The sequence below is a fragment of the Pleurodeles waltl genome, chromosome 10 (assembly GCF_031143425.1).
Source record: "Pleurodeles waltl isolate 20211129_DDA chromosome 10, aPleWal1.hap1.20221129, whole genome shotgun sequence".
NCBI classification, from domain to species: domain Eukaryota; kingdom Metazoa; phylum Chordata; class Amphibia; order Caudata; family Salamandridae; genus Pleurodeles; species Pleurodeles waltl.
The window spans coordinates 526,106,909-526,178,997 of NC_090449.1; positions in this window are offsets into that span (position 1 = coordinate 526,106,909).

Here is a 72,089-nt window from a genome sequence, read left to right on the forward strand (position 1 = left end):
GCAAAGTTACCTCGGTATGTGTAATTCACAATGTTAATTATACGTAATTGATATGTAAAGTGTCATACATTTGTAAATAAGACAGGCTGAGTCCTGATTGATTTCAGTGCAATGTGTGATTTATTATTAGTGCATAGATATTGGTGCATGATAGTGAAACAGTGATGGGTGGGGGTGGAGTAATGTCCATGGCGGAGTCCAGTTCTCAGTCTCACAGGTGCATTGTCCATATGCCTGTGGCAGGATGGAGCAGGGGCAGTTCAAGGTTTGACAGGGTGGCAATGTGGAACAGTGGGAGGACTTCAGGGGGTATGTGATGCTGGCGGGGGTCTTGATATCCTACTCTGTCGTTTTTTTTGATCTCAGGCTCCTTTTGCGGGGCGGTTGTTGTTCAGCAGGAGGTGGGGTTCTGGTGGGCTGTCGTTGTGGTGGGGCCTCCTGTCCACTAGCGCCGGCGGAGGTGGTAGGCTGTTCCTGTTCCTGGCTAGTGACAGGGGCCCTGTGTGAAGCCACATGGTCCCGAAACGTGTCCTCTATACGGTTCAGGGCCTGGACTATGCTCCCCATAGCGGTTGAAATGTTGGTGAGTTGGTCGCTGAACCCCATGTAGCGTTGCTCCTGCTGTGCCTGGATCTCCTGGAACCTGGCCAGTAACGTCGCCATCGTCTCCTGTGAGTGGTGGTAGGCTGCCATGATGGTGGTGAGGGCCTCTTGGAGAGTGGGTTCCCTGGGCCTCTCCTCCCCCCCCTGTCGCACAGCAGCCCTCCGAGTTGCCCTGTTTCCCTGGGCCTCTGTCCCCTGGACGGTGTGCCCACTCCCACTGCCCCCAGGTCACCTGTTGTTGTTGGGTTACCCTGGGGGCCCTGTAGTGGTAGACACACTGCTGCTTGACCTGTCCTAGAGACAGAGGCATGGGCCCGCTGGGTGGGAGCTGTGCTGTTGTTCCCAGAGGGGGTTGGGTCTGCAGTGGCCTGTGTCTGGGTGAGGGGAACCGACTGCCCAGAGGTCCCCGATGGTCCGGGCTGGTCGTCAGGTTCCAGGTCGACAGAGCTGCTGTCATCACTAGGGGCCTGTTCCGGGGGTGGGATGGACATTTCTGGTCCCTCCTGACCGGTGTGTTGTCGTTCGGGTCCTGCATGGGGTAAGAGGGTATGGTTATTGTTTCTGTGTGTGCATTAGCTTGCGTTTTATGGGTGCCCTTGTCCCCCAGTGCTGGCATTCCCTTGGGGGAGGTGTTGTGAGGGTGTTTTGTGGGGGGGGGATGGGTATGTGCAGTGGTCATGCTTAGGTGATGGGTGTCCATAGTTTGGGGATGGCATGCAGGGGTTGGTGTTGGGTGGGTTGTGCTGGAGAGACATTCTCAGGGAGGAGGTGTGCTGGGGGGTTGGGGGTGAGGGTGTGGGTTAGCATGCTGGGGGGGGGTGAAGTGGTTGGCCTTGTACTTACCAGAGTCCATTCCTCCGTGTACTCCAGCGAGGCCATCAGGATGCAGGATGTTTAGTACCTCTTGCTCCCATGTTGTGAATTCGGGTGGAGTGGGTGGGGGTCCCCCGCCAGTCTTCTGCACTGCGATGTTGTGTCGCGAGACCATCGAGCGCACCTTCCCCCGTAGGTCGTTCCATCGTTTGCGGATGTCCTCTCGATTTCTGGGATGCTGTCCCACCGCGTTGACCCTGTCCACGATCCGCTGCCAGAGCTCCGCCTTCCTTGCTATGGTGGTGTGCTGAACCTGTGAGCCGAAGAGCTGGGGTTCCACTCTTATGATCTCCTCCACCATGACCCGGAGTTCTTGGTCCGAAAAGCGTGGGTGCCTTTGTGGTGCCATGGGGTGGTGTGTATGAGGTGTGGGGTGGTGTATGTGATGATGTGTGTTGGTGTGTGGTGCTTTGTGCTTCTATGTGGTGTGTGTGATGTTGTGGTGTGCCTCTGTGTGTCTGGCTATCTATTCTCTGATGTGTCTCTCTCTCCTTCGTCTCTGGTTTTTGTTGGTAGGGGTTTGTTGGTGATGTGGGTGTGTGTTTTATATGGTATTGGATGTGTGGGAGTGGTGTGTGTATGTGTTTCAGGTGTGTGCCTTTCAAATTGTCCAATGTGGTAGGGGTTTGTAAAGGTGTGTGTATTTTGACCACGGCGGCGTGTACCGCCAATGGAATACCGCGGTTGAATGACCGCCGCGTGGATTTGCGGGTCATAATGGGATGGGCGTATTTCTGTTGGCGTGGCGGTGGAGGTTTGGTCTTCTCCAGTTTACCGCTGGCCGATGATGTGGCCGACTGCAGTGGAGGGCAGATTTTCGGAGGTTTTGCAGTTGTGGGTCAGAATGTCCGTGGCGGCTGACCGCGGCCGCGGCGGTATTGTGGCGGCCTTCTGACCGGCGGTAAGCGGCTTTTACCGCCGAGGTCAGAATGACCCCCTTTGTCTCCTAAGTTAAGCCTTGTCACTCATTGCCAAGCTACCAAGGGTTGAGCTAGGTTTAATTTACTGAAACCTAACTGGACCTAAGTGGAGGTTAGTGGCCTATTGCTAAGTGTAGGTACTTGCCTGCCCTTACCAATAACCCATTTGCAACATTTTGCACTCCTACAGCAGAAGAAGTGCAAACTCAGTATGATGATGCTGTTTTTAAGTGGATGAGAATGATTTGTGTTGCATGAAGATGACATTGCTAACACTTGATGATGTGCTCCGAGATTTGAGAGAAGTTGTTAAATATGAGGTGTGGGATTTTACAGGGAAGGATATTGGACTGATCAAAGGTGCAGAGCCTGTCTGGATCTCTTTCACGGCTAATGGTGAGTTTCCGAGAACCCTGCAATATAATTTGACACTAGAAATGATTACTAGGATAACACCTGTGATTAAATCCATGATACAACAGGGAATTCTGAAGTAGATAATGGGAAGTTCTTATAGCTCTTCCATTTTGGGTCTTCAGATACCAAGTGACAAATATAGGATTGTACATGACTTGAGGAAGATAAAAACATTGTTGTTCCTTGTTGTCCTGTGGTACAGAATCCAACTGTAATACTGTCCCAGATGCCATGTGAGGCTGAGTGGTTCACTGTCATTGAATTGTGTCAGGCCTTCTTTTCGATACCATTGCATGAGGGCAGCCAGTTCCTGATTGCATTCCGGCACGGAAACAGGGTCTTAATGTGGTGTTGTGTCCCACAAGGTTATACTGAATCTCCATCTATTTTTAACCAGATTTTAAAGGAAAATGTGAAATCTTTAGTCATGCCTTTCAGCTCAGATTTGATACAATACATCGGCGACCTAATGGTGGCATTGAATATTCAAGAAGCATGTAAGTAGGACACTATCGCATTACTGAACCACTTATCTGAGAATAGACAAAAGGCGTCACCAGGAAGTTTACAGTATTGTCAACCACATTGAAAAGGGAGTGTGGAAAGTATCACAAGAGAGGATCTCTGCCGTACTAAAATGAGTTCATCAACCACATGGGGGTAATTCAGGATGTTTCTGGAAATGGGTGGCTACTGTAGGCAGTGGATACCAAACTTTTCCCTGATAGCCAAGCCTTTGCAGATGTTGGAACACAAGGATATGTCCGATCTGGTAGCATCGGATAACAACGTTTTGGTTGCACTTCTGGAGCTGGGAGAATGTCTCTGTCGTGCCCCGGCTCCAGGGACACCTGATTATAAAAAAAATGCTTGCACTTTTCTGCAGTGAGATGGAGGACTGCACTCTTTCAGTGATAACTCAAATGCATGGTAATGCTATGGTACACGTGGCCTATTTTGCTGCCACACTAGATCCTGTTGCTAATGCTTTGTCTGGCTGCCTTAAATCAGTGGCAGCAGTCAGCACAAGTATAGAGAGGTGTGAAAATATTGTTATAGGCCAACCATTGATTGTCCATGCCCCTTATTCCATAGAACTCTTGCTGACCAGAACAAGAACACAATACCTTTCTAGCAGTCCACTTACCAAGTATGAGCAGGTGATATTGGCTGCAGAGAATGTAACCTTCAAGCATTGTGGGATTTTGAATCCTGCCACTCTGCTGCCAATATCAAATTAAGAAATTATTGAAGCTTGTGAAGGGGACCAAGATTATCTTGATGTCACTGAACTGTGCACCAAACCGAGACCAGACATCTGAGATGAAACATTACCTGAACCTGATTATGTTCACCATATGGATAGTTCATGCTTAAGAGACAGTGGAGGTGGTCTGAGAACAGACTATCCTGCCTGTCCCCTTTCTGGAGTTTTTGAAGCTTCCTGGCTTCACAGGATATTTTCTGTCCAAGTAGCTAAATGGATTGCTCTTACAAGAGCATGTTTTGTTTCCGATCAATTGACGGTGGCAATCTTTACTGAAAGTCAGTACAGCTTTGGTGTTGTTCATGACTTTGGACAGTCGTGGTCTCAGCAAGGCTTTATGATGTCCTCTGGATCTCCAATCCAGAACGGCGAAGAAGTGAGAAACCTCTTTGAGGCACTACAATTGCCCAAGCAGATTGCAGTGGTTTAGTGCCCTGCACATCGTTCTGGAGACTTTGGACAATAGGTACATGGAGAAGGTTGAAAGGTTATGTTAACACAATGTTTGTGAATTCAGTGGTGAATTCACAAATGAAGAAATGGATGAAACTAACTTTAACCTCTTGTTGACAACAGTTGGTACCTGGGATAAAATGAAGAGACTTCAGGAGGAAGTGTCTGAGGAAGAACAACAGAGTTGGGTCAGAGCAAGTTGTGTTAGGAGAGATGTTGACATTTGGGTTTCCATGGATGGATGACTAGTTTTGCTAAATAATGTGTTACCTCATATGGCTAGACATTTCCATGGTCCCACTCATATTGGGAGGAAACCCAAGTTTTTTGTTGATAGCTAATACATTGTGTCATAGATGCATCCTGTGTCAACAGAACAATGTTGGGAAAAGAACTGCAGTTGCACTGAATCACTTTGGATGACTCAGGGGACCTTTTAACAGAATACAAATTTATTTTATTGAGATGCCGGTGATTGAGGTATGTTGTGGTTGTAGTGTGTATCTTTTCTAATTGGGTCCAAGCTTACCAAACTAGGCAAAATTATATTTTCACCCTTAGCTAAGCTGTCATTGAGGGAACTCATTCTGAGGTTTGGTATCCCAACCTCTTTGGAATCAGATTGAGGAACTCAGTTCAACAATGAGGTCCTGAAATTGTGGTGCACAGCATTGCAAATAGAACAGCAATTACACTGAAGCTATAGACCAAAGGCTCCAGGTCTTGTGGAGCAGGTGAATATCACGCTGAATTCTAGACTGGCAAAAGTGTGTGCTCCAACATTGTTGAAATAACCTGATGCTCTTCTCTTGTGCTAATTAGTTTGTGGAGTGTACCTGATTTAAAGACTGGACTGTCCCCCCATAAGATCATAACGGGGAGGGCAATGAGACTGCCAACAATTCCAGCAGATGTACTTGTGAATATTACTGATGACATGGACTTAGACTATTGTAAAGGATGCAGCTGTGGTGCATTCTGTGTCTCATCAGGTTGGAGCAGTCACAACACTTCTGTACTAAGAACAATGCCATGACCTCAGTCCAGGTAATTGGGTCCTAGTGAAAAACCTGTAAGAAAGGCTTGCTTAGAACCTCATTAGCATGGTCACTACCAGGTGATCCTAGTAACAACGACGGCTGTTAAGTGTGAAGGTGTCCCTAACTGGATGTATGCTTCCCACACTCGTAGAGTTGAGTGTCCCCTCAACACTACAATACTTGTTCTAGAAGAACCAGCGGTGTGAGAGAGACAACAAGAACAAGATGCACAGGCTGTCGGGGACCAAATCGAACCAGAAATAGCATTTCATCAAGCTGAAGGAGGTCTTGAGCAAGTCACATCTGAGGCTGAGACAGGAACACATGAATGTTGCCCTGTGGTGAATGAGTTGGACTTGGAATCAGACCCTGAAGAAGGAACTAATGCTGGAAGAAAGTGAATGGAAGCTGGAGATTGTTGGCCTGAAAGAAGGAAAGAGGGAAAGTAACTCTGCCTAAAGAATGTGTGCCATCAACGATTGCTGGAGAAACTGAGAGTTCTGATCTGACTGAAAGTGGTGTTGAAGGAGAACAAGAGTGCCTAGTCTTAGGTATTCTTCGCCAGAGTGTACTTAATTCACAAATGGCACAGGGACAGATAAAGAGTTTTGGAAATATTATAGTGAGAATACTGCTTCGACTGAACTTCCATAAACTGAACATTGTGGTTGAGTTGTATTCCGTATTTTGCCTTCAATCTATTTGATTTATATAGATGTTGAAGACATTTTTGATGATTGGGATAGAGAAGTTGGAAGATTTTGTAAGCCCCAGTAAAGAAAAAAGGGGGTTGTCATTTAGAAGAACACAGAGTAGGGATAGAGAAACCTCACAAAGATTTGTATATTGTTGATCAATGAACTTTGAACTCTGTTGCTGTTCGCATTTAGGAATAAACGAAGATATTCTGTCGCTTCAGTATTTGCTCTGATAATAGATCTTATTCTAAAGACACAATGGAGCCAATCAAGAAGAATAAGAGTAGATACATAATAGGTGCTGTATTAGTAATATTGCTAACAGGTGCATTTCTTTCTTCACACTGTGAAGAGAAAAAATAATTTCCTAATGTCGCCCACCAACACTCAGGGCCTCATTACGAGATTGGAAGTCATTATACCGCCATGGCGGCAGTGGCGGTCCAACCGCCACTGGCTTGGCGGTGGGACCACTGTATTACGAGTCATGCGGGCCTAAGGAGCAAAGACCACCACGATCCTGCCAGCACCGCAATGCAGCACAGACTGCTGCTGTCATGAGTCAGCACAAACTGGCAGGTGGATCCTTTCTTGCCTCCTGACACATTATGAGGTTGCATACCACCAATGTGACTGTGATGTTCCAACCACCATATCTCAGCAGGTGGAAATGGAGAGTATAAAAGGAGCACCTCACTTGCAGGCAGCCTTACATGTCCTGTGGCACCATGGAGCCCCTCATACATGACCCATGCCACAGTGGACACAACTAATTGTAAGTTCACACACCTACCTGTGTCATTAAGCTCAATAACAGATCATCGCGCCGTCATTCACATGATATGGAGGTCACGCTATGGGCTCCAAGTACACTTGTCATTGTGTACCCAGTCGGAGTCATTCACAAAGAAGGACACATCCACAGCCACAAAACACCCCCTTTGGGCAGGTCACTCACACTGCATCACAACACTGCACAAAAACACAAGTCTGCACATTTTAGGCACCAGTACAGTGAAGTGTATACAACATTGTGACACACAACAGCAACAACCCAGCAACATCACATCTACAAATGCAACTGATACCCTCACATTGCACACATGCTATGGACTGTCATCAGCTACAATACACATATGTATGGATGTGTCATGGAAACCAAACACCTCTCCCATGAACCAGCCCTGCAATGGACTCACACATCACTGGGATGCACAATAGACAGAGAGACAAATATCTAAAGCTTGATGTGCAAACAATACCTGCACAATAGGGATGGGGGCATCAGAGCACTAATGGAAGGATGCTGCAATGGGACTCGTAACATTTTGCACACACCCTAAGACAACATTTGCACAGGAACTGGCTTTACATGTATCTCAGAGACAACCAATAGTAGAGACAAGTGACATGCCTATCTGCATAATGTGGAAGTACAAGTCAAGAAAGCAAATACAACTGCAACATCATGGGCCCATACATCTAGATGAAGTAGCTGCAAGGTACACACAGCAAAATTGACACATGCACAGTCAAATGCAAACAAAGGTAGCACAAGTGAACACCCTCCATGTCTGCACAAACAAAACTGAAGCTGCCACACATGAGACAAATCTAGAATCCATATTGAGGGGAAAAGTATAACACCATACATTCTGACATTGGACAATAGAAGATGAAACGCTTACCATACCAAACAGAACAGAATGCAATGGCACCATATTTGGATTAATAAACACATGCCCACAAAGTCAGATATTGCAAACAACAGCTAATGGATTAGCAAGCAGGCTGAAACACACACAACTGCAGGCAAACAACATAAGTTATTCAGAAAACAATATAAGGGTGGAAAAGGAATTGCAGGACAAATGTATACCCCCCAAAAAAAAAAATGGCTTTATTTGAAAGAAAATGCAAAATGTCTAAGGCCATTGGATAGTCCATCACTCTTGCAGTGAACAGCACTGTGCCCACACCTGACTTCTTTTTCTGCCAGGTAACCTCCACAGGAAGGAGCATTAAATGAGCAGGCAGGCACCCCAGGGATCATCCTGGGGAGGGATAGGTTGGAGAGAGGTAAACTGTTGCTTTAGAGGGGTGGGCTTCTTCATGTGGGGAGGGGAATGGGTGCTTGCAGAGGGGCAGGTGAGACAGGGGAGGGCTTGAATGTGGAAGCGATGGGTTGGGATGTGGGTCGGGCCTCTTGGGTTTGTGTAGGGTAGAGGGAACAAGGGAAAGAGCAAGGTCAAACAAAAAATGTTCCTTGGGAACATGGAGCAGTCATCAGAAGGGGGTGGCGATTTATAGGTTGAGGGGGTGGTTGTCTGATGTGTTGGTGTTGATGTCTTCGGTGTGTGCATGTCTGAGGTATGCTTATGTTTGAGTGGCCTGTTGCATGCATGAGTGTCTGTCTTTGCATGTTTTGAGGCTGGGAGTTGGAGGTGCTGGTTGATGTGTGATTGGTAGGTGTGTGTGTGTGTCTTGGGGTGCTGTCTGCAGGTATGCTTGTAGTGGTGGATGTGTGTGTGTCTATTGAGGTGGTGTCTGCAAGTATTTTGGATGTGGTGGATGTCTGTGTGTCTGATGGGTTGGTGTCTGCAGGTATGGTGGCGTGTGGTGGATAGCTGTGTGTCTGTTGGGGTGGCGTCTGTGGATATGGTGGGTGTGGTGGGTGTGTCACTTTCTGTTGTTGTGGTGCTTGTGGGTATGCTGGATGTTGTGTGTGGGCTGGTAGGGGTGGTTGGCATGTCTGGGAAATTGGTGGCTTATGTTGTGTGTTGGGTATCTGTTGAGTGCCTGCATGCCAGTTTGTTCTGTGGTGTTTGTGTTTGTGTGCTGCTTTTGTGTATTGAGGAGGGTGCATACAGATCTCTCTGTGTGCTTGGGATTGGTAGAGGAATGAAGGATTTTGATTGGGAAGGGGATGGTGGAAGGGGATGGAAGGTGGGGGTGAATGGCTGTGTCAGTGAGGAAGCCAGAGCCAGAAAAGATCTCTGTATGCCAGACATGGCACTATGGATGCATTTCAGGGAAGCATTGATGTGCTGATATTGGCAGGCCAAATCCTGGATGGCATTCACAATGGCAGTTTGCCCCACAGAGGTACTCATAAGGAGGTTAATGGCCTCATCACTCAGGGCTGCAGGTGTAACAGGGGTTGGGGCAGAGGTGCCTGTAGCAAAGAAGACACTCACCCTCTTGGGTGAACAGGCACGGCCAACTGGGTTGGGAGCAACAGGAAGGGTGGTGAAAGAACTGGGGGTAGCGAACAAAGATGGTACTGTAGTATGTCTCGATGGGTCCGCCACCACTAAGAAGTGGCCAATGGAGGAAGAATCCAATGATGATGATGCAGATCTGGTTTCCTCCATGACATTCCACTCACCCTCTGGGCCACAGGGTCCTTCTGTGTTGGTACTGCCTTGACCCACGGTCCCATGGCCAGATGCTTCCCCCCTAAGCTAAGTCCTGTCTCCTTCACTTGCCTAGGCTGATACTGCAAATACAAAGAGAAATAGGGTGATCACATACCCATGATTACAATTGAACAGGAACTTTGATTAGCAAACATTACAATGAAGTCAAGTAGGCAACAGCAACAAACTCCACCTAAGTGGCCCCTACATTTACCAAACCATATGCATACATGCCATTTGCACTGTCAACAGTTGCCCACAGGGAAATAAGGATCTCAGACAACTACAATTGCATGGCTGAAGTTGTGCAATCAAAGTAACCATGGAACACGTAGGAGACCACATTACCTTCACTGTTTTGCCTCATGGAGCATACATCACTTACCTATTGTCGAATAATAGTAGGCCACTGCCAACTGCATTTCCACAGATCCCACACAAGGTCATGCAGACGTATGTTTGTCACATACATCATAACACAACACTATGAAATGATGCTCCCAGAACATGCCATGTTGCTAACAACAGTACAATAGCCTGGAAAAGGTGACATGGAAATAATCATGTCACACAGGAAACTGATCTACAATGCACACTTCACCAAACGAATCTTGTCCAAATGGAGTCATGAAAGTAGTGCCAATGTTGATCTGATAGACCACACATTTGGCATGGAAATGTACATTGTAGACATGTGCAAATTGACAGGGAGATATGTGCCTAAAAAGCCACAACACAATGAATTAGCAAGCCCCAGAGAAATCACCACTAGTATCTAGCACCCCTTACAATGACATACTCTGATTGCATCATGTAGGAGGCTGGCCTGGCTTGTAGTGAGTACCAAGGGGTACTTATACCTTGCACCAGGTCCAGGTATCCCTTATTAGTGTAGAGGGCTGTCTAGCAACTTAGGCTGATAGAAAATGGTAGCTTAGCAGAGCAGCTTAGGCTGAACTAGGAGACGAGTGAAGCTCCTACAGTACCACTAGTGTCATATGCACAATATCATAAGAAAACACAATACACAGCTATACTAAAAATAAAGGTACTTTATTTTTATGACAATATGCCAAAGTATCCCAGTGAGTACCCTCAGTATGAGGATAGCAAATATACACAAGATATATGTACACAATACCAAAATATGCAGTTATAGCAATAGTAAACAGTGCAAACAATGTATAGTCACAATAGAATGCAATGGGAGCACATAGGGATAGGGGCAACACAAACCATATACTCTAGAAGTGGAATGCGAACCACAAATGGACCCCAAACCTATGTGAGCTCGTAGAGGGTCGCTGGGACTGTAAGAAAACAGTGAGGGTTAGAAAAATAGCCCACCCCAAGACCCTGAAAAGTGGGTGCAAAGTGCACCTAAGTTCCCCAGAGAGCACAGAAGTCGTGATAGGGGAATTCTGCAAGAAAGACCAACACCAGCAATGCAACAATGATGGATTTCCAGCCGAGAGTACCTGTGGAGCAAGGGGACCAAGTCCAAGAGTCACGATCAAGTCGGGAGTGGGCAGATGCCCAGGAAATGCCAGCTGTGGGTGCAAAGAAGCTGCCAATGGATGGTAGAAGCTGTGGATTCTGCAAGAACGAAGAGGGCTAGAAACTTCCCCTTTGGAGGATGGATGTCCCACGTGGTGAAGAAGCTTACAGAGGTATTTTCGTGCAGAAAGACTGCAAACAAGCCTTGCTAGCTGCAAGGGTTGCGGTTAGGGTTTTTGGATGCTGCTGTGGCCCAAGAGGGACCAGGATGTCGCCAATTGCGTGAGGAGACAGAAGGGGCATCCAGCAAGACAAAGAGCCCACTGAGAAGCAGGCAGCACCCGCAGAAGTGCCGGAACAGGCACTACAAAGTGGAGTGAACCGGAGCTCACCCGAAGTCACAAAGGAAGGTCCCACGATGCCGGAGGACAACTCAGTAGGTCATGCACTGCAGGTTAGAGTGCTGGGGACCCAGGCTTGGCTGTGCACAAAGGAAATCCTGGAAGAGTGCACAGGAGCCGGAGCAGCTGCAAATCATGCGGTACCCAGCAATGCAGTCTAGCGTGGGGAGGCAAGGACTTACCTCCACCAAACTTGGACTAAAGAGTCACTGGACTGTGGGAGCCACTTGGACAGAGTTGCTGAGTTCAAGGGACCTCGCTCGTTGTGCTGAGAGGAGACCCAGAGGACCGGTGAAGCAGTTCTTTGGTGCCTGCGGTTGCAGGGGGAAGATTCCGTTGACCCCCGGGAGATTTCTTCGGAGTTTCTAGTGCAGAGAGGAGGCAGACTACCCCCACAGCATGCACCACCAGGAAAACAGTCGAGAAGGCGGCAGGATCAGCGTTACAAGGTCGCAGTAGTTGTCTTTGCTACTTTGTTGCAGTTTTGCAGGCTTCCAGCGCAGTCAGCAGTCGATTCCTTGGCAGAAGGTGAAGAGAGAGATGCAGAGGAACTCTGATGAGCTCTTGCATTCGTTATCTAAGGAATTCCCCAAAGCAGAGACCCTAAATAGCCAGAAAATGAGGTTTGGCTACTTAGGAGAGAGGATAGGCTAGCAACACCTGGAGGAGCCTATCAGAAGGAGTCTCTGACGTCACCTGCTGGCCCTGGCCACTCAGAGCAGTCCAGTGTGCCAGCAGCACCTCTGTTTCCAAGATGGCAGAGGTCTGGAGCACACTGGAGGAGCTCTGGGCACCTCCCAGGGGAGGTGCAGGTCAGGGGAGTGGTCACTCCCCTTTCCTTTGTCCAGTTTCGTGCCAGAGCAGGGCTGGGGGATCCCTGAACAGGTGTAGACTGGCTTATGCAGAGATGGGCACCATCTGTGCCTATCAAAGCATTTCCAGAGGCTGGGGGAGGCTACTCCTCCCCAGCCCTGACACCTTTTTCCAAAGGGAGAGGGTGTAACACCCTCTCTCTGAGGAAGTCCTTTGTTCTGCCTTCCTGGGCCAAGCCTGGCTGGACCCTAGGAGGGCAGAAACCTGTCTGAGGGGTTTGCAGCAGCAGCAGCTGCAGTGAAACCCCGGGAAAGGCAGTTTGGCAGTACCCGGGTCTGAGCTAGAGACTCGGGGGATCATGGAATTGTCTCCCCAATTCCAGAATGGCATTGGGGTGACAATTCCATGATCTTAGACATGTTACATGGCCATGTTCGGAGTTACCATTGTGACGCTATACATATGTCGTGACATATGTATAGTGCACGCGTGTAATGGTGTTCGCGCACTCACAAAGTCCGGGGAATTTGCCCTGAACAATGTGGGGGCACCTTGGCTAGTGCCAGGGTGCCCACACACTAAGTAACTTAGCACCCAACCTTTACCAGGTAAAGGTTAGACATATAGGTGACTTATAAGTTACTTAAGTGCAGTGGTAAATGGCTGTGAAATAACGTGGACATTATTTCACTCAGGCTGCAATGGCAGGCCTGTGTAAGAATTGTCAGAGCTCCCTATGGGTGGCAAAAGAAATGCTGCAGCCCATAGGGATCTCCTGGAACCCCAATACCCTGGGTATCTCAGTACCGTATACTAGGGAATTATAAGGGTGTTCCAGTATGCCAATGTAAATTGGTGAAATTGGTCACTAGCCTGTTAGTGACAATTTGGAAAGCAATGAGAGAGCATAACCACTGAGGTTCTGGTTAGCAGAGCCTCAGTGAGACAGTTAGGCATCACACAGGGAACACATACATATAGGTTACAAACTTATGAGCACTGGGGTCCTGACTAGCAGGGTCCCAGTGACACATAACAAACATACTGAAAACATAGGGTTTTCACAATGAGAACTGGGCCCTGGCTAGCAGGATCCCAGTGAGACAGTGAAAACACCCTGACATATACTCACAAACAGTCCAAAAGTGGGTGTAACAAGGCTAGAAAGAGGCTACTTTCTCACACAACCCCCCCCCCCCAAACGAAGGACAATAAGGCTAACCTTGGCCAGTTGAGACTTTATTGTCTAAGTGGTGATAAGTAGAGAATAGCTCTGTAATAGACTGGTTACTCCCTTTATCATCCACTATATGGTTACTTCCCTGTGGGGATGTAAACCACCCTGTTTGAAGTTTTTTAGCTAAGCAACAATGTGAAGATATATTTTCAGAGTTTCTATCAGTAAGTTTTAGTTTAGAGCAGTGGGAATTGTCCACTGAACCTATTTGTAGTGATGAAAATGCCAGACAGGGATGCTGTCTCAGTAAAGCCATAGCTGGGCAAAAACATTGTCCATATGGCTGGAAGAGGGAACAGGGATGCTGTTTCTCTTTAGTTGGAGCAGGGCAGGGATGCTGTCCTATGAGCTCAACACTAGGGCAGGGATGCTGTCCTAAGTGTTGTGAGGCAGTGCAGGGTTTCTGTACTAAAGTTTCTCTGGGAGGGTTGGAGGGATGCTCCATGTTAACTAAAATGGTGCTCTTTTTCTCACCAATATTAGTTATCCCACAGAGAGGTACTTCTACCTCAGGGAGTACAGCTATGCCAGCTGATGATTCCCTTGGAACAGGTGCCACCCCAGGAGAGGTTTCTCCCACCACAGGAATGGTATACTGAATGGCAGGGTGGTTGGGGGATACAGTGATACCCTTTTTACCTGTTGTTGGAGAGGGATCCTGAGTTTTCAGGCCTTCTCTCCTTTGCTTTTTCATTTCAGTAGAAATGAGAGGGAACAATTCACTCAGGGATACCGAGCATGGCTGCATGGGTATAAAACTTTACATCAGCCCAACTTGAGGCCTCTAGGTCATTACCTAAGAGACAATCTACAGGTAAGCTAGGTGATACTACCACCTGCTTAGGGCCAGTAACTCCACCCCAACTAAGCTGAACAATAGCTAAGGGAAGAAACTTAGTGGAGTTATGGACATCAATAATCTTATACTGTTGTCCAATGATGTGTTGTTCAGGAGCCACAAGGTTTTCAGTCACCAAAGTGATACTGGCACCTGTGTCCCTGTAGGCCTGGGCCTCAACACCATTTATTGATACTGTCTGTCTGTACTTATCCATTGTAAGGGGACAAGCAGCCAGTGTGGCAAGGCCAATGCCACTAGGTGTGACAGAAACTGTCTTGGGACTGACTACCCCAGTTTCTATGATGGACCCATAAGTGAACCCAACTACACCCTTTGCTTGACTGTTGCCAGCAGTCCCACCACTAGTACCACTAATGCTAGGGGCACCAGAGCTTGATGTATTAGTGGTGGTAGGCTCAGGGGGTTTACCTGGACAGGACTTATCCCCTGGCCTATGGCCTCTGTTTTTACACACAAAGCACCAAGGCATTTTAATGTGTGTGGGTTGAGAAGAAGAGGAAGAATTTGTTTTATCCCCACCCCCTGAAGAGTGTTTAGGATTTGAAGAAGGATCTTTGGTTTTACCCTTATCCCCATGCTTATCCTGAGATTTCTCACCATCTTTCTTCTTGCCATCCTTGTCACCACCTGAATGAACTTTTCTGTTCACTCTTGTTCTGACCCATTTGTCTGCCTTCTTTCCCAATTCTTGGGGAGAGGTCAGATCTGAGTCCACTAGATACTGGTGCAACAAATCAGACACACAATTATTAAGAATATGCTCTCTCAGGATTAAGTTATACAGGCTTTCATAGTCAGAAACTTTACTGCCATGTAACCACCCCTCCAAGGCCTTCACTGAATGGTCAACAAAGTCTACCCAGTCTTGTGAAGACTCCTTTTTGGTTTCTCTGAACTTCATCCTATACTGTTCAGTGGTTAAGCCAAACCATCAAGCAGTGCATTCTTAAGAACTGTAAAATTATTGGCATCACTTTCCTTTACAGTAAGGAGCCTATCCCTACCCTTTCCACTGAAAGATAGCCATAGGATAGCAGCCCACTGCCTTTGAGGGACCTCCTGAACAACACAGGCCCTCTCAAGTGCAGCAAACCACTTGTTAATGTCATCCCCCTCCTTGTAAGGGGGAACTATCTTATGCAGATTCCTAGAATAATGCTCTTTTGCAGGATGACTATTTGGAATATTGCTGCTGCCACCATGGGGTCCAAACCCCAACCTCTGTCTTTCTTTTTCTAAGTCAAATGCTTCCCTGTCTAGATCCAGTTGTTGCTTTTTATTCTTCAGCCTGGACTCTTCCACTCTCAATCTATTGAGTTCCCTTTCTAACAATCTGTCTTCAGGGAGGGTGGGTTGGGCATGCCTTGACACAAAAGAATGGTGTGAATGAGCAGAGGGGGACCTGTCCCTAACAGATGGCACTCTAACAGCCTGGACTACAGATGTCACACTCCTACTGTGATGAGAAGTAACACTTTGACTGTGATGTGAAGTCACATTAGTACCAGCTATGCTAGGTGGCCTGCTAAGGGGCAGGTTGGGAAGGTATCCTTCTAACCCTTTTCCAAGGGGTGCCCCAGAATCAGAGTGGGAACCATCAGCTAATTGCTCACCAGAAGTGCCAACTAAGGTCTTATCTTGTTCAATGAGCGTATTAACTAACAGTTGTCTTGAGGGATTCTTCCCTACCCCTAAACCTGTGTCTAAGCAGAGACTCCTTGCTTCCTTCCAGCTAAGGTTGTCATAAGCTATGCTGGCCAGATCAAGAGTTTGGCCTGTACCAGACATGATAGCAAAGGTTTAAGGGACAGAAAAAGAAAGAAAAAGTTTCAGAACTTTTGAAGGGACAGAAAAAAAACTTTTACAACTTTTTATGAACTTTTTGAAAGTTTTAGAGGTACTTTTCAGCACTTAGAAAAAGAGTAATGGAAGAAAAGCAAAACTTTTTGCTTAGGTGTACATACACTGAACTTGTTTTGTATATTTTTCTCTTATGAAAAGTACAATATGACAAAGTGGTAAGTAGTTGCAAGTACTTATCCCACCGCTGTCACCAATGTAGGAGGCTGGCCTGGCTTGTAGTGACTACCAAGGGGTACCTACACCTTGCACCAGGTCCGGGTATCTCTTATTAGTGTAGAGGGTTGTCTAGCAGCTTAGGCTGATAGAAAATGGTAGCTTAGCAGAGCAGCTTAGGCTGAACTAGGAGACGAGTGAAGCTCCTACAGTACCACTAGTGTCATATGCACAATATCATGAGAAAACACAATACACAGATATACTAAAAATAAAGGTACTTTATTTTTATGACAATATGCCAAAGTATCCCAGTGAGTACCCTCAGTGTGAGGATAGCAAATATACACAAGATATATGTACACAATACCAAAATATGCAGTAATAGCAATAGAAAACAGTGCAAACAATGTATTGTCACAATAGAATGCAATGGGAGCACATAGGGATAGGGGCAACACAAACCATATACTCTAGAAGTGGAATGCGAACCACGAATGGACCCCAAACCTATGTGAGCTCGTAGAGGGTCGCTGGGACTGTAAGAAAACAGTGAGGGTTAGAAAAATAGCCCACCCCAAGACCCTGAAAAGTGGGTGCAAAGTGCACCTAAGTTCCCCAGAGAGCACCGAAGTTGTGATAGGGGAATTCTGCAAGAAAGACCAACACCAGCAATGCAACAACAATGGATTTCCAGACGAGAGTACCTGTGGAACAAGGGGACCAAGTCCAAGAGTCACGATCAAGTCGGGAGTGGGCAGATGCCCAGGAAATGCCAGCTGTGGGTGCAAAGAAGCTGCCACTGGATGGTAGAAGCTGTGGATTCTGCAAGAACGAAGAGGGCTAGAAACTTCCCCTTTGGAGGATAGATATCCCACGTCGTGAAGAAGCTTGCAGGTGTATTTTTGTGCAGAAAGACCACAAACAAGCCTTGCTAGCTGCAAGGGTTGTGGTTAGGGTTTTTGGATGCTGCTGTGGCCCAGGAGGGACCAGGATGTCGCCAATTGCGTGAGGAGACAGAGGGGGCGTCCACCAAGACAAAGAGCCCACTCAGAAGCGGCAGCACCCGCAGAAGTGCTGGAACAGGCACTACGAAGTGGAGTGAATGGAGCTCACCCGAACTCACAAAGGAAGGTCCCACGATGCCGGAGGACAAATCAGTAGGTCGTGCACTGCAGGTTAGAGTGCCGGGGTCCCAGGCTTGGCTGTGCACAAAAGAAATCCTGGAAGAGTACACAGGAGCTGGAGCAGCTGCAAATCACGCGGTACCCAGCAATGCAGTCTAGCGTGGGGAGGCAAGGACTTACCTCCACCAAACTTGGACTGAAGAGTCACTGGACTGTGGGAGTCACTTGGACAGAGTTGCTGAGTTCAAGGGACCTCGCTCATCGTGCTGAGAGGAGACCCAGAGGACCGGTGAAGCAGTTCTTTGGTGCCTGCGGTTGCAGGGGGAAGATTCCGTCGACCCACAGGAGATTTCTTCGGAGCTTCTAGTGCAGAGAGGAGGCAGACTACCCCCACAGCATGCACCACCAGGAAAACAGTTGAGAAGGCGGCAGGTTCAGCGTTACAAGGTCGCAGTAGTCGTCTTTGCTACTTTGTTGCAGTTTTGCAGGCTTCCAGCGCAGTCAGCAGTCGATTCCTTGGCAGAAGGTGAAGAGAGAGATGCAGAGGAACTCTGATGAGCTCTTGCATTCGTTATCTAAAGAATTCCCCAAAGCAGAGACCCTAAATAGCCAGAAAAGGAGGTTTAGCTACTTAGGAGAGAGGATAGGCTAGCAACACCTGGAGGAGCCTATCAGAAGGAGTCTCTGACGTCACCTGCTGGCCCTGGCCACTCAGAGCAGTCCAGTGTGCCAGCAGCACCTCTGTTTCCAAGATGGCAGAGGTCTGGAGCACACTGGAGGAGCTCTGGGCACCTCCCAGGGGAGGTGCAGGTCAGGGGAGTGGTCACTCCCCTTTCCTTTGTCCAGTTTCACGCCAGAGCAGGGCTGGGGGATCCCTGAACTGGTGTAGACTGGCTTATGTAGAGATGGGCACCATCTGTGCCCATCAAAGCATTTCCAGAGGCTGGGGGGGGCAACTCCTCCCCAGCCCTGACACCTTTTTCCAAAGGGAGAGGGTGTAACACCGTCTCTCTATGGAAGTCCTTTGTTCTGCCTTCCTGGGCCAAGCCTGGCTGGACCCCAGGAGGGCAGAACCCTGTCTGAGGGGTTGGCAGCAGCAGCAGCTGCAGTGAAACCCCGGGAAAGGCAGTTTGGCAGTACCCGGGTCTGAGCTAGAGACTCGGGGGATCAAGGAATTGTCTCCCCAATGCCAGAATGGCATTGGGGTGACAATTCCATGATCTTAGACATGTTACATGGCCATGTGCAGAGTTACCATTGTGACGCTATACATATGTTGTGACATATGTATAGTGCACACGTGTAATGGTGTCCCCGCAGTCGGGGAATTTGCCCTGAACAATGTGGGGGCACCTTGGCTAGTGCCAGGGTGCCCACACACTAAGTAACTTAGCACCCAACCTTTACCAGGTAAAGGCTAAACATATAGGTGACTTAAAAGTTACTTAAGTGCAGTGGTAAATAGCTGTGAAATAACGTGGACGTTATTTCACTCAGGCTGCAATGGCAGGCCTGTGTAAGAATTGTCAGAGCTCCCTATGGGTGGCAAAAGAAATGCTGCAGCCCATAGGGATCTCCTGGAACCCCAATACCCTGGGTACCTCAGTACCATATACTAGGGAATTATAAGGGTGTTCCAGTATGCCAATGTAAATTGGTGAAATTGGTCACTAGCCTGTTAGTGACAATTTGGAAAGCAATGAGAGAGCATAACCACTGAGGTTCTGGTTAGCAGAGCCTCAGTGAGACAGTTAGGCATCACACAGGGAACACATACATATAGGTTACAAACTTATGAGCACTGGGGTCCTGACTAGCAGGGTCCCAGTGACACATAACAAACATACTGAAAGCATAGGGTTTTCACTATGAGCACTGGGCCCTGGCTAGCAGGATCCCAGTGAGACAGTGAAAACACCCTGACATACACTCACAAACAGGCCAAAAGTGGGGGTAACAAGGCTAGAAAGAGGCTACTTTCTCACACTTCAGTAGAAACCATTAGTTCTCTGTATGTTGGATGGACATAAAGATTTGCAAGTACCTGTAGAAGGCCCTTGACATGTTGCCCAATGGGAAGCCAAATCACTGTCTCTATTTTGTTCCTACTAACCCAGATGGCTCTGGTTGTTCCCAAACACATGTGATTTCATCATAACTGCAAGACATTCCATGATGGATGCTACCAGTCAGGTAGAAAACCTTCCCCATTACACTTGTGCAGTGCACTTTGCTACATGATGACATGTCAATGGCCTGAAAATGCACATTGTGGCTAAAGAAATATAGTCATACACATCTTGTCCCTCATTGCTATTGCAGTTGACGGTTGAGTATATGTGTCAGTCAACAATCAATGGTGCCACATTCTTATCTGTGGCACTACGTGAAATGTACTTCTGTTGTAAATGTCCTATTCCAATTAAAGGTTGGCATGCACATATATGTGAAGGAATTCAGGAATTATCCATAAACACAGATACACCACTTCCAGGATGCGTGACATTAGGTGGGTCACGATCCAACATGCGCCCGCCCCCTTCAGGGGGTGGAGCCCAAGCTGGACCGCCGCAATGCTCTGGGCCCAGCATCTCAGCTCCTCCCACCTCTTGCTACAGTGAGCGCTCCGCCGGCTGTGGACACCCTGGGTATGCACCTTCCGGGAAATAGCTCTCCATATCTCCTTCTCTTGATGGGTGTTGACCTGCATGGATGCATAAGACAAAACAAGAGATTTGTTAACACACCACATGCGTAAAGCACACAAGCCAATAAGTACAGGGACATGACTACACACTTTTGTTTCCATCTGCAGACTAGCCCACTACCCTGCTTATGGCATACAATGACTAATCAAGCCTACTCACACCAGGTAGCCAATGCTCCAGCAACATGCATTTTGATGTGACCCATAATGAAACACTACATACATGTGTGGCTTCTGAAGGGTAAACTCCTGAGGCCTGAATGGACTAACACATTCACACTCACTCACTGCAGGCAACTGCCATAGTGCATACGTGACCATTACACATGAGTGACAATGAAAGGGCTAGGATGGTGGGTATAGAAAGTGTATTCCTTGTGCATGTGTGGACATGTGGCTATCAAATACAGACTCATGCAACTTCAGGGGGTGGGTCCTGTGGTATGTACTTGTACCACTGAACTCTCCTTTGGACATATGTGTCTATCCCACAGAGATGGCATCCAGCATACAAAGGTATGTATGCATTGTGCAATTCTTTCTAACACCAAGCTACTGAGTCACATGTCATGGCTGCCCAGGAATCAACACACTGTCTGCACTGTGAGACTGTCATCAGTGTAATTAGCCTGTACAGGACAAATATGACTCCTGTGAAGGAGAAAGGGACCTGTCATTATTCAAAGATACACATTGACAATGATGCTAAATCCACATATGGACTAATCTAGGGATTATCCTCAGTACCCATTCCTGATCTAGTCAATGTACTGAGGCAATTAGGGCACGTTTTGCCACTAGAGTCTCATATTGGCCCCACAACAAGATCTGCTGATGTACAGGGAGTAGGTCAGTGCCACAGTTGCATAGCCACAGTGACTCTACCACAGCCTGGAGTATATCCAATTCTGGGAGATACATTTGAAAGGCCCTAGCCTCTATTGGTGGAGCCTACAGAACCTACATGACACACCATTTCCATCATCTCCATGCATGACAATACATCATGTGACCATCATCAATTTGGCATGTGATGTGTGTGGCAACCTCAAGGGCAGAGAGAGTCAGGATATGCCTTCCAGACTACAGTTTGGGAAGGCCAGTTGTGGGGTGAAAGATCTGTGATACTATACACATTGTTTACAAGATCCTCAAATTACTCATACAAAATGCATACACACCTCATGCTATTATGCATATACATGTTGTCTAACATTGACAAACCTCATAACAAAGCTGTCAGTGGATGGCAGTAAAGTCTCCTTACCTAATTATGTGCAACACAAGGAGCATATACGACCACAAAGCACCTCACACAACACAATGTGTCTGAACTTTACATGTTACTGGCCACTAAAAGATGCACCATGTACATCCCATTGAGGCAACACAGAGTGCAACAACAGGCACACAAGAAGTCAAACTGGCACTCAGGAGCACATCTTAGCCTGTAAGGAGAGAAGGATGGTGTTGAACAATATCAATTATGTCTATGAGATTCTTTCCTGCTCCTCTGGTGAGCCATAAAGCTGTCCCTACAGGAGTAGGAGCTTATCAAATAGCCTCTCCAGCTCCTCTGGAGAGAAGGCAGGGGACCTATCATCTGCTGGGTGTGGTATGATTGGTCCCAATGGGCTCTGAGTGCCAGAGCCAATAAACATTTTTGACCCATGTCTCCCTTGTCCTTGGCCATTAACTGTGGCTCCCCATTATGTTAAATTTTTTGACGAGGAGGGAGCTGTAAGCCTGGCCTTGGAAGCAATTCCATTTTTCTCCCTGAGAATAATTAGGATGAAACCGTTTAAGGTATTATAATCATAGATGCAATCCTATAAGATTATACTTCACATTGCAGAACAGCAGATCAACATGACCTTCCTGGGTACAGTGCACTTTATATCCATGTCATCCTTGATTATGGGGTGCACAATGTGATCTGCAGTATCTGGACTCTTGTTCTCTGTGTCAACCTACCTTGTACCGCATCAGCTGCTCCTTTATGGGAAGTGCACTGCATGGTCTTTGGTCTCTGGGCTCCTTACCTTGTAGTCAATGGCTGCTTCTTTATGGGGGGTGTGCAGGGTAAACTGTGGTCTCTTGCTCTTTTCCTTGTACTCCGTGGTTGCATCTTTACAGGCTGCACAGTGTGATCTGTGGTCCTGGCTCCTTACCTTGTACTGTGACTGCCTCTTATAGGGATCTCACTGTGTGACCTGTGGTCTTTGGCTCCTTGCCTTGTACTCCATGGCTGTATTCTTAATGGGGAGCGCAATGAGTGATCTGTGGTCTCTGGGCCCCTTACCTTGTACTTCATGGCTGTCTCTTTTATGGGGAGTGCAGTGTGTGATCTGTGGTCTCTGGGCCATCCCTGAAGATGACACAGATGAGCTTTGTGTCCTCCTCACAGAAGAGTTTCAGCTTCTCCTCCTACTACACTCCCAGCCCCCCTCCTCTGACCTCTTTCCCTACATGGAGAGCTTCCCCATGGACTCCACATTGCTCTGCAGCTGCCAGTTTGCCCTGAGATATGCTGCGCTGAGGGCACTGGAGGACTAGGGCAGGACCCTGGAGCACCTGAAGATAGGTGCAGGAAAGTAAATGTTTGAGGTTCAGCTGCAAGGGATCCAAAAGACACATTTCTCCTTTGGATGGTTTCTGGTGAGGCATTTTAGAGTTCTCTGCCCTCTACTGGATTGTCCTCCTTAACTGAATAGGCACATGAGGAACAAAAACATACAATCCCAATGCAAATGACATGTCTCTACCACTAGGTGTCACCATCTCCCTAAACTTTTAGAGGACTGAACTGCTGTTGAGGTGCTTGGTAACCATAAGATTATCATGTTGTTGATTAGCAGCTGTTATTTACTGTTTTACCTCAGATATAAACATTTAGGCATGCCGTGGTTCCCAAACTGTGTGCTTGGTGCACATGTGCTCACGGTGCCCCAGTCTGGTTTTGACTGCGCACCAGGGTGCTGCGATACACAGCTTGGGAACCACTGCTGTATTTGACTTTATAAACTGTGTCACAATATGTTTAGTTGCATCACAAACATCTTTATTCTGTCTTGTCAGTCATTCTATTCAGTTTGTTGCTAGGCACAGATGGTATTTAACAGCGGTGCACCGGCCACCACTGGCGGTCCTTTTGGCGGTCAGAATATACAGTCACATTTTGAGGGGCAATTGTTTAGCACATCTTTGAGTTCTGGCAAAATTTGTGTTGTAGACACGTCTTGAAAACCATGGGGTTCACATTTGACCCTTGTGTAGTTACTAGCTGTGATGTATACTTGATGTCATGTCCATCTAGTCAGAAATGTTTTGTCACATGACATTGTTGACATGCATCATGTATGTTGCTCGGGACACACTGACTAATGTTACAAATCGTCTTGTCACAAACAGGTACTCTTGAAGAGGGAGGATGAACAACCTCATATCTACCGTCCACTGCCAGACCTTCAGACCATGGAAAAATGCCACATCATACTGCTCTACCATCTGAATAGTCAAAAATAGCGGTCTTATGATGTCAGTTGGAGCCAGATCTGATGCCAGCAATTAGTTATCCAACCAGCATATCACCCATTGTACAAGTCATGTCAGTATTACACTTCCTAGCTACAGTGTCCTTCCAACATACAGTGACCCTATCTGCTGGTATGTTCCAGTCTATGTTCACAGGATTTCCTCTCAGCAATGGTGAAACACATTGACAGCTATATCAGGTTCCCCCAATGTGAGGATTTAGCCAATGTGAAGGCTGACTTTTATAGCTTTGGTTGTCTGCCACATGTGGTGGGGGTCATTGATTGTACACATGTTGGTTTGGTGGCACCACAGACCACTGAACAAGTCTCTCGCAATAGAAAGATCTTCCATTCCATCAATGTGAAAGTTGTCTATTTGGTAGATCTAAATATCTCACATGTATGTGCCCACTATCAGGATTCAGTCCATGATTCCTTCATAATGCAGAACAGCACCACACCCCAACTGATGTCACAACTCCACCCAAAGAGGGCCTGGTTGGTTGGTAAGTCACATCTGTCCTGATTGTGTGTGTGCAATGTCAGGTAATATACAATCATGAAGCAAGGGACTCATTTTTGCATTTGTGTCCCATTCCTTGACATGAGACTCAGAATATCCAAACCATCCATGGTTGTTGACACAACTATGGAATTCAACTAATCCAGGGGAAGTCCACTTCAAAGAGGCTAATGGAAGAACACAGCAGCCAATAGAGCAGGCTTTTGGGCTCCTGACGGCCAGATTCCGCTGTTTGGACCATACTGATGGAGCCTTCCGCTACTCACCCAGGAACATTTGTCAGAACACCGTGGCATGTTGCATGCTCCACAACACTGCCCTGCAGGGGAATATCCTGTCCATCCCAGAGGAGGGAGAGCCTTGCAGTGCCACCGGGTGAGAATGCTGAAATGCCACCTGAGGATGACAGTGGTGAAGAAGAAGCAGCTGACTTGTGGGAAGATCTCATCAAAAGCTGCTTTTCATGAGTGTATGTCATGTGTGTGATGTTATGACTGTGACTGTATGATCTACTGTAGTTATGATAATGTGTGGAGTTGAGTGTTTTGAAGACAGCCAGAGAGCTGATGCTCTTCAATAATCAGTCAAAGCTTGCTTGATAAGATAGCTTTTGACACATTCCCACATTGATGATGTTGCTTTGTTTGTGTCAGTTTCCTTTATTTTCCATTTCTTGCTATGTGACTTGTGTCGTAGGAATGGTTTCAAGCCTATACTCATTGTTTTGTTCTTTGTACATGTACCTGCACCATGGCGTCTTCATGTCGGGATTTCACAGTTGTGACATTGGCAGGTATATGATGCTCTTCTGACATACAAAGTAGGCATGAACTGTTTCTGGTAATGTAGGTCGCAGATTTTAATGTATGAGACCTGTACCAAGACAGCTGACACAGTGTTTGGGTGGAGGTACAGAAGTGCACATTGCACTTGTTTTGTGTCTTGTGGTGAGCCTGATGTATCATTTGTGTCATCATATGGTCGGAAAAAATATAGTCCTAGCTTTTAATGAAGTCATTGTCCTTTCATACTGGCTAAACACTCTTTTTGCAAAGCCTGTCTAGAGCAGTAGAAGTTTCAGCATTGCAGGCCACAGTGCCTTTGCCACAACATTGACATATGTGTGTGTAACACCACCAGATGCATGGGAACTGGATTATGATGGGACTGTGATCAGAGACTGTTGTAATGCCATCTGTCTGTATCTTGGGTTATATGATGTTGGATTACTTTGGTGTGATATGTGATAAGGCTCAAGATGTTGACATCAACCACTTCTTGGTTTGCCTATTCAACAGTAAAATGTCTGACAAATATTTTCCTTCTGTGGTCTGGGGTCTGTACCTTGAAATATGTACTTTGACTCAGTATGAGTCACACATTCTTGTTCCCAAGAGTCCATGCATACTGACAACCCACGTGCTATACACTGGAATAACATTTTTGGTTTGACCAGACACTTGTGCTGATGTTTTTGGTATGTATTGTATGTAATCCTGAGCTGGACACTGTGTACCTGTAACATACCCCTGCTTGCACAAGTAGCTTGTGTCTTCATCATATGGTTCACATGGTCTTACATCTCTACACAACGAAATGTGAAAACTAAGCAAGCAGACAATCAGTTTGTGATGGTAGCATTTATTACAATACTAATTCTGAAAATGCATTTTGGATAGAAAGTAGCAAAAATGTAAAGTGAAGGAGTCAGTCATGGTGAATGAAAGCATTGAAGTAGATGCCACACCATTGGGGGTCTAAAGTCCAGAGTGCTCCTCCGATTGGAACAGGTATGTGGTTCAGGATAAGTCAACAGAGTGAATGTGTGGTACACAAAGGAGGTCCTTTCGGAAGAGGTTATTTGCTGGCAGTGGTGGGTGTCTTGCCATCTGCACCTCCTGGATTATTTGCTGAATGTCCTCGCTTGTGTCTGGGACAGGGATCTGCTGCTAAAGAGGCAGGGGTGTTTGGGACGGGTTCTTCCTCTGGCAAGGTCTCCCTTTCTGTGGCTGGCACTGATATTGATAAGCCAAAAGAAGGGGTAGACTGTTGTTGAAAAGTCCTGCTCATGGTGATGGGAATGTCTCTCAGCACCCGTGTTAGGGGGGCCATCTTGATATTCTGAGCCACCATTTGTTTCCGCATGTCCCTGTGCATGTCCCTTTGTAGCTGCTTGATTTCCTGTAGTTCAGTCAAGACCTGGCCCATCACACCTTGGGACTCCTGATAGATCCCCAAGACATGGCTGATGGTGTCCTGGCCAAGATTAGCCCCAGTGGCCTCACCCTGCTGGTCCATAGCATCCCTCCCATGCACCCTACAACCACAGGCATGTACCCTCTCAAATTTGGTCCTGGACCCTCATTGTTTGAAATATTGGGCTGCAACTCAGGATCCAAGTGTAGAGGGCATGAGATGGTACACACTGTGATCGAACAAACATTGGGGGGGAAATGGCTGCCTAAGATGTTGGGGCAACTGGGCTGGGAGTTTATGTAGTGACCACAGTGAGACTTACTGTTGCCGTCTGACCGGTGTGCCCAGGTGGGCCAAAACTGTCCTCCATGACCAGATCACCAAGAGTGTGTTCATCCCTGAGGGCTTCATCCAGGGTTTAGTGGTAGTCTGTTCTCTGGTATCTCTGTGCCCAGCTGCAGCTCAGCCTCTTGATGTAAACTTGCAATGTTACTGGTTGTATTGTATTGACCTCCAATGATTTTGAGTTACAGTAAGCAGGGACCTTGTACAAAGTTAAGTTGCAGTTAATCTTATTGTGGCAAGTATCCATGGTATTGGGTGTACTGAAATGACACGTGTGAAGAATGCCAATTCATTTCGACTCAAGCTGCTGCTGAAATGTGCAGATCATTAGCATGAGGGAGGATGGCCTGAAAATGTCATCTTTCCACCAGTGCAGGCAAACCAGTGGCTATGCAAGGTATAGCTTTGACCACTTGGAGTCCTAGTTGAGTGTGATGCAGGCAGACCCAGGACTTTGTTGTATATGTGACTGAAGTCATCATGTGCCTAGTGCAGTGTGAATGTGTCTATTGCCAATACCAATCTGGTGATGCAACTTGAGGCCTTATCAATACTTTTTATACCCAGTGGTTAAGGTGTCATTCCTTTCCTCCAATAATTCATCTTGGGTTAGCAAGTCAGGATGGAGCAATGTTGACAGATATGTCTGTGATATGAGCATGATCTGTGCTTGATCAGTCCCAGGTGAGTTTACTTCATTTGATAGTTGACAAACAAGGGTATTTGGACACATTTCCACTGTGCTGGTGTTTGGAGTTAGAAGTACATGGCCTATTGGGATTTGCAGTCATATCACTCCCTGTACTTCCCAACACTTAGCAAATGGTAACCTCCCAGGTGAGTACACTTCAATTGAGAGTTGCCAAACAGGGGTGTGTGGACAAGTAACCACTGGTCTGTGCTTGGATTCAGATAAACAGTGCTCCTGGGAGTTGCAGTCAGGTTATTTCTGCTACCTCACACACTTGACAAATAGTATCCTCCAAGATGAGTACACTTAATTTGTGGTTTACCAAACAATGGTATTTGGACAAGTGAACACTGGGCTGATTTTTGGATTTACAGTCACAGGGCCTTCCTGGCATTAGGAGTCATGTCAGTCCCTCTGCTTCCCACTCTTGGCAAATAGCATCTTCCCAGGTGAGTACACCCTAATTGAGAGTTACCAAACATGGGTCTTTTGACAAGTGCACAATGGTCTGGTGTTTGGAGTTAGTGAAACAGTGCCTCTCTCTCTAGTACACACACTTAGCAAATATTCTCCCCTCCCAAGGTGAGTAAGTTTCATTTGAGAGTTCACTAACAGATGTATTATGGCAAGTGGCTCCTGTCTGGTGTTTGGAGAAATAGAAATAGGGCCTCCAGGGAATTGCAGTCAGGTTACTCTCTGTACTACACACATTATACAACTGGTATCCTCATCCCAGGTGAGTACGCTTCAATTGAGAGTTAACAAACAGATGTATTTGGACATTTGGACACTGGTGTTTGGAGGTGCTGAAACATTGCCTCCTGGGAGTTGCAGTCAGGTAACTCTCTGTACTAAAGCCACTATACAAATGTTGTGTATTACATATCTGTATGTAGACTGCATTTGGGTTTGGGCATACATTTACCTACTGAGACATACCATGAGTGTTGTTATCATTTTTTGATATTGAAAGAATTACAGGCCCCATTTCGACTCATGGCACATGATCCTGGGTATTGAATGTTGGTGGGGTAAATGAAAAAGAGAGTGGGCAAAGCTGAGCTGTGAGCATGCATGACATTGCATTTTTGTGAAATTCTTAGTGTTGTACTTACCAGACTCCACTACCCCAGATATTCCTGTCAAGCCGTCAGGATGCAGTATGGCCACGACCTTCTCCTCCCAGGGAAAGAGTATTAATGGGGCACTGGGAGGGCCATTGCCAGTCTTCTTGGCCTGCAGCTGGTGCCTGGATAACAGGGAATTGACCTTGTCCCTGAGGTCATTCCACCTCTTCCTGATGTCCTCCTTTGTGTGCAGGATGGTGCCTATAGCATTGCTCTGTTGATGATCCTGGCCCAAATTTCAATTTTCCTACTTAAAGGGGATTGTTGGACCTGTGCTCCAAACAATTGTGGCTCTGCTCTTATGATTTCATCCACCAAGACTCTTATCTCAACTCCTGAAAAATGTGGATTTTTCGACATGGTGAAACAAAAAAATGGGTGTTAGTGGCTTGCTAAACAGGGGAAGTGCTAAAGGGTGTGAATGGACAAAAGTGTGTGGAGGGTGTTCTATGTGATGGTGAAAAAGAAAGGTGCCTAATCTATGTAGTGTATTGGAAATAAGGTGCTCTGCCTTATGTGTTTTACATTGAAAATGCAAAAGATTGTGGTCTGTGAAGGGGTGTGTTTTATAGTGTCTTTTGCAGGTGTGTCCACTGTGGCAATGTATGTCAGGTGTCTTGTTTTTAAATTTATCCAATGATAAGGTGTGTAATACTTTTCTGACCACAAACCAATATTGTTCGGACCTCCTTTGGCTGACCACCATGATGGTCCACTATGGCAAATATGTGCTTGTAATGTGCTCAGAGGTTGGCCATGGTTCTATGGGCACTGGAGGTCGGACCGCATATTTCAAGGCTGCCACGCCGCTGACAGTCTACCATTTTTGCTTAGTGGTCAGCAGTCCTGCTTGTGTAACTTGTAATAGGGCAGTCTGAAAGATCACCAGCATGGCGATCTTTTCAGGACCAACAACATGGCGGTCTGGCATTCTGACCGCCAAACTCATTATGAGTTCCTTAGTCCTAAGGGCAATAATTTTTATACGTTAGATGATAATGCATTACACTTAGATGAGTCCAGAGGATATTATTCAGATAATGTATATTTTAAGCTGTTGTATGAGTATGTAAATACAATGAATGCTGCTCAGTTACCTGCTTCTGTGTCAGAAGGTATCACATATCATTCCATTCCATTGACCTATGGTATTTCCTGTAGTTTGTTACTCAGTATATTTTACAATGAGGGAAGTTTTCAATATTGTATTTCAAATTATGACTTAGGCCCTCACTATGACACTGGCAGTAAAAAGTGCCTACCGCCACAGCGATGGCTGCCAAAAGGCTGTCACCATGGCTACCACCCGACAACCATAGTATGGAATTCTGGCTATGGTCATGGTGGCAGATGGTGGTAAGGTGGCCCTGCTGCTAGGAGCAGCGCCACGCCAGTAGACCACCGCAGACCGTATCATGCCCTATAATATGGCCTGGCGGTGTTCTGCTGGCTGACGCTTCTGTTGGCAGCAGCGCCCCATCCCGTCTCCTGTCAGAGGACGCCTGCAATCAGGTAAGTCGGGTGCCTCGACAGGGTAGGAGGGGTGGGGGGGTGTTGTGTGTGTGGGGGTGTGTGTGTATGTTTGTGTGTGCGTGAATGTGGGTGTGCATTGCGCGTGGTATGTGTGTGCAAGTGTGGATGTGTGAGTTCGTGTATTGTGTGTTGTTTGAATGCATGGGTGCTTGTATGTATGTAAGTGTGTGTTGATGTGTGTGTGAATGAATGTATGCATGCGTGGGTGAATGTGAGTATGAGTGTGTGTATCCGTGTATATAATAGTGCATGAATGTGCGTGTCTGTCATGGGGGTCTGGAGTGTCTGGAGTGGCTACCACCATGGTTTTCGTGGCAGTAAGGAAGCCATGAAAACCATAGCGATAGGCGGGGTCATAATCCCGGGGGTGGGACAGTGACGGACGCATAGCTGGAGACTACAGTCTCCAGCCCGGCGGCTGTTACCACCCTGGCAGAAGGAGTGGTACATTGGTGGTTCGCTTGAGCCAAACCGCCAATGTCATATTTTGGGGAAAGGTACCGCCAGCCTGTTGGCAGTACTTTTCTCCAAAATACCACTGTCCGCCAGGGTTGTAATGAAGGCCTTAGTGTTGCAAGAGGTTCCTTTGTTTAAACACCTAAATGAGAACCCATATTTCAAAGGTGCAGAGATTGCTGGAAAATATCCTGTGTCGTTAAAATTTCATATGCACATAGCCACAATTTGACCTGTTCAATGACTGAGATAGAAAAGAAGATTTTGAATTTAGATGAAGATCAAAGGAGGGAATTAGACACTAAGGCCCTCATTACAACCTTGGCGGGTGGCGGAGGCTGCCCGCCGAGGTTGAACCGCCTAAAGGCCGCCTATGCAGCCGCCTATGCAGCCGCAAACCCGCCGGCCGCATTACAACATCCCCGCTGGCCCTTTGGGGATGTGGGCCGTAATGTTGCAGCCGGCTTTGCAGTGCTTTCCACTGTCTGCCAAGCAGATGGGGCTGTGCCTGGGGGCCCCTGCACTGCCCATGCCATGTGCATGGGCAGTACATGGGCTTCCAGGGGCACCGCAAGTCCCCTTACCGACAGTGTCTACTGCCATGGATAGGCTGGCGGTAAGGTGAGTCAAAATCCCCAGGGCAGCGCTGCAAGCAGCGCTGCCTTGGCGGATTCTGACTGCCGGGACATCCATGGCGGTAAACCGCCAGTCCCGGCGGTGTGAACGTGGCAGTACCGCCGCGGTCATAATATGGCGTTTTGTACCGCCAGCCTGTTGGCGGTATGAACACCACTTTAACCCTGGTGGTCAGTGACCGCCAGGGTTGTAATGAGGCCCTAAATCTAAAACAGACACAATCTTGCAACACAACACAGATGGAAGAAAGAAGAAATAGAACAACAAATGCAAAGGAATTTACCAGCTTTAACTTTAGACTGGCAACATAAATGGAAATTTTGCATGCACATTGATCCAAGCTATGTCGATGCTTTGTTCATAGGGAAGAGTGACTGTGAGCATGTTTTTGATGTCAGATAAAAGAGTGAAATCCTTTTAGATGAAAAGTATACTGTGACTCCAGGAGTATATTTTATTTGTGCACAGTATGCATATTTTAAGATGCCAAAAGGAGGGCATGGTATGACTTATCTAGCAATAGTATTTCCAAAGATCTATCTTGAACATCCTGTGTGGAACCTGAAACCCAGAACTAGATGAGGGGCTTCTGCAGCAGAAATAGAGCAAGATATTTTTGGTGAATTGATTCCATCAGTGGGAGTGATTTTAAATGATATGAAGTTTAGGAGTCCGTCTACAATTGTGGATAAGCTGGCTACTAACACAGCAAACTTCTTGTTGGTAAATACTGAGTTGGTTGCGATAAGATCGATGGTTTTACAGAATCGACTTGTGCTAGACTTTTTGCTTGCAAAAGAGGGCAGAGTCTGTCGGATGCTGAAGATTCAGATTCCTCCTTTATTCTGGATACAAGTAAAGATTTGGAAAGGTATATCTGGAAAATGTCAGGTGTGACAAAAGATTTGATGGAGTTGGAAGCAACTAGTGCATGGAAAGCAATTGGAAATTGATTTTCTGCTATAGGCAGGTGGTTTGGGAATTTGGGAAGTGGAATTATAGGTTTTGTGTTGAGACCATTGTTGATTATTTCAACAGTGCAAATAGTTTTGTTGGTCAGATTCAAAATTTTTCAAAGAAGAAGGGTCAAGAGAGGTCAGAAGAGAAAGAGAGCAGATAAGAAGTTGGAAGATAGTCAGTGCAAATATTTTGATGATATGAAGCATTTGGAGGAGTTAAGGCGAAAACTGTTCAAAACAACCAGGTTTTAGAGAGTTTCATTCAAGACTGAAAGTGAATTTTGATGACTCTAAAAGTCATCAGAGGGAGGGTTAGGAGAGCGTAACGTGGCTACGACATTACATCTCTTAAATGTTAAATGAATGGGTGGTTGTTTCTTTTAATTTGGTTCAAGGTAAAATATACGAGCTAAGTGCACAGACAAATGCAATGTTTTATGTGTGTCCTATTTTAGCATTGTTTGAAGGGATGTTTATGTCACATTGGTTTTCTTTATTGCAACTATATATTTGACATAAGAAATGTATAGAATTTATTTAATCAGAAAGCATAATCATGTTTATTTAATCTGTCCAGAGTGAGGGCCCATATATTTTTCTGCATTATAATCTTCAATGTGCAGTCAGCTTTTGAATTTTTTTATCTAAAGCTGTAGGTTTCAAGATCCCTGGCCAGGTTTATAGGGAGCTAATTCTTTGAGATGATAAGAAAAGCCTGGCAGAATGCTTATTGAGGATGTGAGGAGTATCCTGAGCTGGCAGCTGTAACTCCTGTGAAATTCCAGAGCGCAATGTTGTACCAATGTTGACGTCAAAAACCCAGAAGCCCGAAATCTCAATTAAGCAAAGCATAATTTGTAGTTATGTTTTTGAACTGGGAAAGGTATTTACCAGTGAGATTATCTTTGGAAGAAATGGCATTTAAGCGTGCTTTAGCTAGCGGTATGCTTCAGATTCCCGCTGCCATTAGTTGAGAGCAGACCTTACTTAGATCCCTCAGATTCAAATTGATGGAAACGTCTCCAGAATTTCTGTTGTGGTGACTACTTTCTTGAACCAACAGAATATTAGCATAGTTAGGGTTCTAGATTAAATGGTTAGACAGTAAAACCTGTATTCGCACTCTATGCTCAATTGTTTTTCCTCATTTTCTGAATTAGCAGTCTTTTATATGTTAGTTAAGCTTCTTATTTTACAGTGTTTTGATTCACCTTTGGTTATTTCTTAGACTTATACTATGATTTTGAGACTCATATATGTAAATTTGACGTTGAGTCCAAATAAAGCCCTTTGAACTATAATTTGGTCTCTGAGATTGAATATGTGACTTTTGGGTTGCACTGTGATTAATTTAGAAAATTTGATTCATTGTCTCCTCAACCTTAGGAACAGAGAAATAAAATTAATCGAACCCTAGAATTTAGAATTAGGACCTAAAGCTGGAGAACCTTTCAAACCAGCATCAAACAGATTTTAACTTGTCTTTTATTGTTAAGCATTTATAAACTGCCAATATCATTAGAAAACAATGCGCCTCATATAGAGTTTGGTGGAATAGATGCTTATTTCTAAATCGTCCAGGCTCCTGTCCCAATATACTCACTGTTTCTCTACCCATTTAGAAATTAGCAATGCACTGGGTATCTGGTAATGGGTGTTAATCTGACTCCACAGTCTAAAACCTTTGATCAGCAACCAACCTCCAACAGACACTGGTCAATGTATAGAAGGCCCAGCCTCTCTGGAACTTGCAGCCCCAAACTGGAAACAATAAAATGAACCCCGTGTACTGGAAGGAAACTCCCAGCATGCCAAGCCATTTGCTGTGTTTGCTTTTCAGAAACAACTTTTCACTCTTCCTTTAGACTGAGGTTGATCAGTGCTATCTCCATCACAGGGAAATCTCACTCACATTTCTGTATGCTTCATCAGTGAATCCAATGCAAGGCCCCTGGGATGATTAGCTCCAATGTTCCATTTCCATCATCTAATTCATAGATATTTCTTGGCACCTGATGATAAATCAAGATAAAATAAGACTGGGTAATTAGTCAGTTGTGCATTCCATTTGCATGCTTCACAGAATTTCACAGTTTTGTACCTGCAGACTGGGCTTGGGACTAATGAGACAACTACAGACATTTCCCAAGTGTTACTTGTTAGACCTTAGGGTGGTCACCCCTAACTTTTTGCCTACCTCCCTCCACTTTTTTTTCTTCTTTCTAACCAGTGCTAAAGTGCATATGCTCTCTCCGTTTAAACATGATGACATTGGATCATACCCAAATGGATTATTTAATTTACTTATAAGTCCCTAGTAAAGTGCAGTATATGTGCCAAGGGCCTGTAGATTAAATGCTACTAGTGGGCCTGCAACACTGATTGTGCCACCCACTTATGTAGCCCCTTAACCATGTCTCAACCCTGCCATTGCAAGGCCTGTGTGTGCAGTTTCACTGCCAATTTGACTTAGCATTTAAAAGTACTTGCCAAGCCCAACCCCCTCCCCCTTTTTCTACATATAAGTCACCCCTAAGGTAGGCACTAGGTAACCCATATGGTAGGGTGCTGTGTAGACAAAAGGCAGGACATTGGGTTACACTCATATACAGTTTTGAGTGGTAGCTGGTGATCTGAAAGGAGTAGGAACGTCATATTTAGTATGGCCAGAATGGTAATACAAAATCCTGCTGACTGGTGAAGTTTGATTTAATATTACTATTTTAGAAATGCCACTTTTAGAAAGTGAGCATTTCTCTGCACTGAAATCCTTCTGTCCCTTTCAATCCATGGCTGGCTAGGCTCAGTTGACAGCTCCCTTGTGCATTCACTCAGATAAACCCCAAACACAGGATGCTCAGCCTCACTTGCATACATCTACATATTGAATGGGTCTTCCTGGGCTTGGAGGGTGGAGGGCCTGACACTTACATGTCAAAGGACAGTAGCCTGCCCTCACACAAAGGACTGCCACACCCCCTACTGGGATCCTGGCAGACTGGATTGAACTGAAAAGGGACCTTGTGCACTTCTAAGCCACTCTTTGAAGTCTCCCCCACTTCAAAGGCACATTTGGTATTTAAACAGAGCCTCTGCCCCTACAACTCAGACACTTCTGAGGTAGACACTTCTACTTCATCAGACACTTCCTGGAGAAGAAACCCTGAACCAGAACCTGCAACCTGCCAAGAAGAACTGCCTGGCTGCCCAAGGGTCTCACCTGACTGCTTTCTGAGAAGGACTGCTGCCTTGCTGTTGCCCTGCTGCCTTGCTGCTCTCTGGCTGTGCTGAGAAGTTCTCTCCAAGGGCTTGGATAGAGCTTGCCTCCTGTTCCCTGAAGTCTCAGGACCAAAAAGACTTCATTCCTGCAAGAAGAACTCCCTGTGCAGCGGAAATCGACGCATAGCCAGCAGAAAACGACGCACAGCCTGCATTGCGGTGTAAAATTCACCGCTCGCCGAAGTGGAACGACGCAGCTCGACTTCGCAAGGAGAAGATCGATGCAGCGCCAGTGTTGCGACCAGAAATTCAATGCACTGCCCACTGGATCGACGACCTGCTGAGCCGGAACAATGCAGCCTGACTTCCTGAGAGGAATCGATGCAGACCCTGCTGTGCGGTAGAAATTTCCACGCAACGCCCACCGGATCGACGCACCCGCTGTGACTTTCTCCTGCCAGTGCCGGATTTCATAGCATCGTCCCCGGGGAGTCTGAAAACCCTGCATACCGAAAAGGATCCATAACCGAGCTCCGGAAATTGACGTAAAGCCTTCCCTGTGTGAAAAATAAATGACGCATCACCGTGTGCGGCCTGAGAAATTGACGCACACCTCCCTGTTTTCCACGCATCTCCTCCTCTGCGGTTCCTTGTGGAAATTTTGTATGCAAACCAGGTACTTTGTGCTCGCAAGAGACATTTGTTGCTTTTAAGAGACTAAAGACACTTTATATAATTTTTATACTGATATTACAACATATACTTTTTGCATCTTAATCGTTTTCACCTGCATTTTAGCAGATAAATATTATATATTTTTCTAAACACTGTGTGTTGTATTTTTGTGGTGTTCTACTGTGTTATTGCATGATTTATTGCACAAATAATTTACACATTGCCTTCTAAGTTAAGCCTGACTGCTCAGTGCCAAGCTACCAGAGGGCGGGCACAGGATAATTTGGATTATGTGTGACTTACCCTAACTTGAGTGAGGGTCCTTGCTTGGACAGGGGCTAACCTGACTGCCAACCTAAGACCCGATTTCTAACACCTCTTTTCTGTCCAGCCCTCTCTTATGGTACATCTCCCAAAAACATTTGGGTGCAAATTTATACTCTGTTTGCGCCGGAATTGCGTAGATTTTTTTTACGCAAATCCGACGCAAAACGAACTCCATATTTATATTTTGGCGCTAGACCCGTCTGGCGCCAAAGATCTTGGAGTTTGCGTCATTTTTTAGCGTGGACACCTTCCTTGCGTTAATGATATGCAAGGTAGGCGTTCCCGTCTAAAAAATGACTCTGAGGCATGTGCGCCGTATTTATACTCCTGGGCAAAAATGACGCCCGGGAGTGGGTGGGTCAAAAAAAATTACGTCCAGCCGCTTTAGCGTCATTTTTTAGCGCCTGGTCAGGGCAGGCGTTAAGGGACCTGTGGGCTCGGAAGGAGCCCAGAGGTGCCCTCCCATGCCCCCAGGGACACCCCCTGCCACCCTTGCCCACCCCAGGAGGACACCCAAGGATGGAGGGACCCATCCTAGGGAACTTAAGGTAAGTTCAGGTAATTTTTTTTTTTTTTTTTGTGGCATAGGGGGGCCTGATTTGTGCCCCCCTACATGCCACTATGCCCAATGACCATGCCTTTGCTAAGACAGGAGTCATGTCAATGGAGGGTGGGAGTCAAAAAAAATGTCGCAAATCGGGTTGAGGCAGATTTTTTGCCTCAGACCGACTTGCCCCATTCTTTGACGCCCAAGCTCCATTTTCCCCTACGCTGGCGCTGCCTGGTGTGGGTCATTTTTTTTGACGCACACCAGTCAGCTCCGCCGGCTAACGTCATTCCATAAATAAGGCGCCCGCATGGTGCTTTGGAATGGCGTTAGCCGGCGTTAAATTTTTTGACGCACAATTGCGTTGGCGCAGTTGTGCGCCAAAAAGTATAAATACGGCCCTTGGTATCTATCCCATCGATCTGCTCCTTGTTGACACTATCCTTCAGTAATACCATAAACATGTCTCTCCTAGATACTCTGTTATTGTCTGTGTGACTCTCCGACCCTACTGAGCACTGCACATGGATCTGGGTCCAGTGTCTATAGGCCCAAAATTACCAAGATCAAAGTTAGGGGATCTGATATTTTAGGCCCAAAAAACATGAATCAAGTTGGAGTGGCCTGTAACAGTATTCCCGAGGTGGAACTTCTTAGGGCCCTTATAACATCAGCCCAGTCACAGTAAATTATAGAATATTCCACCATTTGTGCTTAACCCCTTCCCTGCCAGGCCTCTTCCCCCTCCTGTGCCAAGCCTTTTTCTGTCTATTTGGTGCTTAGACCCTCATACCTTTTTGTTCACATAAGCTACCCATGCCAAATTGCATCCTTTTTTCCAACATCCTAGGAATTCTAGAGGTACCCAGAGTTTGTGGGTTCCCCTGGAGGAGACCAATAAATTAGCCAAAAGGCAGCTAATTTTATTTTTTTTTAAATGGGAAAAAAGGGCTGCAGAAGAAATCATGAGTTTTTCCCTGCAAATGGCATCGACAAAGAGTTAGTGGTGCTAAAATTACCATCTTCCCAGCATTCAGGAACAGGCAGACTTGAATCAGATAACCACATTTTCAAACACAATTTTGGCATTTTACTGGGACATACCCCACTTTTACTATTTTTTGTGCTTCCAGCCTCCTTCCAGTTAGTGACAGGAATGGGTGTTAAACCAATGCTGGATCCTGGACAGCCAAACATTTTTAAGAAGTATACAAAATTCTGAATTCATCAAGGGGTCATTTTGTAGATCCTTCAAGGTTTTCCTACAGAAAGTAACAGCTAAAACAAAAAAATATTAAAATTGAGGTGAAAAAAGAGTCATTTCTGTCCATGTTTTCTTCTATAACTTTTTCCAGATATGGCAGATTTTTGAAAGCAATATACTGTTATATTTACCGGACTCTTCTGGTTGCAGGGATATATAGGGCTTGTAGGTTCATCAAGAACCCTAGGTACCCAGAGCCAATAAATGATCTGCACCTTGCCATGGGTTTCCATTGTATACCTGGTATACAGCAATTCATTTGGTAAAATATAAAGAGTGAAAAATAGGTATCAAGGAAACTTTTGTATTTCCACAATGGGCACAAGGTGTTGAGAAGCAGTGGCTATGTGCACATCTCTGAATTCCGGGGTCCCCATACTAGCATGTGATTGGCAGGGCATTCCTCAAATAGACATCTTTTTTAAACACTGTCTTACATTTGGAAAGAGAAAATGTAGAGAAAGACAAGAGGCAATAACACTTGTTCTTCTATTCTGTATTCCCCCAAGTCTCCCGATACAAATGGGACCTCACTTGTGTGGTTAGGCCTAGTGGCCACGACAGGAAGCGCAACATGGGCACATCACATTTTTACACTGAAATCTGATGTGGTTTTTTGGAAAGTGCCTAGCTGTTGATTTTGGCCTCTAGCTCAGCCAGCTCCTAGGGAAACCTACCAAAACTGTGCCTTTTTGTAAACTAGATACCTAGGGCAATGCAGGATGGTGTGACTTGTGGGGCTCTCGCTAGGTTCTGTCACCCAGAATCCTTTGCAAACCTCATAATTTGGCAAAAAAACACTTTTTCCTCTCATTTCAGTGACAGAAGGTTGAACAATCTGAGAGGAACCACAAATTACCTTCCATCCAGCACTCCCCCAAGTCGCCGATAAAAATAATACCTCACTTGTGTTGGTAGGCCAAGTGCCCAGGACAGGAAACGCCCCAAAACGCAACATGGACACATCAAATTTTTACATTGAAAATTGACTCGTTTTTGGAAAGTGCCTATCTGTGGATTTTGGTCTTTAGCTCAGCAGGCACCTAGGAAAACCTAGCAAACCTGGACATTTCTGAAAACTAAACACCTAGGTGAACCCATGATGGGGTAACTTGTGGCACTCTCACCAGGTTCTGTTACACAGAATCCTTATCAAACCTCAAAAGTTGGCAAAAAAACACTTTTTCCTCACATTTCGGTGCTGCAAAGATCTAGAATCTGAGGGGAGCCACAAACTGCCTTCAACCCAGCATTTCCCCACATCTCCTATAAAAATGATACCTAACTTGTGTGGGTAGGCCTAGTGCACGCGACATGAAATGTCCCAAAACACTACGTGGACACATCAAAATTATCAATTACAAAACTAACTGTTTTTGCAGGGGGGTACCTGTGTTTTTGGTCCTCAGCTCAGAAGCCTTCTAGGTAAACCTACCAAACCCAGACATTTCTGAAATCTAGACACCCAAGGGAGTCCAGGGAGGTGTGACTTGCATGGATACCCCAGTGTTTTCTTACCCAGAATCATCAGCAAACCTCAAAATTAGCTAAAAAATCACATTTTCCCCACCTTTCTGTGTCGGATCACTGCACCAAACTTCCTACCATTCAATGTTCCCCTCAGTCTCCGGCTAAACATGATACCTCACTTGTGTAGGTGGGCCAAGTGCAGGGGACAGGGAAGAGCCAAAAAAAATGTCAAAATTGAGGGGGAACCAAAGTGGGTCCAAAAGGGCAGTTTGAAAAAAAAACATTTTTAGGCTTAAGAGTGGGTAAAGAACTTTTAACGGTATAGATGAGACAATGCTGGGCGGTAGGGATTTTGTGGATTCCTGCAGATTCCGGAAGGTTCCATCACAAAAATATGGGTAAAATGTGTGATTTCAAGCAAAGTTGAAGGTTTGCAGGGCATTGTGCTAAGAACATGGTGCAGGTGGGTGTGAAGCACACCACCCTGGATTCACCCAGATGTTTAGATTTTAGATGTGTTTAGGTTTCATAGATTTTTTTACATGGCAGAGTCCCAAAGTCCAAAAAGTACAGCACTCACCATTCCAAGTGGGACGATTTTAAGAGTTAACCAAGCTCTCATGGCTCAAATGTAAAACCAAAACCCAAAATATTCAAATGTCCTCTTGCTTGCCATTGGGATAAGATCTTTTAGTGTCCGGGGGGAGGGGTGAAAGACTATTACCCCTAAAGGTAGCCCCCAGGGGAGCGACCCTTGCCTATGGCACCGCTCCCCTCAAGTAAAAAAAAAAGTAAATAGTTCCTGGTGTCTAGGGTTTTCTGCCCCCCCCCTCGGTGGCAGATGGGTCTAACTAATGTAGGCCGATATTCTCCCAAGGGGGAAGAAACGGCCTAAAACATAATTGCCCCTGGGGAGCGACCCTTGCCCAAGGGGCTGCTCCCCTCATGTCCATTTAACAAAAAAAGAAATCCCTGGTGTCTAATGCTCAGAGAGGCATGAAAAGGAAAAGAAAAACCTTTCCTTTCCTTTTCATGCCTCCCTGACCTCCTCTGCCCCTACACAGAGAAGAAACTAATCAGTTTCTCCTCGGTCACGCTGGAAGCCATGCTTCCAATGCAATGGAGGGGACCTTTGATGAGGTCAATGCGCGATCGCGTGCTGACATCATCAGACGTCACTTGTGGGTTCAAGGGTGGAAAGGGAATCCCTGCCCAGGGGAGGGAGGTGACGGCCCATGGGGGGAGGGCGAGTGCTCCCAACTCGGGCCTTATGCTGGATATAATGGTTTCGTCCCCGGCACATGAGTGGTGCTGCCGAGGATTTACCCATTATGTCCAGGGCACCCAAGGGGTTAATTGTGCAGGTGAATGACTCTGTATAACATTTTGCTAATATTGTTTCAGTAGTAGCCTCAACAGACCGGTATTCACCTTGCTTCAATCAAGTTCATATCCCAATTAGCACAACACACAGTACTTTACACAAAAGTCGAGTCCTTTTATCGGGCATTTAGGTAGATGGAAAAATCCACATTTGATTGTGTAAATATGGACTTTTATACATATCAGTCTTACAATAATGTCCAACACACAGCAGATTGTAACTGCATGCCAAAATGTGGAGAGCGGACAATGCAGCACAGTAGGTGCGTTCTCTTACTGTCTCTTCGATTACCCTCCCCCCACTCCTGTGTGTCACTCACCCTGTGATAATTTGTGGTGGTACTCTCAAGTAGGTGAGGGATTGGTAGGTCAACTTTAATTCTATAGAACCAATTATGGGTCTATGCATGTTACTGCATGTTGTGCCACTTGCCAAATAGATTCATAATTTGTGTTGCCATCAAAAAAAATGTATTGCCAAGATTTGCCACAGAGTCCCCTGATTCCATGAGCAATCTCTGACCCTGACCATGAATCCCAGTATTTGAGGGGACAATAATCCTACCTGCAAATGACAAATACTTGACTCTAAAATGTATAATTTGGTGTACTATCTACCTAAATTGAATTATCCGTGCCTATCTTTCCCTTTCAAATATAGCAGTTCTACCTGCGTTTGTTGTACACATAGCTATTTTAAAGTTGATGTTACCGTTCAGTTGCCTCAATTCACAGAAATATCATTGTAATACAGACTACTTGATTTTGTCATACCCATCAATACAAAATTAACTGGAGGTTTTTAGACTTCAGCTTCAGGCAAGAAAAACCATTGGACTAGAAAAAAATTTCCATGTGACATTCATAGAAAAAAGGTCCCATAATGAGAGACATATCTATGAGCCCCTAGTGCCACTGGAGCATCACTTAATGATGCTCTTGTTGCGCTATGCCCTGGCAGTATTTACCAGGTGGCACTAAGCCACTTTTTCTGGATTAAAGACGTAAATACAGCCCCTTCACACGAAGCACTTTGCTTGGAAGTGGTGTGCAATGGGTGTTGCTGTGGGTGTGCCACGTGTTTTGTAAACCTGAGGCAGCTCCAAAATCTAACGCCACCCCAGGGGTGGCGTTAGCAAGGTGCAACAAGGAGGAATACTTTTACTCCTCCTCATTTTTTGCTTTTTCAATGTGTGCTGCATTCTGCAGCATGCATAGAAAGAGCAAAAGGCCAGAAGTGATTGAAGGGATGCTGTCCCTTCCTGCACATTTCAAAATGACGCTTTGACACTTCTGTGTGTGCTGCGTTCTGCAGCGCACACAGAAGTGCCAAATTGCAATTAGTGATTGTTTATGTGCAGTAAGGGACACCTTCCGCACATAAACAATCAAACCCCTCAATGAGGGCATCCTTTTACGATGGTGCAAGGATGCCTGCATTGGGCCACGCAGCACAATTTAGCGCCAGTGCAGGGCAAAATGTGCAAGCGCGCTGTATTCTAATAAATATGGCGCATCCCTGCATTTCTAAAGTTCTACAGCACGGCGCAGCACCGTGCTATGCCACTATTCAGTAAATCTGGCTCTGAATACACTTAGTGACTTTCCCAGTCCAATTGCAGGTTGTATGTGGATCAGAAGGGGCAGTTCTAATTTTACTCATGCAACTTGAGGTGGTTTAGTTTGCAATGTATGCTATCTACAAAAAACTCTTAAAAGTGTATTTTAATTGTATTTATTTAGCATACATAACATTTCGAACAGAATAACATAAAGAGTATAGTGTAAAGATTTCACTGTTTCACGAGACACAGGACAAATCAGAATACATACATGTAATGAATATACGAGCAAGAACATACCAACTTATTTTCTCTGTTTTTGAATGAAGCGCTTATTTTCTCTGCGCTGGGTTCGATTTCACGACTATGGTTACATTGTAAATTGTGTGGATTCGTACATTTTGCACGTTTTTTGTGAATGTACCATCCTAAACTATTGCAAAAACCACCTGCAGTGGTTTCAGTTAAAAATACAAAACACTGATTTTCTCTGTTTTTGACTATGAGGTCTGCGGTGCTTGTTCTGCTTCTCACTCACTGCACAGCTGGCTTGTTTCCATAGGCACAGCAGTGCACCATTGCCAGTAGAATTCCAGTCACTAGCTCTTCCCCCTGAGGAACAGCTGGCCTTCATGGTAAATGAAAGGTGAGCCAGAGGTTTGTGCAGGGTGAAATGTGTCATGTCACAGCAAACAACCGCTACAGGCTCCTCGAAACAGGGAACATATGGAAACATTGTTCCCACCATCTGGCTTCATAGGCAAAAGTCGCAGAAAAAAGTAAGACTGATGAAATATAATTTTGCCCACAGAGTTTGGGCAAGTTGCTATAGGCTTTAACAGTGAGATGAACAGCGACTCTCAGTTGCCTTGCTCTCTCCAACATATAACAACTGCACTTCATAAGGTCTTTTGAGTCCGATTTAAGGTTTGACAGGTGTGACAAATCCACAAAAAAACAGCAGACATCCTGCTCATTATATTTAGAGTGGATAGATATCTGTACACTCTAACTAGGGCAAACAAAACATTTGACACTTTTTGGCGAACGTCCTACATCCAACTAACTGTAAACGAGGCCATTTGTCTATACCTGAGGAAAATCTGAATGAGAAATATATTTCAGCTTCTAATTCCCCCTGCCACCTGCAATAATGACAGAGCTGCCAGTTCACATGGTTCTACCACGTCGTAGCATATCAGCTCCTTTCACGTAATCACCCAGTAAAGAGGTAGTTTCAAGCAGTAGGACACAAAGTCATCTAGAACCCCACCGCACAGACTGGATTTCCAGCTCGTGGTCAAAGGGACAGCACTGCTGATGTCCATTATGAATCCTCCCCAGGTTATTGCTGCTAACCCGAGAAGCTTTGTCTTTTTAGTGGGCGTTATCGGAGGGTAGAAGTAAAAGTGACCCTCATGTCGTGCGCTACACAAAGCCCCGTCCCCTCCAAGGCTCCCCTCCCACTTATATGGTGAAAACTTTTTCAGGACTTTGTAGGTCTGTGATGTACTTCACTCCTGACCTCACATATTACATCATAAATGGCATCACAGAAAACGTCACCAAGGAAAAGATTACTGCTTCATATGGGCACAAGGAACATAAAGATGATCTTTGGCCATGCTCATGTAATGATGAATACCTGAGTAAAATGATGGTATACATATAAAATTTGATGCTGAAAAAAGGCTATTGACTTCAATCACATTACATTACTAGAAGAGGAAGGTTCAGGTGCAATACATCCTGAGAATGGTCTCAGGCATGTGTATGTGTAGAAGTAAAAACATTATTAAATGAGAGCTAAAGAGTATGCAATACAGCAATGAGGTCTTAAATTTTACGGGCCTCATTACGAGTTTGGCGGTCCCACCACGGGACTGGCAAACACACAGGAGGGATGCCACTGCCATGGCAGTGACGTCCCCCCACCCCGAGCGTATCTCAATTTTAGCCCCCAGCTGACTGGCTGATGCATTGTAATACATGTGCCTGCCGGGCTGCCTACTGGGAACAATGTTAGGACATTGGCATCTCCTCCCTTAAGGGAGCCGAAGCCAATATCCAAACACTCCAGCCCCCTCGGAATGCACACTATCTGCAAAGTTGACAGTGTGCATTCTGAGGGTGCTGGACAGGGGGGCCCCTACACTGCCCATGGCATAGGCAGTGTTGGGGCCCCCCTGTGTTCCCTGACACTAGTTTTCCACTGGATGTTTCTTGGCAGGGTCCCCGCCATGAAAAAGCTGGCAACAAGTGAGGTTGTAATCGGCCAGAAGGCACTGAGTTCAGCGCCTCCATGACTGATTACAAACCTGACTGCCATCACCCCATCAAAATCTATGATCCTGGTGGGGACAGCATGTTTCAGGTGGGTCCGCCCGACAAAATTGTAACTTGTCGATCAGACCTCCACAACCACAGTGGTCCGACCACCACCACGAGTTTGGGGGGGATCAGAGTTACAGTTCATTTTATGAAACACAGAGGCTCATAAGTATTATTTCATCATGTGGCCACATGCGGAGGTCTCAGGACTGAGAGAGCAGGCTTGGAAATTAAACAAAAAATAAAATGCTCAGTAGGAACACAATAAGGGACTAGGAGCTGTGCTTCAGTCAGAAGGAGGCTCTTCATATTGATGCTATCTATCTCTTGTGTGTGGTTGCACTTGAAAACATATTTGTTTGTGACAAATGGAAAATCATTCCATTTTCCTCTTCAATACCCTTCCATTAAATTTCACATATCAGCCACATGAACATTATGGGTCAGATTCACAAAGATTTTGCATTGATAGTTGCTTACTTTTTTAGAGATTTACTAAGTCATGCACAGCCACTTAGTGTGGCCTTGTTTGGTTTAGTAAATACAAAGCATAGCACTGCTTTTCGTTACTTTGTGTTAGGGAGGCATTTAATTGGTGGAATATGGCATTCATATGTATTCACCCTTGGATTTTACCAGATTGCCAGGTTTACTAAAGCTACTAAATCTGGGAATGCCTCAAAATGTATGCCTCCCTGAACCAGGCATAACAAGGAGAAATATTTTTATTTCTTCTCAGTACTTCCTCTTTCTATGCGTGCTGGATTCTTCAGCACTCACAGAAAGAGGAAAACACCGTTAAAGATTGTCTTTGTGCAGGAAGGTGTACAAAAGCAATCCTGCCTTAACACACGTATCCTTGCATCATGCTGGATTTTGGAAGTGATACAGATGTGCATTGGGGAGGCTTAATGGCTTGGCTCAACAATGCATTTCTGCTCAGCCTTAATTTGAAAATGTTTGAGAAACTAAGTTGGTGACCATTGATTATTTGCAAGGGCACATTGTGAGTAGGGTTGTATACACCAATTAATTGTTTCACAAACTTTCAGGAAATTCTATAGAAATTCCACAGTATTATGCTATACATGCTATATTATGCTATTCAAATTTCATAAAATTATGTAACCAGGGTTGTTTATATCTTTCATGACTTTTTTCTTACAGCAGTGCACTTTCCATAAAAAAAGTCTTGTGAGTAACTGACAGGAAACAAAGGTGGTCATTATGAACACGGTGGAAACAACTGCCGTGTTCATGCTGGCGGTCAAAACACTGACCGCCAGCGACCCCAGAATCCCACCGGCCAAATAATGAACATTTCTGTGGTCCGGCTGGTGGAAACATTGTTTCCGCCCGCCGGCTCACAGAAAGGCTTAGCACGGAAAGTACATGGGCAGTGCAGGGGCACCCCCTCCGTCAGCCTTTTCCTGGCGGGAAATGAAACATTATCCGCAGGGTAGCGACCCTACCCTGGTGGATGGTGTTTCAACTCGCCGCCAGGCTGCCTGACGGCGGGAGCCTGGCGGTGGGTGAAGGCTGCCTATTGCGGCCCTAACCATGTTCAAAATATGGCGGTTTGGCCCGCCATGCTGGCTGGCGGCTTCAGCTGCCACTGCCGGAATAGCGGGCCGAACCGCCAAGTTCGTAATGAGGGCCAAAGTCTCTACTGTATGAATGTGCTTCCTGCATGAAAACATTTCATGAAATTAGAAGAAATGTTATGAATTAGAGGTAACATGAATCTCAGAAATTACACAAATTTTGCTGGTTTAATAAAAAAAATCTGATTACTGATTGCAAGGTGTCATATTGTGGATTGTCCATTGTGTTATGAAGAAAGTCTTAAAATAAATTGTTTTGGCAAAATTTAAGTCAGTCAGCCATTCAAGTTTAATAGTTGCCTGATATATCTTCTCCTTTTATTTTAAAGAAAGATTATGACTTGTGTAATTTGCACCTATGGTAGATTGTATCACAGGTAGGTGGTAAGGCCTAGAAATAGTCTGTTGGAATTGTCAAAGCAAAAGACAAAAATGCATATTGTGGCACACATTCTGTGTAGGACAGTCTGGAAAGAAGACATTTGAATTTAGAAACATAAAAATACACTTAATCAAGGAGAATCACATGCACCATGCATGTATAATCTCTAATTTATCCTGGCTAATGAACGCAACTAGGAATAACACTTCCTTATTAATACATACTCCGTAATGCTCCATTCCAATTACCTACAAAGCATTCTGCTGCTTGCCAGCTTGGATTGCTTTATATTAATCCTGTCCCAATGCATATATGAATACATACTTAAGGTATTTAAGATAGAAAATTAGGTTTTAACTATGGTTTGCTATTTGATGTATTAGAGAGAAGGCAGGGTCTGCATATAGATCTAGCGTGTATACTATCTTTTCCAAAAGCTAAAAAAAGTCCTTAGGATGTTATGTAATGCATGAGTGAATGTAACATTGATAACTTACAATATACCATTATGTCTGTTCTGCACAGCTTTAATTTGAGGCACAGACCTCACCAGAAGTCCTAATGTTACTACATGGATTAGTCAAAGTGTAGGATGAACAAGTCCCCAGCAGTCTTACCCAAGGGTTCATGGTGTCAGACCACCTGAAAAATTATGCATTGCCCAGGCATGAGGGTACTGTATGCATGCTTCCCAAGATATTGAGGACAACAGCAGTCAACAGTTGTCCTCTTCACAGTTGTAATCATTGTTTTGATGGGGGCGTATGACTAGATAGCTGCCTTGGTGTCATGATCTCTGCTATATTAACAGTGAATCTGTTATCACATACCCTGGTTTCCTTAACAGCAGGAATCATCCCTCTCCTTGGACAGGTGGTGGGAAATAGGATCTCCGAGGAAATGAGGAACCATTACACCAGCCATTACATAAGGCTGGGGGATTGTATGTGCAGAGCATAGGGTGAGTCAATCAACCAAGGCCTGGACCATTTGAGTTAAAGGTGCAAGGATAGTGAAAAAGGAAACTTTTGCTGACTCTTTTACAAAGGGAGGGGAGTGAAAGGGCTTCAAGTTGCTTGTCCTCTTGACATGACAATGTGTTGCTTTGCTTTAGGGATGGATGAGCTTTCATATCACTCACCAGTCAATTGAGAAGGCCACAGGGGATTTTTAAAAGCTTTTTCTGGTGTCAAAGCTAACCACAGAAACCTAAATTCCACCTCTGTAGTTAAGACTATATAGCTATAGAAAACCTAGGACCTATTGCAAGCTTAAATGCTAGTCAACATAATTAAAATAAATTGCAATTGACAATATATTTGAACAAAGACCAAGGACCCTAAAATCACTCTTTTGATGATTGTCCTGGCTATCAATACAACAGATCATGTAAAAAATCCCACTCAAATCCTCCTTTTTTCCCACAAAACTATGTGGATTAATGAAGTGAAAAACTGCTCACAGATGTCCCAGTGTTTGTCCTGTTCACAAGTTCGAATAGGACATTATGAAGTCATTGGCCAAGGATTTGGGCCACTTTCATAAACCTGCCTGCTCTTGTGCAAGGAAGTGGTTCTAGGTGAAGGAGGAAGGTGCAGTGACATAGCAAATTCCCCAGAGCCAGTGGATAAACCCATAAGTAATACATTTGGGAGAGGGGTATGCAGGTCAAAAACATGTTATTGCACAGTTGGAAGACTTTGCAGGTTGCAACATTTAGTATAGATAAGAATGTCATCTTTCCTAGATTATCTATCTATCTATCTATCTATCTATCTATCTATCTATCTATCTATCTATCTATCTATCTATCTATCTATCTATCTATATATAGATATATATCTATATCTATCTATCTATATATATATATATATATATATATATATATATATATATATATATATATATATATATATGTATATATATATATATATATATATATATATATTCGAGCGACGTTCGCCACTAGGCAGTTACATTTAGGACCATGTTTCAATAGAAAAAGTTTTTTACTTGCCTATATCTTTGGCACCATTTGAAGAATCTTTCTTGAGACGGCGGTGCCCTGTTCAGCGGTGCTTGAGACGGCGGTGCCCAGCGGAGCGGTTCTTGAGATGAAGGGCCCAGTTCAGCGATGCTTGAGATGAAGGCCCAGTTCAGCGGTGCTTGAGATGAAGGGCCCAGTGCAGCGGTGCTTGAGATTAGTGTCCAGTGCAGCGGTTCCAGCCCAGGCATGGATGTCACTCGCCACCTGACATGTGGCTGGTGGGGCCTTCCTGCCCATCTGTCTGTTGGCTTGCGGGGCCCTCCTGGGTTGCCGTACCGGGCCTCTGGGTGTCCTCCTGCACACCTGGGATGGGGCTGGTGGGGCCCTCCTGGGCAGCTGGCCTGCTGCCGGACTTGTCCGCCGTGCTGCCCTTCCCACCCTTCCCTGGTCGTCTGTGGCCCTTTCCCACCTTTGGCGGTGTGCCAGGTGGCACCCCACTTCCAGCCGGAGCCAGGGTAGGGATTTTGGTCCCTGGTGTCTCGCGCCGGGCACTGGTAATCTTTGGGTGCTTTTCCGGGGGTGGGCTGGACGTGCCTTGGCTCCTAGCAGAACTAGTTGCCCTTGAGGGTGGGGGACTCCACAGTCCTTGGACAACAGTCTTGATAGGTCCTGGTTTGGTGGTGGCTGAGGTGCTGATTGCAGTCTTATGAGATGGACGGGGTGGGGGAGTTGTTGGAAAGAGGTCAAGTTTGGAAAGGAAAATCAATTTGGAAAGAGAGGGACGGGTAGGTGTAGTGGGTATGGGAGTGGAGGAAGAGGATGTGGTTGTAGGAGTGTGAAGTCTGGTGTCTTTGGGTGCAGGTGCATGGGCTGGAGGCTGTCGTGAGGTGGATGGCTGTTGGGTGGGTGGCTGCCTGCGTTTGTGTGGTTAGGAAGAGGGGGTGACAGACACACTGGGAGAGGACACAGGGGACGTGTAAATGATAGTGTGGGTGGTGAATGCACGTGTGCGGAGTGTTCTGGTGGGTGTGCTGGTGATGGACGTAGTGGCTGAAGATGTTGTGCATGCAAGTGTGAGTGGAGACGTCACAGGGAGGGAGGAGGGAGACGAGGAGGAGGGGGACACAGTGGAGGCAGTGGGTGTTGGTGTGTCTGCATGTGGATGTTGCTTGTGTGAATGCTTGTGTGATGAGTGGTGCTTATGTCTGGATGAGCTTCCCTTGGGTGTTGAGGTGTGTGCAGGCTGGTCTGTTGGTGTGTCTGGGATAGGCAGAGGTACTGGGGATTGGGTCTGGGTGGAGGAAGTTGGAGGGGGGAGGCTAGAGACAGGGACAATTTCTGCCGTCAGTGCTGAGGCCAGAGCATTGAACGATCGCTGATGGGCAGCCTGACCCGAATGAATGCCCTCCAGGTATGCATTACTCCGGTGCACCTCCCTTTCTACACCCTGGATGGCATTCAAAAGGGTAGACTGCCCAACAATGATGGTCCTCAGGAGGTCAATGACCTCCTCACTGAGGGCAGCAGGGGTGACAGGGGCAGGGCCTGAGGTGCCTGGGGCAAAGGAGATGCCCACCTTCCTGGGTGAGCGGGCACGGGGCAAACGCTGAGGGGCTGCTGGGAGGGCGGTGCTGGTGCGCTGGGTGGCGGCTGTACCTGTTGTTGCGGGGGGCACGGATGTTGCCGCCACCACAAGGGAGCTCCCTTCAGAAGACGAGTCGCTGCCACTGACATCAGCACGAGTCCCCGCTGTGGAGCTCCCCTTGCCCTCCGTCCCACTGGTGTACTCAAAGTCTGTTGCATGGCCCTCCAGGGCCATGTGGGATGCAGCTCCCTCGTGCTCCGATGCCACTTCTCCTCCGCCTGATGATGCTAATGCACACATGAACAGGAAGACCACAAAAAAGGGGGGGGGGAGAAAGAAAGACATGTTGAGTGCATGCATAGGCGACACCGTTGGCGGAGAGGACAGACACAGAAGCCCCCTGCACTACGCTGCGCACTTGGGGTCCACTACTCAATCAGTGGGACATGGCCTACAAGCCTATGGACGACAACTCCACACATAGATGACACAGGGCCATGAATAGCTGTACTTTGCACCCTACAGAGGTGGGGGGCGGGGGCACAGGGCCATGCCTTTCGGAGGGGCCTAGCCTACAGAAATTGCCCTGGCCTAGGGATACCCACAGCCCACCTCCCTCACCCAGACACCTCCACTGCGCGCAAAGTCACCAGAATGAGAGTGTACTCACCCCCTTGTGTCTGCTGTGATGTCCTCACGCGCCCATCCAAATCGGGGTAGGCCACCGCCAGCGTCCGGGACATCAGGGGGATCAAAGTACGACTGGCACCCCTCCTACGTTGGGAGGCCATCCCCAGCTGAGCCTCCGCCGTCTTCCTGCTCCAGCGTCGGATGTCCTCCCACCTCTTGCGGCAGTGGGTGCCCCGTCTGTTGTGGACCCCCAGGGTCCGGACGTCCTTGGCGATGGCACGCCAAATAGAGACTTTCTGGTGGGCGCTGACCTATGTGACATGTACAGGGGGAGAAAAAAAATCATCACCTTCTGCATGCTCGATGTGAGTGGGCCCCCATCCCCACCCTTGCCATGTGGCACATGCTCACATCTGTCGTCTGATGCATGCCTCAATCGCTCCCCTCCCCACCATCTTTCATCCACCCGACTCAACCCAGGCATTTCCCACAAAGCATGGTCCCAGTGTACTTACCTGTTGGTCTGGAGCACCGTAGAGAAGCGCATACTGGGGAAGGACCCCATCCACGAGTTTCTCCAATTCTTCAGAAGTGAAGGCAGGGGCCCTTTCCCCAGTCGCAGCAGCCATTGTCTATTCCAGACCGAGGTCACAGCAGCACTTGCAGTGTAGGTCCTCTCGTGTGGAAGATCAGGTATCGAGTGATTAAGTAGATAGAAAATGGCGGTCACGCCCGCGGCGGTGCGTACCGCGGCGGTGCGTACCGCGACCGCCGGCGCACATCGTCATTGGCTCGTGAAACCCATAGGGTTCAATGTTAACCAATGTGGCTTTGCGCCGCGGTCTTCGACCGCCTACCGCCACGGTGTGCCACGCCAGCGCATTGACCTCACATCCCATTGTCACACTTCACAGGTCAGGCAGCCGCCATTTCAAGGGCCCACATGGCTTAATTTCTACTGCGTCACACATACCTAGGCCTTTCCTCAACACTCATACAAACCATTCAATGCATAGTGAATCGTGTTGTGTGCAAGCTGTGGGAACGTACCTGTGGGTTGATTGACTCTGTGCTCGCTGTTGTCCTTCCTAGGCACCGTCCGCTGGGCAATGCGAGGAGATGGAGGAATCTTCCCATGTACAGACCGCTGGTGGACCTGTCGACAACGGAGGAACGACATGTCATTCTGACATACAGGCTTGACCGAGCCACTATACATGAACTGTGTGCCCAGCTGGAGGCAGACCTGATGTCACCCATCCGCCAACCCACAGGGATCCCCCCTCTAGTGCAGGTGCTGTCAGTACTCCATTTCTTAGCAAGTGGGTCATTTCAAACAACAGTGGCAATATCATCAGGGATGTCTCAACCTATGTTTTCCAAGATGTTGTCCAGAGTGTTGTCTGCCCTGCTCAAACACATGCGGAGCTACATCGTTTTCCCTGAGGTGGGGGATTTGCCTACAGTGAAGGGTGATTTCTATGCCCTTGGACATATCCCCAACATCATAGGTGCCATTGATGAGACACATGTGGCTTTGGTCCCCCCCAGCAGGAGTGAACAGGTGTACAGGAACAGGAAAAGTTATCATTCGATGAATGTACAGATGGTCTGTTTGGCAGACCAGTACATCTCCCATGTTAATGCCATGTTCCCTGGCTCAGTGCATGACGCCTACATCCTGCGGAATAGAATCATCCCGTATGTGATGGGTCAACTCCAGAGGCACCGTGTGTGGCTATTAGGGGACTCTGGTTACCCCAACCTGTCCTGGCTACTGACCCCAGTGAGGAATCCCAGGACCAGGGCAGAGGAACGCTACAATGAGGCCCATGGGCGGACTAGGAGGGTGATCGAACGCACCTTTGGCCTCCTGAAGGCCAGGTTCAGGTGCCTCCATATGACAGGTGGATCCCTAATGTACTCACCAAAGAAGGTGTGCCAGATCATCGTGGCCTGCTGTATGCTTCACAACCTGACTTTGTGCCGCCAGGTGCCTTTTCTGCAGGAGGATGGTCCAGATGGTGGTGTTGTAGCAGCTGTGGAGCCTATGGAGAGTGAAGAAGAGGAAGCCGAAGAGGACGACATAGACAACAGCAACACAATAATAGAGCAATATTTTCAGTGACACACAGGTAAGAGTACACACCGGCATATTACATTTACTTAAAGACTCCTAACTCTCTACTGTCTGACTTTTTCCCCCAGTGTATGGTAACTGTGTTGTGACTTTCCCTTCCGTTTTCAGAGATGTGGGCCCCACTGCGTGACATCTGCTTTGTTTCCCCATGGACTACAGCTGTGTGACAGCGGTTTGTTGGCATCACAATGTGAATAAAAATGTTGGCACTGTTATGTCTAATACATTTGTTAAAATCACAGACAGACTCCAGATTGTTTATGTGCAATAAGTGTGTTTATTCAAGTGCTCTAATTTGGATGGGTGGTTACAAATCGGTGAGGGGTGATGGTGGAGGATTGTCCATGGCAGAGTCCAGACTATCAGTATCACAGGTGCATTGTCCAAATGCCTGTGGAAAGTGGAGCATGGGCAGTATAAGAATGGACAGGGTGACAATGTGGGACAGTGGGATGACAATCAGGGTGGTATCCTTTGCTGGCGGGGGTCTTGACATCTTACTCTGTCTTCTTCCTGGATCTCAGGGCCAGCTTGCGGGGTGGTTCTCCTTCTGCAGGGGGTGGGGTTCTGGTGGCCTGTTGGTCTTGTGTCGGGGCCTCCTGTCCACTAGCGCCGGCGGAGGTGGTAGCCAGTTCTTGGTCCATGCTAGTGACAGGGGCCCTTTGAGGTGCCACAGTGTTCCGCAATGTGGTGATTAACTCATTCAGGGCCACTACGATGGTACCCATGGCGGAACTGATGTTTCTTAATTCCTCCCTGAAACCCATATACTGTTGCTCCTGCAGAAGCTGGATCTCCTGAAACCTGGCCAGGACCGTCGCCATCGTCTCCTGGGAGCAGTGGTATGCTCCCATGATGGAGGAGAGGGCCTCGTGGAGTGTGGGTTCCCTTGGCCTGTCCCCCCCCCTGTCGCACAGCAGCCCTCCCAGTTCCCCTGTTTCCCTGGGCCTCTGTCCCCTGGACCGTGTGCCCACTACCACTGCCCCCAGGTCCCTGTTGTTGTTGGGGTGGTGGGTTAGCCTGGGTTCCCTGTAGTGGTGGACACACCGCTGATTGACGTGTCCTGGGGACAGAGGTATGGGCCCGTTGGGTGGGTGCTGTGCTGGTGTTTCCAGAGGGGGGAAGGTCTGCTGTGGCCTGTGACTGTCTGAGGGGAACCGACTGTCCCGAGGTCCCCGATGGACCGGGCTGGTCATCTAGATCCAGGGAGACAGAGCTGCTGTCATCACTGTGGGCCTCTTCTGGGGGTGGAGTGGACATTTGTGGACCCTCCTGCGCGGTGACCTGGCGTTCGGGTCCTGCAGGGGTATAAAAGTATGGTTATTGCTTCTGTGTGTGCCATAGGCGTGCAATGGGTGGGTGCCCGTGTACCCCAGTGCTGGCATTCCTTTGTGGGGGCTGTTGTGACAGTGTTTTGGGGGGGGGGTGATGGGGATGTGCATTGGGCATGCTTTGGTGATGGGTGTCCATGCTTTGGGGTCGCATGCAGGGCTAAGTTTTGGGATGGGTGGGTTGTGATGGTGAGACATTAGCAAGGGGTAGTTGTGATGGGGGTGGGGGTGAGGGTGGGGGTATGAGTTGGCAGCAGGTGGGGTGGGGGGATGAAGTAGTGAAGATGAGACTTACCAGAGTCCATTCCTCCGCCTACTCCTGCGAGGCCCTCAGGATGCAGGATGTTCAAGACCTGCTCCTCCCATGTTGTAAATTGTGGGGGAGTAGGTGGGGGTCCGCCGCCAGTCCGCTGCACCGCGATGTTGTGCCTTGATACCATGGAACGCACCTTCCCCCGTAGGTCGTTCCACCTCTTCCTGATGTCGTCCCGATTTCTTGGGTGCTGTCCCACAGCGTTGACCCTGTCGACTATTCTGCTCCATAGCTCCATCTTCCTGGCAATGGTGGTGTGCTGCACCTGTGTCCCGAACAACTGTGGCTCTACTCGTACAATTTCCTCCACCATGACCCTGAGTTCATCATCTGAGAACCTGGGGTGTCTTTGAGGTGCCATGGGGTGGTGTGGGTGATGTGTGGGATGGATTGGGTGGTGCTAAGTGTGGTGATGTGTATTGTTGTGTTGTGTGAAGTGCGTGCTAATATTGCAGGGTGACAGTGAATTGGGCGTCTGGGTGCTCGGATGTCTTTTCTCGGTGCATGTTCACGAATCTCTAGGAGAGGAAGTTTGTGGGTGATGTGGGTGTGTGTTTTATATTGTGTTGGGTGTGTGGGAGTGGTGTGTGTACGTGTATCAGGTGTGGGTATTTCGAATTGTCCAATGTGGTAGTGTTTTGTACGAGTATGTGTATTTCGACCGCGGCGGTGTGTACCGCCAATAGAATACCGTGGTTGAAAGACCGCCGCGTGGATTCGTGGGTCGTAATGGCATGGGCGTATTTCTGTTGGCGTGACGGTGGAGGTTTGGTCATCGCCAGTTTATCGCTGACCTTTGGTGTGGCGGACTTTTGTGGATGTTGGTATTTTGGCGGTTTGCCTGTTGTGGGTCAGAATGACCGTGGTGGTTTACCACGACCGCAGCGGTGTTATGGCGCTCTTCTGTCTGGCGGTAAGCGCCTTTTACTGCCGAGGTTGGAATGACCACCTTAATTCTCAGTTTTTTTTTTTATAAAGTACAAATTATGATATTTTTTTCAAATGAATGATACATTTTTTATTTAAAATTATACACAAATACCTCATTCTAAGTATATCAAAAATCAAAGCCTAAAAAACTCACTGTCTCTCTCACTCTAACTTTCTTTCTCTCTCTGTCTCTCTTTCAATCACTTTCTCTCACTCACGCACCAACTCAGACACTTAACCACCCACTCACAGACCCACTCAGACACCCATTCACCCAACTCACAGACCCACTCAAACCCTCATGCACTCTCTCATAGCCCCAGTCAGACCCTCACGCACCCACTCACACACCCACTCAGACTGTCACACACCCACTCACAGACCCACTGACACCCTCATTCACCCACACACAGACCCACACACATACTGATGCACCCACTAAACACTGATATACGCACTCTCACACCCAGACAGAAACTCTGGCAGCCACTTTCACCCCCAGATACAGCCTCTCACAAATATGCTCACACCTAGAGAGACCGCAACCAACTTCCACTGTGCACGGCCAAAGTGCCATGCACAGCATGAGGGTGGGTGATTAGCCAGCCTTGCAGACAACCCCTACTGTGCAAGGGCGAAGGCCTTGTACAGTGGAAGGTTGGGTGCTTATAGGGGGTAGGCTGCGGCCAGAGCCTGGCCATGCGTGGTGGTGGCTGGATTAACATATAATAATGAAAATTACGGTACGATAAAAACACAGAAATTCACTGAAAAAAACAAAGGTTACAGAGACGTTATAGTTAAGTTCTGAATTTACATGTGCAAAACCATAGAAATTCAGCAGCTATAGTTAGCTATAGCTAGCATTCTTTCAAGTAACTGTAAATCATGCCCTAAGGTAACTATAACTGACACCTTCACCATGCACAGATAATTTTGTATATATATTCTTTTAGGGGGTTCCAATCCTCACAGGGAATTTTGACACATTCAGAATAGGAAGTTACCCCCTTTCAATCTCTAAACATGTCTGTGAGCACTGGGAAAGATTAGTAATAAACCAATACAATCATATGATTCGTAAACTAGGGCTCTTTTGCAATTCTAGTTCAAGAATTGGAGAGCGTTGCTCTTGAGTGTTCAAATATATTACTATCAATAACTGTCTGTTTGTACCTTTAGGTGGGGCCTGGTTGGCCTCTGATTTTGTGGGAAAGAGGGAGGAAAATGGAAGTGAAAAGATGAGGGGGATCTGAAAGCTGCACAGTTCAGCAGTGAAATACAAACACGTAGTGATGTTCGATTTACTTTACAGGAATTCTACTCCCTTTTTAGTGCTTTACTGCAGAACACATTTATTTATTTGTTTATTTCGAGTTTGATATGGAACTATATTTCTTATTTTGGTTACTTCCGAACGCCAGGTTAAATGCAGAAAGTGGGAGTTAGATTACAATCGGTGATGCAAAGGTCTCAAGGTCCCATCTGGTATTTGTCACTTGTCCAGAGATGGAGTGGTTAGGTGAATGTGCACTGGAACAGTATTTTTTTTTGCGCTCTCCCTGAAAAGACTGTAGTTTACTTCCACTAGCAGTCTTGACTACGGAATATTCCCTGGACTACTTGGCAATTGCCTTCATGTTTATTCTATCCAAAGTTTGATGAGAGATCATTTTGTTCTGTTTTTCATTACAGATTTCTGTTGGGAGTAGAGGACAGCTACTCGTTGCTGGTATCCCGGGCCTTTGTCCTGATAAACCTTTGGCACAGCTGAATTTAAGGTTATTGCTGCATTTAATGGGAGTCAATGGAGCATTACAAAGGGTTGTCCTCCCTAAATCAAGATTTCAGTTTCGACTCCTTTCTGGCAATGAAACCATATCGTCACGAAAATACAGAATCAAGAGGCGGGGTATTTTGGACCAGTTAGCGCACACGTGTTGTAGATGAAAGTGTATTTGAGTGTCATCAGCATAACTTTGAATGTGCTTCGAATTCTTCTTTAGGATCTAATCGATGAAACATGTAGCTATTAAAGGACATTCACGAAAGGGATGTCCCCCGGCTTACACTCTATCACACCCCTGGGATGAGTATTCCATAGGCTCAATTTGGACTAGATAACTGTGATTGGAAAGAAAAAGTCAAATTCATTACAGGGTGGAGCCAATGACCCGAGTCCATTCCAGTATGTCATGGTCCATGGTATTATAAGCTGCTGGGAGGTCAAGTAGTAATGGAGCTTTTCTTGTATTCATCCAAGGACTCAACAGCTCTTCTTTTATACCGAATAGAGTGGGTTTGGTTCCCTCTGGTAGCCATGAAGGGTGACATTTAGTTCAATGTATTCTTGAAAATTGAAGCAAGTCATTGCAGATCCAGTGATAAGTGGTTAGGTACCATGTCATGGTCACAGACACCAGTTGCATGCCTGCTCTGGGGTCAGTGGAGGTTGACCATACTTGCCAGAGAGTAGGGACTCCCAGCTGTGATTGGTACCAATTCTCAGTGCTGCAACTAATTCACAAATGGCTGATAGCTACTGGCAAGAGTTCCTACAAATGGGAGCATCATACCCCAGCTGCAGGAGCTCACATCAGAAACAGACCACACCAGAGAAAGGAGCTGTAACTTAGTCACACACTTTTGCTCAATGCCTGCTGAGGGTCTTGCTCACTGAAAATGATTTTCAGGGATTTTGGATAATTCTGGTCAAGCAAGACAATAATGTCATGTCTCAGGTATTGGTCCAACTTTGTTATTTATTGGCATTTAATAAGAATACATCTGCAAGATAATCAATCAAGGGGAGTGATGGATAATGGAAAAAGGGAAATAGGAGATATTCATTACATATCAGTCGATGTATTTACATGACTGTCTAGTTTAAACAGGCACACACTTAGTAGACGTCACAGTGTGTGTCAGTCTCCTCAGTGACAGCAATGGGTCCAAGCAACCCGATGTGGAGGGCACCAGGTAACATGGGTGATCCGCCTCACCATCTGACAAAGAATCTCCGGTGCCCGAAGCAACATCATTGTCCCTTAGTCTCAGGTACGACATAAGTGGTTCCCAAACGTTTTTCCGGTGTGAATGCGGCGGCATAAGGTCCCAATAGTGTTAGAGCTGTTCTTGGCAGAACACAGTGTCCGGAGCCAGTTCATAACTCTTGGCATGAGCTGCCTACCCGAATGTATGGCCATGCGCCTTTTGGCTAGCAGCAACATCATCGCAGTTAGGTGCCAGGGTAGTGTCCTTGACATATCCCAATAGCCCTACAAGAGAATTTTGAGGTGGCGAGTGACCTGTGGTCTTGCACGGGGCGCCATAGACATCAGTCCAGTAGCTGCCCACCAGCAGGTGCTTCTGGTCAAGGTGGAGGAATGTGGCTCGGGTGTGGCACATCTCATGTAGCATGCCTCCTTGAGTAGGCCAGTGCCATGCAGGTACACTTGGGGTGCAGTATAGTCTGTTTAGAAACTTGAATTGGATGAGTTGGAGCCTATAGTTGGGCAAGAGTGCTGCCGTCTACCCACAGCAGTAGAGCCACCGTGCATCCATGACAGGGGGACCAAGGTCCAGTGCTGAAGCCGTGCAGGCCGCGGGAGCACATACCAGTGCATTATCCTGCATTGTGGATTATAACTGGGTGACTAGTTTCTGGACAGAAGGGTTTGCGAAGAGGTGCTCTAGGGCATGTAGAGCAGGGGATGCAGGAAAAATTGTATGTAGCATGCGGCATGTGGTGTGAAGTTGGTGAGAGAGGAGGGCATCTAGTGCAGAGGGTTGGAGGCATTGGACATGAGAGGGGATATAGTGAACTTAGCCCAATTTACATTAATATCAGAGTACCCCCCAAACCTCACCACCTTGCATATTATTGATGACGGAGTTGTTTGGGGTTCCCAGACATAGAGTGTGAAGTTGTTCATGTTCTTGGACACTAGTATCCTCCTAGTCATAGAGTTAAGGCCCTGTATGAGCGTGATGTTGTCACAGACTGGCCACCAATAGTTCCATCGCTATAGCAAATAAAATGGGTTATACGGGGCAGCCACATTTGGTGCTGTGGGTGACAGTGAAGGGGTCAGAGATCATACCATTGAGGCGAAGACATGCCCTTAGGATGCATTGAGGAGGCTGATCAGGTGCAGAAACTGGAAGCTTATCCCCAGTCGCAGAACAAGAAAAAAGGGGAATGGCCATTCCAAGGAATCAAATGCCTTAGTGGCAATGAACAGGGAAGCTACCATGACCAGCCGAGGGTCTATGGCATGCTTAAGGGTGAACATTGTGCGAAGGTTGTGGGCCATAGAGCAGCCTGGCACAAATCCCGACTGGTCTGGGCGAAGGATGTCTGGCAGCAAGAGAAGCAGCCTGCTGGCCAAAAGTTTAGCAAAATTGTTATTATCAACGTCAATCATTAAAAGCATGTGGTATGAGTCACAGAGATTTGGGGGTTTATCAGGCTTCAGTATTGTTATAATGACAGCCTCTCGCAATGATGGCAGTAGAACACCAGACCTTAGATTGTCCTCATAAACAGCCAGGATGTGAGGGGCCAATAGTGCTGCATAGTCCTTAAAGAAGGAGGTAGTAAGTCTGCCCATTCTCAGTGCTTTGTCCTCTGGGGAGGCTTTGGATCACCTGCATCACCTCCTCCACCATGAAGGGGGCATCGAGATCTAGGTAAGGAACTATAGCCGCTGCATCAGCTACTAAAGCGGCACTGTATAGGTGGGAGTAGAACATTGTCATGGCCTGTAGCAAAGTGTCAGGTGCTGTGTGATCATTCCCAAGCTCCACCATATAAGCAGCAGCCCAGGGTTTCCAAAGCATACTGTAGATGTCAGTGTCTTCCCAGATCAATTGCCATCACCATAGCGATGCGCAGTTGCTTTCAGGTGGAGAAAGAGTACTTCTTTCAGGGCCTCCTTCTCGTAGGCTGATACCTTCTCCCTAATAGCAGCCAGTGCCCAAGGGTTACTTGTGGCATAAAAAGATAGTTCATAGGCACGGATGTCCCTTTCTAAGGTGGTTAATTGCTCTTGCAGTCCTTTGAATCTTCCCGGTTGCTTCGCGATACGGACTCCATGGATAATGATTTTGAAGGTCTTTTACAATTTGCCAGGGATGAAACTGAGTCTTCGTTGGTGGAATAGTAGTCAACAATTTCCTCTCAAACCTAATCACAAAATACAGGGTCACGAAGAGCATAGGGTGCTAAGGCCAGGTGAAAACCTGCAGGGCCACCTGGGAGGAAGCATCTCCAGCAGGACAGGGGCATGGTTTGACAGGGTGCAGGGCAAGTGTTCCACGTTTGTGGCCCATGTAATGGCATTTCAGGTTAGCATATTTTATCCTGGACCATGTACCCCAAGCAGTCATGATGCAGGTGCCCTCTGTGTTGTCAGCGTGTTTCAGGTGCCAGATATCAGTCAGGCAGTTTTTGCACATAAGCATAAGGACCTGTGCGATGTCATTGGGATGAAGCCTTCTGGCAGCGCTAGAGCGATCTGCAATGTGGTCCAGGATAACTTTGAAGTCCCCCCCCCCCCACTCAGATAATGGATCTAGTGCCCATAGTGGCTCTCTGGCACCAAACGTCTGGAAAAAACTTTGGGCTGTCTGTGCTAGGTCTGTAGAACGATGCCAGCATGACAGGGTGTGCATGTAAGGTACCAGCCACAATCATGTAGCGCTCATGCTTGCCGCTTATAGTCAGCAGCATGCATGCAATGAGTATGGCTGTTCCCAGAGCGTAGCTGGAGTATAGGGACACATAGGGGGTCATTATGACCCTGGCGGAAGGCGTAGAAGCGGTGGTAAGACCGCCAACAGGCTGGCGGTCTTTTTTTTGGTATTATGACCATGGCGGTTACCGCCATAGTCATCCGCCGGTTCTCCGTTCCGCCCGCCAGGGCGGAGATGACCTCCGGGCTGGAGACCTGGGCCTCCAGCCCGGCGGCCGTCACTATACCGCCGGCGGTATTTTGACCCAGCTGACTGCCATGGATTTCATGCGGTTTTAAACCGCCATGAAATCCATGGCGGTAAGCACCTTCAGTGCCAGGGAATTCCTTCCCTGTCACTGATAGGGGTCTCCGCCACCCCCCACCCCCACCCCGACTCCCTCCCCTACAACCCCACCAACCCTGCCACCCCCCAAAGGTGGCAGGGCCCCCCTCCCCACCCGACCCCCAACATCACATAACTCACACACGCACGCACACCGACATACATGCCAACATCCACACACACAGTCAGACACGCACACCCACATACAAACATACATGCACACATCCATACAGACATACCCACAGACATACACGCACTCATTCCCAAAACACGCAACACCCCTGCAAGCATACACGCACTCACACACCCCCTCAACATACACAGACGCACACCCCCATGCACCCACACAACACACAACATCCCCCCACCCCCCTCCCCTAACGGACGATCGACTTACCTGTTCCGTCGATCCTCCGGGAGGGGACGGGAGCCATGGGGGCTGCTCTGCCGACACCACACTGCCAACAGAACACCTCCACGTCGAATCCACAGGACGTGATTCGGTGGGCGGTGTTCTGTTGGCGTGGCGGTGGAGGTGGAGCAACCTCCACTTCACCGCCGCCCGCCAGTATGGCTGTTGGCGGCTCTCTGTCGGAAAAAGGATGGAGAGCAGCCAACAGTCATAATACGCCGAGTGGCAAACCGCCACTACTGGCGGTCTTCCGCACGGCGGTCCCTCGGCGGTCTTGTAAAAAGACCGCCGAGGTTGTAATGACCACCATAGTTTTCAGCAATCCATCCTGTGTGATGGCAGTGAGCAGTAGCCAGGGTTAAGTGAAGTTCCTGCAAAATCCAGATGTCCCCCCAGTGTCTAGTGGTATATGTGTGGACTATCTCACCTTTTCTCTTGTCATTTAGGCTGTGGATGTTCCAAGTGAGGCATCATATGGCAGTCGTCTCTCATTTAAGAAGAAGAGTATGAGGAGGAGAGAGAGCAAACAGGGGAGTGCAAACAATCAATACATCCTCCCATCTCTCACTTCAACCCCCGAACACAGTTGAAGGACCTTAACTCACCCATCACCCAAATTCAAAACCAAACCAAAACGAAACACACTGGGAATCATCTAGCGAGGCATTAGACAGCCAGGCAAAATGCCCAGTTGGGACTAAACTGGCTGGCCAAAAGGCAGCAGAAGGACCTCCAGTGGAGGTCATTGCGGATGCACACAGCATATTTCTGAATCGCATTGAGTCATAACGTACATATTCCACAGCAACCGGATCCAAATATGCAAGCCGAGGGGAAAAGGGCCTGAACAGATGTGGGTGCCAGCAGAGCTCCCCAAGGGGCCAGTCCCTCATTAGCTCTCAGGCGGCCAGCATCGTGAGTGGCAGGTCCCCATGTGGGCCAACCTTGGGGCCGGATATCAATCAGGAGAACTTTGTTGCCACTTTGGAGTCAGTAGTATACTGAGGCTTGTCATAATGAAATGTCACAGCGAATCTTAAGGCGCTGTAGCTGGGAACAGTGTAACAACAGTGGAGCAGTGTTGGTGTGTGTCAGTACGTGGGGGTATCTCAGTCATTGTTGCTCAGATGTCCGTCATTCTGGGAGTCGGAACCAGCTTGGATGCCAGCCTTAGAATTGGTTAAGTGACTGGAGAAGTTCAGCGCTGCCTTGGGACCAGTGAAATGATGAGGTTTGCCATTGTGCTGAATGCATAGTTTGGCCGGTTTCAGAAATGTGTAGGGTATTTTAGCATTCAGGAGCAGGCATTTACCTGGAAGGAATTTGTGCCAGGCTCCCTGCACTGTTGATGTGAAATCAGGGTAGAGGGAGAAATAATTTCCCTGATATTCCACAGCGCGACACTCTCGTGTGAGCCTTAAGATTGTATCACAGTCTCTGTAGTGGAGCAATCTTGCAATTATTGGTCATGCTAGTGACCCAGAGGATGATGGGGACCAAATGAACAATGGGCTCTCCCCACTTTGAAGACCGCTGACAGTGCATTGGAGAACAGCAACCGCAGCATGCATTCCACATAGTCTTCCATCTTGTTGATGCCGATGGATTCCAGCACTTTAAGGATGCAGAGATTATTGCAACTGGAGAGCACTTCTAGTTCTTCATTTTTCTGTTTGAAAACTTCCAGAAATGTACCCATGCGGAGGAGGCACTCCCCTGAAGTAGTGTGCGTGTCGTCCACATTGGAGGTGTGTTCTCCAGGTGGTTAAGGCGGTCATCATTCTTATCTACCCTCTCTTTGATACAGTTGATGTGAGTGGTTAACAGGTCTATTGTGGCCCCAGTGGTGTGTGGAGACTGTTCTTTACATTCACCAGCATCTCTTTGATATCTAGATCCTGCATGTATGTGGTTTGGGATGGCTCAAGGGGGAGCAGCATCCCTGTTGTGGTCCGTATTGTGCATTTGACACTTACCTTCATCGGCCAGCTTGGATTAGTGCGTCTCCAGCTTCCCCATGGCATGCCATCAGAGGAGATGGCTATGTGTTCATGATCTCTGTTTGCAGAACTCGCTTGCTGGTGGTTCAGAGATCGTAGGCAGGGACCCCCTGGTTATGACACCAGGGGGGTGAGCTAGTACAGTAGTGGGGCCGTCTGGCCTCTCTCAGCAGCCTCCTTGCCCAGGCAACTGTCTGTGGATGGTCAGGGGGTGCCCAATCTCCCAGTGACTATTCAGGTCCTTTTCTTACCCCAAGGTTGAGTAGGAGCCAGTTGGGGCATGAGCAGACCCAAGTGCAGTGGAGCTTGGGGGGATGACGTGGCACCCACACCTGCAACAGCAGCTTTGGCAGACAATAATGCCGACCACCTTCAAGGCTCCCTCGCATGTTGATCATGTGTGTTGCTACCAGGGACCCTCAGAACTAATGTCCTTTCGGGGGTCTCAAAGGTGGCCTCTCCCATCCCCCGGGTTCTCCGCCCACCTCCTTTTGCATCTCAGAGGCAGTGCTTTCCACTGGGCAGATTGGCAGACCCAGTCCAGAAGGCACCAGGTCCAATGGGGGGCATGTGATGTTCTTCACCTCAGTAGCGAGGGAGGGGTGAGAGGGAGCAGCCTCAGGCTGCAGAAGACTGGCCTCAGTCCCCTTGTCTGGCCTCGCGTATATGACAGTTCAGGAATTTACAGGCAATTGTGCGGGCCAGCCGTGCTGTTAGTGGCCAGGCATCTGTAATGCCAAAGACCTCCCCATGACAACAAGTGTCCACCTGCAGCATGTCCTACCCATCCAATGAAGTGGCAGCCACACCAAGGGGGTTATTCCAACTTTGGAGGAAGTGGTAATCCGTCCCAAAAGTGACAGTAAAGTGACGGATATACCACCAGCCGTATTACAAGTCCATTATATCCTATGGAACTCGTAATACGGCTGGTGGTAAATCCGTCTCATTTGGGACGGATTACCACCTCCTCCAAAGTTGGAATAACCCCCCAAGACTGCAAAACATCACGCTTGCTCTCACAACAAAAGACTCATCACAGATTTTGTCAGGCGTCCCTGGGTGATGTCCTCCAGGCCTGCCACTTCATGGTATCCAGGCCCCCCTGCACAGCTCACAGCAGGCCTCAGCGGGTGCAGATTTCTATGCTGCCTTGCTGTGATCACTGGAAGGTGCATTGGCCCCCACAGTGGAGGAGAGAAACCAACAGTGAGCTGTGCATTTGGGGGGACCACCAAGATGTCAGGTGTACAGCCACAGTTCATCAGCCCAGGGGGCTGAGGCCCATTACCTTCCTGATGGCCCCTTGAGTAAGAAGGAGGGGCTTCTGCAGCCCATCAAGCCACGGCCCACCCTCCAATACTATCTCAGCTCCTATTATAACCTTCACCTCCCTAATGATAGCTCCATCTGTAAGTGCTTATCAGCCAGGCCAGTAAGTGTTATCAGGCACCCTGGCACTGTGGAAAAATGTTGAATTGTGAAGTCAGCTGGCAGAGTCTCCCTAGGCAACGACCACCTTGCAGCCAAGCTCCCTAGTGGCCTCCCCATCAGGTATTGGTCCAACTTAGCTGCACTAAGTATTACATGGCACCGCAGGTGACAACTGCATGTCAGGTTCTGGCAGTACAATGCAGGTTCTAAGTACTCCAGGCCATCTCCGTTCTCAGACAGGGTCATCAGCAGAGCACCTCTCTGCAGTCATAGGGAGTTTACTTCTTCTCTCTTAAAGGAAATACCTAAGAATTCTGTCCTTGGTCCTCATCTCACTCCAAGTCAATGTGCAACACTTTTTCAAGTGAAAGATTAACACTGTATATGGTGAAGGGGTCTGCCTATAATCAGTCGTGGAACAAGCAGTCCAAGACGAACTGTCCAGTCAAATGCAGTTAGCCCTAAATTGTTGGGGTAACCAATTTGGTCATAACACTTTTTCTTCTCCGTGAACTAAAGCTTCACAGAACCACTTTTAGGTGAAGCTGTCATTCTCGGTTTGTGTATTATTCCCTGACAACTCTTCTCCAGCATCATAAAGCACATTATGCAGGGATGGGAAAGCAGTCCACTCCCTGCAGAAGGTGTGCTGCATTAGCCCTGTATTTTGCACACTTATTTATTCAAGTGTGTGGCAAGGCCACAGGTTGAGTAGCTGGAGCTAGCTTTCTCCAGGTCCAGTGAGCAAAAAAAGATGCCTCATTTTCCTGTCTTTGGCATCAGGACTTAAGCTAGACCGTTGCACTTGACTTCACAAGGTATTTCATTTTGAGTGCAGAATCTGAGGAGCTGTGCAGGCGGCTAATCAGGAAGAAGGATGTGGCAGCACTGACAACACTAAATCCTATGGAACACTGGACAACCTTAGAAGCTGCACACATACAGCTGACCCATTCCTTGGCATACCCCACCTACCATATACTAAAGCATTCTTAAGTATACATTATATACTCCCAAGGTGAGTCAGGTGTCACAGGCATTGGCTACTACATAGAGGTCCGGATCTATCAAGGTTTAGCATTGCCCTTGCGCCATGCAAGGGGGCGCAACAGAGACGCAAATCCCGAGTGAGATTTATCAAGCCATGCAAGGCCAACTTGCATGGTCCTGCATGGCTTGTTAAATCTAGAGTAACATAAAGGAGCACAAATCACTGCCTTGCTTTACTTTGTGGCAGGGAAAAATTCCATGGGTGAAGCATGGGCGTTCCCACACATCCTCCATGGATTTTGGTGCATTCCCAAATTTACCATTAGTGGTAGACCGAGGAATGCATCAAAATGCTATGTGTCCCCAGGAGAGGCGTAAGGAGAAAAAAAATCTTTATTTCTCCTCATTTTTCCCTCTTTCTATGTGGGATGCAATTTGCAGTTCACATAGAAAAGGGAAAATGCCTCTCAGGACTGTTTTTGTGCAGGAAGGTGCCCCTTTCTGCACAAAAACAATCCTGGCCACAATGCAGGCACTCTTGCACCATGATGACGTGGGGCCTACGTTGGGGCTAGGCAGCCAAAAGTGCCCCACCGCTAAGAAGACAGGAATGTTCCGTCAATGGTAAATATGGAACACTCCTACCATTTCCCTTTCACGCAGCCCTGCAAGGTGGCTTGCTATGTTGCGCTGCGTAAAAGAATGATAAATCTGGCCCAGCGTGTCTGTGGAGAGCCAGTTGTAAGTCCTTCCGCTGGGTTTCAAGTCAGAGACTACTACTTTGCTGGTCAGCAAAATGACTAAATCATGTACACGACTTGTCACAAAACTAGTGATATGGTATGTCGCACAATAAAATATACCAGCTTTACCAAAATGATAAAAGATTGAATAGGCTTTCACATGGAGGCAAGACAACTAATAGGGCCTGATTTAAATCTCGTCGAGGGGTTACTCCATCACAACAGTGAGGGATAATCTGCCCGCCGAAATCGAAATACCATTGTCTTCTAGGCTATTTAGATTTTCGGGGACGGAATATCCATCACCCTTGCCACGAGTAACCCTTCCGCCCAGATCTAAATCAGGCCCTTAGGCCTACCGTTTGTCTACACAAATAAAATGTATTAATTTGTTTTTAACCCTGGCACGAGTTTTTTTTTTGAGGCATGCATAATTAACAAATTGCTCTAAAGATAACCTTGCTCCTGCAAACTATGAAAGCTATGAAAGTATGTATGTGCTCTCTTCATTTATCATCATCATCATTTAACTTTATTTCGGTAAGTAAAAACAAACCATTAAAGTACAATACACAACAAAAACAAAGAGGGCTTCTAAAAGCAGGGGGGTACTAAAAGAATAAGATAAAAGCACGATTAAAAGGGACAAGACAAGTTTTAAAAAACAAACAAGAAATAAGCAGTCAGATAAACATCACTTAATATAATGAAAAGCTTCATTTATCACCTGTGAACACCTACAAAATGTAACACTAGACTGTGAGATGGGGATTAAAGCGTTGTATTTTCCACCGGCGAGGCGGGCACCTCTGTCATGTCAAGGATGAACGCTGACGAGTAATGCCAAGAGCGTGTGCCATGCCGCCTTTCATCACTCAAAAATGAAAAAAGAGAAGAAATACCATCACAGTCATGTCTGGCATAAGAGAGGTATTGAGAGCAAGTCATAAATAGAAACATACTGAACAAAACAAAATGTTTGCTACAAGGAATTGTGAATTAATTGGCAGGGGCAACAAAGAAAAGAAGTGAATGAGATTTTCAAAAGCTTCAAGCAATGCATTGCTACATACAAAGGATCCAGCAACTGCTTTACCAGAATGTGTGCCATTATTGGGAGTTTATTTACTTTTTTCACTGCAAAAGAGTCAGATATTCTTATTGATATTTCTACAAATACATCACCTTCTGGCAGTTATTGGTTTATATTGTATTTGGTTATTTTTGTATTATTGCTATTTCTTTCCTGACCCCTCTTAGTAAGTCATAGTTGTTTTTTTTTTGTTTAAATGGCCGAAGTATCTTTGCACATACGTTTAGCTTACGTATGCAACTGGCCGTTTTATGACTGTAAAACCATTAATGAAATTCTTTAAAGTAATGTTTTTCATTAAAACGATTTACTTGCGCAAAGGCTTTTAATGATGGGGCAAGGAGCGGATCATTCATGGTTGTGTAAAAAAGACACTCAGGATGGCTCATAGAATATAACACATGTTTAATTTAAAAAAAACAGCAAGCATAAAAAAATAGGCTCCGAGCAAAATGCCTTATCAATAATTTAAGCAGGGGGTTCTAAAAGTAAGGCCCAAGGCCACTTATGGCCTCACCTCTACATTCAGCGGCATGGTCCACAGCAGCAATTAAATGCTGTTCCCTTGGCAGAGCACTAACATTCCGAAAGCTGTTAAACAAACATTTATGAGCATGTTCACTAAAATAAAGTAAACAATGCAAAGAAGGCGTTCTGCACCACTCATCTTTAGGAACACTCTCTTCCAAATTAAAAAATGTGCATTTTATTAACATGCAGAAGCATTTCACCTCACTGCTTTGATAACCATTAATTAGGAGTGATAATTTTCAAACATGAATTTAGAACAATTCATGCCTCTGCCCACCTTGACAACAATGACATTAATTAACCAACAGGCAAGGAAATACCATGTGCACCCTCTGGGTGACCTAGGTTCTTGTTATACTTCAAACAACAGTATAGTTTATTGAATCAAAGACAAGAACCTCAAAGTACTCTCATATGCGATAACAAAGAAAATGCAGACACAGTGAACTAAAACAATTGCCTAGTATCACACAGTTTGGTCAAGTGGGGAAGCTGGGATTGATGTCATGTTTTCTGTTGCACATTGTGCAATTTAGGCACTTAGGACCACATGTACAAAGCATTTTTCTAGTCGCAAACGTGCTGATTCTGTGAGATGTACAAAGCCCAGACCTGTTACCGAATTGCAATTTGGGTTTTGCGAATCCGGTGATGGTAAGGGGCGTGTCCAGCATATGTATGATTGTTTAGTGACCGTGAAAACCATTGCGGTTAGCAACAATTTCAAATTGATGCTAACCCATTCGCCAAGATGAAGGGTTCCCTAAGGGACCCCTTCCCCTTTGTGAATGCATGCAAAAGCGTTTTAAAAGAGCAGGCAGTGGCCCCACGGGCCACTACCTACTCTTAAAAAATGAAACTGAAACGTTTAATTTTTTATATTTTGTAAGGAAAATGGGCTGCATTTAAAAAAAAAAGTGCTTTATTTATAAGCAATCACAGACATGGGGGTCTGCTAACACCAGCAGTCCACCATCCCTGTGATTTTTGCAATTCCCTGTGGATCGCAATTTGTGACCTACCTCATTAATATTAAGAGGCAGGTCTATTTGAGACCCACCGGGAATCAGAAAAGAAACTCAGTGGAGTTTCTTACATTTGGAATTGCGATTCCCTAATTGCAATTCGCATAGAATCTCAATTCCAAATATTCGTACAGGTGGCCTTTAATCGGTATGTCTTGTCCTCTCACATTTTGCATCATTGCAAACAAATGGAAGAACAAATATGTGATAAATAGAACTTACACATGCATGCTAATGAGCAGGTGTCAAGCTCCTCTTGTGGGAAAAATGCAAGAAGACTTGGAAAGTTACAGTTTTCTGACGTGAACGAATGTTGCAGTTTTCCAGACGTACTCAGGAAAGCCACTGTAAATTCTGAACATTTAGAAACTATTTATTCAAGCATGATCATAAGCAGGCAGGTGCAGATTTCGATTTTTTTTTTGAAGATTGGGGCTCAATGTGTTGGTTCTGCCATACTAACTTGTCAGTTGTGATATACTACTGAAATGATAAAGGCCCGTATTTATACTTTTTGACGCTAAACTGCGCTAACGCAGTTTAGGGTCAAAAAGTTTAGCGCCGGCTAACGCCATTCTGAAGCGCCATGCGGGCGCCGTATTTATTGAATGGCGTTAGCCGGCGCTAGCAGACCGGCGCTGCCTGGTGTGCGTGGAAAAAAACCACGTACACCAGGCAGCGCCGGCGTTGGGGAAAATGGAGTTTGGGCGTCTTAAAAATGGTGCAAGTCAGGTTGACGCTAAAAAATCGCCTCCACCCGATTTGCGCCATTTTTAACGACGCCCAGATGCCATTTACATGACTCCTGTCTTAGTAAAGACAGGAGTCATGCCCCCTTGCCCAATGGCCATGCCCAGGGGACTTATGTCCCCTGGGCATGGTCATTGGGCATTGAGGCATGTAGGGGGGCACAAATCAGGCCCCCCTATGCCAAAAAAAAATATAAAAAAAAATAAAAATTTATACTTACCTGAACTTACCTGAATGTCCCTGGGATGGGTCCCTCCATCCTTGGGTGTCCTCCTGGGGTGGGCAAGGGTGGCAGGGGTGGTCCCTGGGGGCATGGGAGGGCAGCTGTGGGCTCATTTTGAGCCCACAGGTCCCTTAATGCCTGCCCTGACCCAGGCGTTAAAAAGAGGCGCAAATGCGTGATTTTTGCCCGGGAGTATAAATACGACGCATTTGTGTCGCAGTCATTTTTTTGGACGGGAACGCCTACCTTGCATCTCATTAACGCAAGGAAGGCGTTCACGCAAAAAAATGACGCTCTTTCCTCATACTTTGGCGCTAGACGCGTCTAACGCTAAAGTATAAATATGGCGTTAGTTTTGCGCCGAATTTGCGTAAAAAAAAACTACGCTAATTCGGAGTAAACGGAGTATAAATATGCCCCAAAGTGTTCTATCTGCCGAAACATAACTTTTGAATGTCCATTAAACATACCTTTCCTCAAGTTCATGCTGCATTACCCGAATAGCTAAAATACATAGAGACAACTTATTATCCAGTTATGATAGGCAAACAGTGGGCTTGTTTTACAGAAGCGTGGTAATATATAACCCCCGAACGATAGTAGAACATGATGTCATCCTCGAGAGTAATTTTAACTGAAAATTGTATCACCTAAGGAATAACTGCTTTCATGCTGTAGTATGTCAGTGGAATCATCCATTGAAAAATTACACTTATGGAAGGAATTATTTACGCTCTATTCTCAGAGACTACCACTCTTCTCTAAACCAAGCCAT